The following is a 72,089-nucleotide window of genomic DNA, read 5'->3' as shown; positions in this document are numbered from 1 at the left end:
CACATAGCAACACTAAAAAACCGGGGCTTCCTAAATCTCCACTTGGGAGAGTGTTTCTTGTTTTTAGTGACCAAAAAGTCGCCAAGTGAAACATACTGAACATCCTGAGAACGTTACAGGACAGTTCAGACACTTTAAATAGTTTATGTTCCAACAAACTAGTTCACTAGTTCTTATATAATTGCTAGAACAAACTGTTAACAAAAATTTCATAACTATTGTGTCATTTATGTTACATAAAAAATTTACTTAAAGTATTAACAGTCATGTTCCTGCAATAAGAAAAAACATGAATGAGCTGCTCCCTGAACTTATCTCTCTCAATTCTGAATTTGGCATCAATATTCAGAAATGGGTCTGAGCTTTTATGGGTTAAAATACATGGACACCTCTAAAAACGCTGACTAATTAGGGGAATACAAGACTAAGTGAAAGTGAAAGCAAAAAAGCAAAAAAAGCAAAAAAAAAAAAAAAAAACAGCCTCATCTCGTCTCTCCCTGGAGAAAGGGGCATGTTTTTGATCTTACCTGTTCGTCACAGTCTGACTCCAGGTAGGATGAGTCTTTAATTAAGCAATTGTCAAAGCCACAGTCATCACTCTCGTTAAGACATTCGCACCCAGCTTTACTCACGAATGGCATGAGGTCCATCTACACCAACAAACACAAAAACAAAAAGCAAATTACATCTTTTACAAGAAATCCACTAAGCCGCTGCTAATGGAGTCAACGATGGCCAAATTCCAGCCATTTTAAGGGGACTGAACCAGTGGCCTTACGGTCCCATATATAATTCTGTGATATGTGACTTAGAGTGAGTCTGCACTTACGTATCCTTTAGGAATGTCTGAGTCCTCATTGCTTCCGGGATCGTTCTCTACATGCTGCTTGATCTTGTCCTCCAAGCCTGAAGCATCTGCTCCTTGGTACTGATCCACCCGCACTTTGTTTCGGAAAAACAGGAACGTTGGTGTGGCGGAGATGTTGTTGGCTGCAGCTGTTCCCTGAAAAACACATGCAAGAAAATTTCAAACATCAGAGGATGTTAAAAATAGCATTCCAGCCTAAACCTGGAAGGTAACATGTTCCATAAATCAAGCTAATGACTGTATTAAATCTTACAGCCAATGGGGAATCCATGCAATGCTTAACCAAGCATTGGTTATGGGCCAATGAAATTTGGAAAAAAACAACTGACAAATCAATAGCTTTTTCTGCAATATATATTGTAATATAAAAAAATCTTAACATTTTCAACAGTGTTAATGATTCAACATGTTTTGACATCAATAAGGCACTCTAAGAATTTGAGAGTAGCATAAATTACATTGGGCTGATGTAAGCTGTATCTGTAGATATGTTATGGAGAATGAGAAAATTGCTCATTTCCCGTTTGGATCACACAACAAATCAATCTATACAGATATTAAAGTGCAAAGATATGTCATATCAGCAGCTGAGGCTACATGCATGAGAAAACGCAGATAATTATTAAAAACAGGGTTAAAAACACAGTCTGCAGTCTAAATGGTCCGATGTACCAAAGTCCGGAGTATAAAACAGTCAGGATCTCATAACTGGAGTTTGGTGTAAACGCCTCAATCCATGTATTTATAATTGAAGTAGAATAAGAATTCCAGTAACTACAGTGGCAGTGTTCTACTAAAATCATGAAATGTCATGAAAGAGAAGCCTCCAATCCAGTTGGAATGGTTTGATGTCAATTGACGTTCAACGCTTATAGTAGATCTGTTCTTTACATTCTTTATGAAATAAGAAATGAGTACATCAGCTGTGAGTGGTCTACACAGCATCTAGTGATCAGTCATATGTGAACAATCTGATCTTTTTTTTTGCGCAATTGTTTTGCAATTTTAACTGTCCTGCTCATCACACTCTTGGCCACTTGTTCTGTAATACAGATTTAGGGAGAAGGAGGAGGAGGCTGCATATTACATCTGATGATGCAATATGTTCCTCACTAATCTGTGCTTAAAGAGCTTTATTAGCTGCCAACTCAGACAGCTCATTCCCCACAATTCCACGTTTTGTAGGTATCAGTGAATGTGACAAAAGATATTAAGTGTGAGGCGTTATCCTTAAAAAGTGTCTGTGTGGCCAAAAATTCAGACTGATCCGACAGTCCACTTACCTGACACACATGTACATCAACCTCGAGAAAAACAACCTGTGGGTACTTGCTGCTTAACATGTTGAAGGCTGGAGCTATTCTCAGACATGGCCGACACCTGTAGAAATACAATGGACAACAGTAAGGGTCAGAGTTCATATTACAAGAATGAAACCAATAACAGACCAATGCATATTTGGACAGCACAGCAGTTTATATTATTAAAGAGTCAAACTGCCTATATACTGTGAATGTCCACTGTACCATCCAGTGGGGAGAATAGTGTGAGCTAGCAGTTTTACTTGATTATTCTCTCCATGCTATTAAAATAGCCTGGCTTAAAGATACTTTAGCTAGATTCTCTTGCACTTGTTGGGCATTGTTGATCATACAAATCTGTCAACTCAAGATTTCAGTGGCAACTTATTAACTTATTTTGTAACTGCAACACACTTCACAAAATTGTAGTTGTGTAGGACAGAAACACAACGGGGGTCACTAAGGAGTCTTGCCCAAGTACACTTAGTGCTGTAAGTCTCCCAGACCAGGAACTGTACGCCAATCTCCCACACAATGTCACGCAATTCACTTTGCCACACAAACTACTTTATATTTTATGGGTTTTAATTGATAGAGAAAAATAGGAGCAGGACCTGCTTTAAGTGCATTTTAAGATTTAAGTGCATTTCAGGAATAATTGTTGTCAGGAACAAATATATATCCAGAATAATTTAGTATGGTGCAGTGGTTACCAATAATATACAGTATACGGGACATTAATAGTTAGCTTTACCTCTGGAGAGGCCTTGATCTGCATGTGGGCTACAAGTGTAGGTGACGCAAAACCCTTTTTCAACAAAACCCTTTTTAGAAAAAGAAACCTTCAACCAGTTTCAGACAATGAAAGTAGATGAATGGTAACAAAAAGAAAGATTGGGAAGGGATAAAATATTGATTTTAAATGTTGAAGGTTTAGGAAATTTTCATTTTTTTACATTTGCAGATTTGCTTCATTATTTTTTTGCCTTTTCTATTATAATTACAAATAGGATATTCAGTAACATTTCTTATCCAACATGAAACCTTTTCATGTGGTGCTTGAATAAAATAACTCAAGATTTAGGCCTGTAAATGTACAATGTCCAGTGTACATGATATTAATAGTATACCGCTAACGAAGTTGACTGAGTACAGTAAACCTACAGAGAAACCCACAGAGAGAATACTGGACCGTAATAGTCTATGGACATCTTGGCTCAAGATTAAACTGTAATAAACTGCATATTATTAGTATAAAGCCATTCACTGTATCCAGTAAACTGTGAACATGACTTATTTAATAATTGACATAAGCTAGAACTTGATATTAATTCGAAACAACACTTAGTATTAATATTTAGCTGTTACTTAGTCTGTAAACTAACCCCTTTTTAAAACATTAGCTTAAGCTTTAACTCCTCTGTTTGTATTCATCCAGTAACTTACTCTTAGCTGCCGTCTCTGGGTTCAGCTCCTCTCTGCTGCTGCTGTTTTGCTAAGTCATACATACAGCAGCTAGCTAGCAATGTGGCTAGGCTAACGGCTAACAAAAATAACTTTACATGTTTTCATCATTTTATTCAAACCAGAGCTTAAACCAGGCCTGACCGGACTCAAATCTCCCCGAATTTAAGTGGTTTTTCAGCTGTAACCCCGGCCGGTATCTCCGCTGCTCGGTCACGACTATGCTAAGCTAACTCCACTCCAGAGAAGGCCTGAAGCCCCGAACTCGAGTACAATCCTTACCCTGCCATGGTGAACTTCACAACGGCGAGCCTGGAGCCGGCGCTCGCGAGCTCGGGCTGGAACTCGGCATCGTTGGCGATGACCTTCACCCCGACCATGATTAAAACAGGACCCGTCTAACCATTCAGGTCAAAGCAGCACCAGAGAAAAAGAACCGCACGGATAAGAACACAAACACAGTTTTAAACACAGCAGCGGCTCCGTCCGCGAGTGCACACTCCACCGCTTTCTTGCATGGGCATGACGACACAGCCGACGTTGACCAATCAGTAAACACAGGGGTAAGTCTCAGAACAATAAGAGCTACCCCGCCTTGTTCCCTATATAGTGGACAGTGACTGTATTTTTTTTCCATTAAAAGCGTATTAATTAGTATTAATTGACTAGATGAATCAGTCCTGCTTAAAAATGTCCTAACCTCATTTTTCAACCTCATTTCTGCCTATGCAGCCCCCTTTTAAGGTTCAACTGTGCTATAAGCGTGGATGATATGATCTTACAATATGCAGATCAGACGACCAATAATACCTTCCATTTTTTTAGCCTTGTTCAAATTTGAGCTGAGGGTGAAATAATCTAAAACCGGTTATTTTTAGTGCCCCTTTGAGCAAGATAAACTAATCGAAACACAAATATAAAAGAATATATTGTAGATTAATGCAAGACATGATGGCAGTCATAGTCACTATGTGCTAAATGCGTAGGTTACATGTTGATACTTATTACAGGTCGTCCATCTGATATCTTTTATCAATTGATTTATTTATTTATAATGACGCCCACACACACCAAGAGTTTCCAAGAATGAACTTCAACTTATATAACGCCTTTCTAGAAACCCAAGGATGCTTATGCTGAATTCCACTTCCCTTGGATGTCTGATGTTAGAACTGGAAATTGCATTACAACCAAACTGATGACTAATTTTACACCAATTAAAAACATTTCCAAAAAATTAACTTGTTTGACAATAATTTATTGAGGTTTAATGAAGAATCCAGTCAAAATATTGCCAAAAATATGCCCCAGCCAGGTTACCATCGTCAGTGATATAACAACATTTATTTAAATCGAGAGTTGCATAAATTCTTGCCCAAGATCTTATATTGATGATGGAGCACTGTGCAAAGTCTTCTCCAGAACATCCCAAATATTCTCAAAAGGATTTAGGTCAATTACAGACCGTCAGCCCCGCTCCGCAGTCTGTGACCGCGAGGCAGTCCTCAGGGGCGGTGTTATTTAAATGACTGGTGTCTACTGCGCAGACTCAGGTATCAGGATCGACAAAATGGCGGAAGATTTTGGCTCCATTTTCATTGAATGAATGGGAACGGCGTCCATCTTTTTTTACAGTCTCTGGCTTCAACTATCATTAAATTCACTTAGAGAGAGAAAAATGCTGATTTCATGCTGTCTGGCCTCATTCTGACAAATATAAGGCATAAGTAAACACGAGAACCTGAATTGTAAAATGCCAGTACTGATGCTTTCAAGATTGTTTGGTCATAAAAACTGTTTGTGGAAAAAGAATCATGGAAATTTGTTGGTTAAAAAGTGCCCCAAAAAAAAAAAAACTTTTCCCCCCCCTGAATACGGCTCTTAAATGTTAAAGTTTAATACACTTTTGCAAGCAAGGGTCTCAAATTTCCAGTAGTAATTCAAGGTCTCATAACCAGTCCACTTGATTGGATCTGCTGATAGTAATTTACTAAGTAGTGAATACAGGGTTGATTTAAGATTATCCCACTCAAACAAAAACTAATGTGGCATGACAAAGAGCCAGAGTCAGAAAGTGAAACAAAAAATATTCATGCAAAATCTTAATTGGCTACTTTATTAAAAAACTTCTACTACAGTTCAAGAAGTTACTCAGAACTATGGGGTGGGTGATCTACTGGAGCCTTTCACTGAGGGTTTATGCAGCTTTAATCAGCTCTGGTTTACTGGAAATTTCGAAAAGGAACATGACAAAGAATAAGATGAACTAAGTAAAATCTGATCTGAGATTGTAGGTTATACTCTGTGACTATCATTACAAGGATTGTTTTCCTTTAAAGTGTAACAGAAGACAGGGAACTGGACACTGTATATCTCACTTCAGTATCGCTTGCAGCTGTTGCAACTCTTGCACAGGGGTGTAATGCATACCTGTCAAGTCTCCCGTTTTGGCCGGGAAACTACCGTATTTTACTCCTCTTTCCCGCCGTCCTCCCGTATTAGTATTTTTCCGTAAAGCTTGCAAGGAGGGTCAGTGTGGGGAAGCCCCGCCCTCCTCGCTGTGAGTTCAGGCAGCTAGTTGGAGCTGCTGATGTTAAAACATACATGCAGCGATTTTTCTAAAAGAAAGGTAACGGTAGTCTAATCATGGAAACTGTGATGAGATTTTTCTGATAGCTGCTTAAAAATACTCCGAAATAAAACACACAGATTAAACCTCTTAAAATAAAAAAATTACAGCTTGTGACTCAGTTTAACTAGAAATGTGGAGAGGACCGACATTAACTGAACTGATCAGGGGTGGAGTGATCAAAAGGAAGAAGTATTAATTAAAATTTATTGTGTAGGCCCCTTAGGACTAATTTTTACTGATGAAACATATCTGGTCCATGTCCTTTTAGTAAAAGCTCATAATACCATTTTTAGGTCACCAACAGTCATTTTGCAGAATTTGTGCACTCTTTGTTCAATTTTAAATCCATTAAATAAATAAAAAATATATCATATAAAAGAGTGCATTTATTACAAAAAAGACATGAAATCTTAAATAAAAAAAGATATAGAAAAGGGTTTTTAATTTGGCTGTATTAAAAGAATGGCATATGTAGGAATGTCCACAACATGTTCAGATTCTGATAATCTAATTGTAGTGTGTAAGTGGTTCACATGTGGTTATTTTAGATTTTTTGTAAACCTGTTTTAAAATGTAAGAGATACTGAACCTTCGTTGGGCTGGTGGGACGGCTTTAAGCGGACAGAGGAAAATATCCCTTATTTTGAAATCTAAAACTTGACAGGTATGGTGTAATGGTCTTAAATTTTAGAGGTTCTTCTCTGCTATAAAGTAAAAAATGGGCCCAGGATAAGAATGTCATTGGGTCAAAAATCTCCTTTAAAGATCAAAGAAGTGAAATTCGGACTGGCTCAAAGTTCTCCTCTAAAGATTAGAGAAACTGGCTTGGGACCACAAGGTTGCTGGCTTGAGGCTCTTTTATAAAAGAAGGTTAGAAAGTAAGAGAAGCAAGCTTAAAGCCAGAAGGTCACTGGTTCACGGTTCTTCTCTAAATTCTGTGGAAGTGGGCTTGGAGCCAGAAGGACACTGGTTCACGGTTCTTCTCTAAATTCTGTGGAAGTGGGCTTGGAGCCAGAAGGACACTGGTTCACGGTTCTTCTCTAAATTTTATGGAAGTGGGCTTGGAGCCAGAAGGATACTGGTTCACGGTTCTTCTCTAAATTCTGTGGAAGTGGGCTTGGAGCCAGAAGGACACTGGTTCACGGTTCTTCTCTAAATTTTATGGAAGTGGGCTTGGAGCCAGAAGGATACTGGTTCACGGTTCTTCTCTAAATTCTGTGGAAGTGGGCTTGGAGCCAGAAGGACACTGGTTCATGGTTCTTCTCTAAATTCTGTGGAAGTGGGCTTGGAGCCAGAAGGACACTGGTTCACGGTTCTTCTCTAAATTTTATGGAAGTGGGCTTGGAGCCAGAAGGATACTGGTTCACGGTTCTTCTCTAAATTCTGTGGAAGTGGGCTTGGAGCCAGAAGGACACTGGTTCACGGTTCTTTTCCAAAATGTTGGTTCAAGGTTCTTCTCTAAGGGTTAGAGAAACAAGCTTGGGGTCAGAAGGTCACTGGTTCAAGGTTCTTCTCTAAATCTTGTAGAAGTGGGCTTGGAGCCAAAATGCCACTAAAGGTCACTCATTCAAAGTTCTTTTTTAAGGTTAAAGTAGCGCTCTTGGGGCACTGGGAGCCACTGGTCTGAGGTTGTTTCCTAAAGTTCAGAGAATTTACCTTAGAGGCTGGAAAATCACTGGTTCAAGCTACATGTCTAGAGATTAAAAAAGAAGGTTTGGGCCCAAAAAGGTGGCTGGTTTGAGGTTCCCTAAAGTTTAGAGAAACAGTCTTGGGACTTGGAGGTGGCTGGTCTGAGGTTATTCTCTTTAAAGATGAGAGAACTGGACTTGGGACCAAATAGTCTAGTTAGAACAAATAACTAGTTAGAACCCTTGGACTGACACTATTGAGGTTACTTGGACCAAGACACCTGACTGCTCACCTCTCCAGTTGTGCGTCTTCACTGTTCAAAGATTAAGTGTGTGTGTTTTTTTTTATTTTTTATTTTATTTTATTTGCACAGATAGAATGTGACATCAAAAAAAAAAATCAAATAAACAAACAAAACAAACAAAAATAACTGTGCAGGGAAAGTAAAAAAAGCCTTAAAGAGGCTTGTACAAGGTACTTTCCCTCCAAGGAAATTATAAAAGAAACACAGAAAAAAGAAAAAATTTGAGAAAAAAAAAAGATAATAATAAAATAAAATAATAACAGTAATATATAGTTACTCAATATACATAATTAGAATAATATACACAAATACATATTTACTACTTGGATTGGTTATAATGAGAGTAGATAAGTTTTAAGCTGTTTTTTAAAACTAGTGATGCTATTGCAGATTTTTAAATGAGTTGGTAAGCAGTTCCATATTATGGGCCCTCTGTGCGAAAGTGCAAACTGTCCAATTGATGTTCTAAAAAAATCAGCACGGAGATTATTAGAGGATCTAGTGGAGTAGTGATGTACTTGAAAGTTATATTGAAAATTATTTTCATAACAATCAGGAAGTAGGTTATTGGTAAAAGAGAAAATAAACTGACATATTTGAAACTGGTTAATTTCATACACATTGAGTATCTGAAGATTTTGAAAAAGTGGGCGAGAGGTTGCACGGTAATTTGCTGAGGTGACCATTCTAACAAATCGCTTCTGAAGAATATGTAAACAGTTAATACTACTTTTGTAAGTGCTAGCCCAAATTATATTACAGTAAGAGAGATATGGATAAATAAGTGCATAATATAGATTAAGAAGAATGTTATATGGTAAAATATATTTGACTCTTCTAATGACACCAACATTTTTAGATATTTTATTAGAAATCATTGAAATATGTTCTTTCCAGCATAATTTGTCATCAATGAGTATACCTAAAAATTTTGTACAATGAACGTGATTTATTATATTACCAGACATGGATATTGGTGGAAGACTATTACTGCTTTTTTATTTTTAGGACTAAAAAGCATATATGAACTTTTTTTTACATTAAGGGATAATTTGTTCGCTCTAAACCAGTAATCAATGTTTGACAGAGACGAGTTCATAGTTGAAATTAGTTTGTGACCATCTTTATCAGAAAAGAAAATGTTTGTGTCATCAGCAAACAAAACAAAAAATACATCTCTTGCTACCATGTAAAGATCATTTACGTATATTAAAAACAGTAAGGGTCCTAGAATTGACCCCTGTGGAATCCCGCACTCAATGGGTTTGAGATTAGAGCAAGTGCCCTGCCATGAAACACACTGTTTTCTCTGTGATAAATAGCTTTTAAACCATTCTAGTTCCATATTATGAACACCATAATATTGTAACTTTTTTAACAGGATACTATGATTGACTGTGTCGAATGCTTTGGATAAGTCAAGAAAGACTCCTATTGTTATTTCATTGTTGTCAAAGGCACTGGAGATTTTTTCAATGAGCTGCACCAAGGCCATCGAAGTAGAGTGATTTTCTCGGAAACCATACTGGTGACTGTATAATAGTTTATGCTTATTAAGGTGATAGATTAGTTGGTTGTAGACAAGTTTTTCATAGACTTTGGAAATGCATGGAAGAATGGAAATAGGTCTGTAATTTGAAAATATTGTTGGGTCATCTGATTTGTATATTGGGATAACTTTTGCCAATTTTAATTCATCAGGAAATACCCCCAAACTTAAAGATTGGTTTATGAGGTGAAGTAATGGGTTAGATATGGATGGGAGACATTTTTTTAATAATGTTGGCGAGAACTCGTCTATCCCAGCACCGGTGTTCCTAAGTTTGTTAACAACATTGGTAAGTTCAGTTAATGTTACTGGCCGGAAAGAAAAGGATTTGAGTGCTGGTGGATGGTCTAATTGAGGCAGTGGAGTATCTGGTATTTTGTTAGCTATAGAGGGTCCTACCTGCACAAAAAAATTATTAAATTCATTGGCAATTTCTATATGATTAGTGATAGCTGCATTATGTGTTATAGACTGAAATTCGCTTATATATGTAGTTTGGTTACTCCTATTAGTAAGTTCATTGATAATTTGCCATGTACTCTTCATGTTATTATGGGCTGTTTTAATTTTATTATCATAATACTGTTGTTTAGCTTTTCTAAGGATATGCTGTAGTTTATTTCGAAATGTGGCATATTTTCTGTACATTAATGGGCTGGGGTTTGTCAAGTAGTCTCTGTAAAGCTTGTGTTTTTTACTGATAGCAGTCTTGTGAGCATTGGTAATCCAGGATTTAGAAGGCTTGTTAAGATTTTTTTTTATATATGGAAATGATTGATTAATTCCCTGTTTTATTATGTCTGAAAAAGCCGAGTAGGCATATTGTGCATTATTTTGAGTTTGAACATCATCCCATGAGCAGTTTGCAATGTATTCCCTGAAAATGTTTATGTTGCTATTATTGAAATTTCTCACAGTGATACTTTCTCTGGTTGTGTGTGTAGCTGAAGTTACTATGGAGAAGACTGGAAGATGATCAGAAATATCAGCATATAATATACCATTAATACTGGGAACTGAAATTATATTGGAAAAAATATTATCAATTAATGTTTTGGTATTTGCTGTTATTCTAGTGGGTTTGCTTATTAGGGGAAAAAAGAAGGACGCGTTTATCTGATTAATAAAATTATTGTTCTGCTGCTGAAGAAGATCAATATTAAAATCTCCCATCATGTACCCCATTTTATTTTCCTCTGTGATTTTATTTAAAACGTAGGTAAAGAGTTTTTCAAATGTATTGCTATTTAGTTGTGGTGGCCTGTAGATGCAACCAACTATAACATTTTTACTATGTAAAGAATTCTTAAGCTCGATAATAACTGCCTCTGCCTCATCAGCCAGTAGTGCTACTAGATCACTGCGTTCAATAAAATTAATGTGATTTTTTTATAAATAGAGAGACTCCTCCACCAGGCCTATCAGTCCTGTAATATGAAATGTGATGATATTGTGGAATATTAAACATCGAGACTTTATGACTATTCAACCAAGTTTCTGAGAGACCCATTATAGTGAATTGTATAGGAAATAGTGAGATAAAGTGTTGCCAAGAGTCATAGTGCTTTGCAAGGCTACGTATATTTAAGTGGAAGAGGGAAAAAGAGTTGTCTGTGCTAATTTTACTTTTTACACATAGATTTGTAAAAGATTTATCTGTAAGATATGAACATTTACAAACTGCATTACCAATGGACATATTTAGGAAATTAATATCAGGATCTATGTTAGTAAATAAATTAGGTTTATCAGGCTGGAAAGCCATGTGCTCAGATGTACATGGGCCTGAATAGTGATCATAAAAAGGAAAAGGAAAACTGAAGAGCTGAAGCCATGAAACAGTGAAGTACTACTTCAGCCTATGTATATATATGAAACAGTGAACATTGTAAGGTTACTCATTATGCTTCGCTGGGGATTTGGGAGGGTGAACAACAAGCTGATCATATCTGAAATATGCAATGTTTCCGCGCCTTCGTGCTTCATGTAGTTGTGGTAACAGTTCTTTTCTTTTTAAACGCACGGCTTCAGAGAAGTCTTCGTTTACATAGATGTTAGTGCCCTTAAGAGCTCTGGACAGTTTTAGGATTTCCTCCTTGTCTTTGTAGCGCAACAGTTTTACAACAATGGTTCTAGGGCGACTAGCGTCAAACTTGCCAACGCGGTGAGCCCTTTCGAATTCCACCAGCTTCGGATCCATTTTAAGGTGATCAGCAAGGATCTTTTTCACTTTAGTTGCAGACTCCTGCCAAGACTCTGTCTTAGAGTCATGTACCCCGTCTAATATAATATTATTTCTGCGGGATTGGTTTTCTAAGTAATCCATTTTAGCAGAAAGTTTATTGACAGCAACAGCGCAGCTAGCGTAGCACTCCGGCAGCAGCAGCAGCACGTCCCACCAGCAACAGCGTAGCTAGCGTAGCACCCGGCAGCAGCAGCACGTCCCACCAGCAACAGCGTAGCAGCAACAGCGCAGCTAGCGTAGCACCCGGCAGCAGCACCACGTCCCACCAGCAACAGCGCAGCTAGCGTAGCACTCCGGCAGCAGCAGCAGCACGTCCAGTTGTTCAGCTCTACTATTAGAAAAATAACAAACCTTGTTCAAATTTGAGCTGAGGGTGAAATAGTCTAAAACCGGTTATTTTTAGTGCCCCTTTGAGCAAGATAAACTAATCGAAACACAAATATAAAAGAATATATTGTAGATTAATGCAAGACATGATGGCAGTCATAGTCACTATGTGCTAAATGCGTAGGTTACATGTTGATACTTATTACAGGTCGTCCATCTGATATCTTTTATCAATTGATTTATTTATTTATAATGACGCCCACACACACCAAGAGTTTCCAAGGTATGAATGAACTTCAACTTATATAACGCCTTTCTAGAAACCCAAGGATGCTTATGCTGAATTCCACTTCCCTTGGATGTCTGATGTTAGAACTGGAAATTGCATTACAACCAAACTGATGACTAATTTTACACCAATTAAAAACATTTCCAAAAAATTAACTTGTTTGACAATAATTTATTGAGGTTTAATGAAGAATCCAGTCAAAATATTGCCAAAAATATGCCCCAGCCAGGTTACCATCGTCAGTGATATAACAACATTTATTTAAATCGAGAGTTGCATAAATTCTTGCCCAAGATCTTATATTGATGATGGAGCACTGTGCAAAGTCTTCTCCAGAACATCCCAAATATTCTCAAAAGGATTTAGGTCAATTACAGACCGTCAGCCCCGCTCCGCAGTCTGTGACCGCGAGGCAGTCCTCAGGGGCGGTGTTATTTAAATGACTGGTGTCTACTGCGCAGACTCAGGTATCAGGATCGACAAAATGGCGGAAGATTTTGGCTCCATTTTCATTGAATGAATGGGAACGGCGTCCATCTTTTTTTACAGTCTCTGGCTTCAACTATCATTAAATTCACTTAGAGAGAGAAAAATGCTGATTTCATGCTGTCTGGCCTCATTCTGACAAATATAAGGCATAAGTAAACACGAGAACCTGAATTGTAAAATGCCAGTACTGATGCTTTCAAGATTGTTTGGTCATAAAAACTGTTTGTGGAAAAAGAATCATGGAAATTTGTTGGTTAAAAAGTGCCCCCAAAAAAAAAAACTCCCCCCCCCCCCCCCCCCCCCCCTGAATACGGCTCTTAAATGTTAAAGTTTAATACACTTTTGCAAGCAAGGGTCTCAAATTTCCAGTAGTAATTCAAGGTCTCATAACCAGTCCACTTGATTGGATCTGCTGATAGTAATTTACTAAGTAGTGAATACAGGGTTGATTTGAGATTATCCCACTCAAACAAAAACTAATGTGGCATGACAAAGAGCCAGAGTCAGAAAGTGAAACAAAAAATATTCATGCAAAATCTTAATTGGCTACTTTATTAAAAAAACTTCTACTACAGTTCAAGAAGTTACTCAGAACTATGGGGTGGGTGATCTACTGGAGCCTTTCACTGAGGGTTTATGCAGCTTTAATCAGCTCTGGTTTACTGGAAATTTCGAAAAGGAACATGACAAAGAATAAGATGAACTAAGTAAAATCTGATCTGAGATTGTAGGTTATACTCTGTGACTATCATTACAAGGATTGTTTTCCTTTAAAGTGTAACAGAAGACAGGGAACTGGACACTGTATATCTCACTTCAGTATCGCTTGCAGCTGTTGCAACTCTTGCACAGGGGTGTAATGCATACCTGTCAAGTCTCCCGTTTTGGCTGGGAAACTACCGTATTTTACTCCTCTTTCCCGCCGTCCTCCCGTATTAGTATTTTCCCGTAAATTTCCCGTATTTTATTACAATAAAAAAATATATATTATTGAGGATACAGGGCACTGACCGCTCTGTGTCTCTTAACCAATCGTGGAGCCGGTTCAAGGAGAAAGCCCCGCCTTTCAGGAGAAACAGCCAATCAGCTTGCAAGGAGGGTCAGTGTGGGGAAGCCCCGCCCTCCTCGCTGTGAGTTCAGGCAGCTAGTTGGAGCTGCTGATGTTAAAACATACATGCAGCGATTTTTCTAAAAGAAAGGTAACGGTAGTCTAATCATGGAAACTGTGATGAGATTTTTCTGATAGCTGCTTAAAAATACTCCGAAATAAAACACACAGATTAAACCTTTTAAAATAAAAAAAAATTACAGCTTGTGACTCAGTTTAACTAGAAATGTGGAGAGGACCGACATTAACTGAACTGATCAGGGGTGGAGTGATCAAAAGGAAGAAGTATTAATTAAAATTTATTGTGTAGGCCCCTTAGGACTAATTTTTACTGATGAAACATATCTGGTCCATGTCCTTTTAGTAAAAGCTCATAATACCATTTTTAGGTCACCAACAGTCATTTTGCAGAATTTGTGCACTCTTTGTTCAATTTTAAATCCATTAAATAAATAAAAAATATATCATATAAAAGAGTGCATTTATTACAAAAAAGACATGAAATCTTAAATAAAAAAAGATATAGAAAAGGGTTTTTAATTTGGCTGTATTAAAAGAATGGCATATGTAGGAATGTCCACAACATGTTCAGATTCTGATAATCTAATTGTAGTGTGTAAGTGGTTCACATGTGGTTATTTTAGATTTTTTGTAAACCTGTTTTAAAATGTAAGGGATACTGAACCTTCGTTGGGCTGGTGGGACGGCTTTAAGCGGACAGAGGAAAATATCCCTTATTTTGAAATCTAAAACTTGACAGGTATGGTGTAATGGTCTTAAATTTTAGAGGTTCTTCTCTGCTATAAAGTAAAAAATGGGCCCAGGATAAGAATGTCATTGGGTCAAAAATCTCCTTTAAAGATCAAAGAAGTGAAATTCGGACTGGCTCAAAGTTCTCCTCTAAAGATTAGAGAAACTGGCTTGGGACCACAAGGTTGCTGGCTTGAGGCTCTTTTATAAAAGAAGGTTAGAAAGTAAGAGAAGCAAGCTTAAAGCCAGAAGGTCACTGGTTCACGGTTCTTCTCTAAATTCTGTGGAAGTGGGCTTGGAGCCAGAAGGACACTGGTTCACGGTTCTTCTCTAAATCCTGTGGAAGTGGGCTTGGAGCCAGAAGGACACTGGTTCACGGTTCTTCTCTAAATTTTATGGAAGTGGGCTTGGAGCCAGAAGGATACTGGTTCATGGTTCTTCTCTAAATTCTGTGGAAGTGGGCTTGGAGCCAGAAGGACACTGGTTCACGGTTCTTTTCCAAAATGTTGGTTCAAGGTTCTTCTCTAAGGGTTAGAGAAACAAGCTTGGGGTCAGAAGGTCACTGGTTCAAGGTTCTTCTCTAAATCTTGTAGAAGTGGGCTTGGAGCCAAAATGCCACTAAAGGTCACTCATTCAAAGTTCTTTTTTAAGGTTAAAGTAGCGCTCTTGGGGCACTGGGAGCCACTGGTCTGAGGTTGTTTCCTAAAGTTCAGAGAATTTACCTTAGTGGCTGGAAAATCACTGGTTCAAGCTACATGTCTAGAGATTAAAAAAGAAGGTTTGGGCCCAAAAAGGTGGCTGGTTTGAGGTTCCCTAAAGTTTAGAGAAACAGTCTTGGGACTTGGAGGTGGCTGGTCTGAGGTTATTCTCTTTAAAGATGAGAGAACTGGACTTGGGACCAAATAGTCTAGTTAGAACAAATAACTAGTTAGAACCCTTGGACTGACACTATTGAGGTTACTTGGACCAAGACACCTGGCTGCTCACCTCTCCAGTTGTGCGTCTTCACTGTTCAAAGATTAAGTGTGTGTGTTCCCTTAAGAATACTCAACTGAACAGTTTCCCAAACAAATAAAACAGAAATCACTTTAATTCATACTTTTATTGAGTGCATGAAAGCAGTAAATAGATGGCATTACATGTTGCAAAAAGCTCCAGTCAACCACTTTTCTCATTTTGTCCTGATTCTGAAGCTAACTTATTTTCCAGACAAATAACAGAATACAGGAAACAGTGTTACACACAGTTACTTCAGTTACTTCACATCAGATACTTAGAAGTTATTATTCCGTAATTGCATTAAATGATTGAATATGGACACGCTATTTCTGCTCTAGAATTAAGTTAGCAGGCAAGTATTCCTTCAGATGTGTTGGTCATGTCCAGTGATATAGAAGTTGGCTGGACGGGACAAAACGTGAGTGTTGGTGCTTCAGGGTCGACAGCGCTGGATGAAGCGCGGGTAGAGACACACGTCGCGGATGTGATGCCGGTTCAGCAGCCAAGTAAGAAAGCGTTCCAGGCCAAGTCCGTAACCTCCATGTGGACATGACCCAAACTTCCGCTGAAACACAAGACCGGAGTACACATGTTAAAAAGAAGTAGTTTAACAGTATATCAAACTAACTCCAGAGACAGTCGAACAAACAAGACGTTAGTATTTGATGTGTGTTATTTAGTTTAGGACAAGAGATGCTAGGCTAACATGGGACTCCAGCCTCGCTTCTGCAAATACATACCAAAAATCTCTCTCAATTTACAACCAGACACAAACTATGTAGAGCTGCTGCTGTCCCAGTAGAAAGGGGTGAACTTCACACTCATAAATGTGCTAGAAGTGGCATTGTGGACACAATCTAAACATACCTGGTCAGTGTACCAGTAGTAAGGGGTGGGGTCAATGCCTTCTCTCTTATAGCCTTCCAGGAGCTCATCAGCATCCCAGATACGCATGGACCCTCCGACAATTTCCCCAACGTTTGGCATCAGCACGTCAACCTGACCCCACAAAGAAACACAGAAACAAACAATATTCACTGCAAATGTCAGAAGCAGGAAAAACACGTGACGGTTTGCCCAAATTTAATAAATGTATTCTTATAACCGCATTACAAGTGACACAGCAAATTTCTGGAGTTCGAAAAACCTAGAGTTAAACAAAAATGTGGGAAAGTGTTAAACTGTGTGAGTTTATTCTCCAAATTAAACTGCAAGTTGAGGTGAGGGGAACTCTTTGGTGGTGTAGAGTTTATTTCAGAGTTTATTCCAAGGTGTTGAAGAGCGTGACTGAACTCTCCAATGGGCGTGTCCCCCACACCTAGTCTACCGTAGGTGTGTAGTCTTGCCCACGAGGGCTACCTTCCATGGGGTATTCTATTATATTTTATTTATATAATTGTTATGTTCCTAGCCGATGTGTTGTTGGCTATAAAATCAATGAACCATCTTCTGCACTGTAAAGTGTGACAAAGTGCAGGCAATCCACCGAGAATTGCAATGCTGGATTAAAGTAGCTATGCAATAAAAAATATTGGCATATACACCTGTCAGTAATAATGCCTTTTGTTGTAATTTTTACTCCTACATGTTTCAGGTTTTAAAATATTAGTTTAATAACACAACAAATAATGCAAAGAAATTAACACTGTGAAGGAGTTAATGGTAAATTAACTGCAGCTGAGAGCTGTATTTTACTCTAGATGTATTTTACTCTAGATGTATTTCCCACAACAGATCAGTTTACTCCTGAACAGAGTTAAATGGCCAGCTACCAGAAAAGAGTTACTTTAACTCCATCAGAGTGTATTCGATGGTCATGCATATAAACTTAAAATGAGTTGATATTAACTCTCAGGGAGTTTATTCCAAAAACTGAATTTGCTGTGTACTGGACGCTGTGGCCCGATTCCATTTCTCTTTTGTACCGCTACCATTTCATTTGTTTTCAAGTGCAAACATTCCCCTTGGAACAGAGTGCTAAAGTTCAGCAACCTAGCTGCTGTTCATCTAGTTAACTTTAAGCATTGCATGTCTTCAGAAAGGAATCAAGTGGTTTAGCAACTAAAGCAATTCATTGTCCAATTCTTCGGTGATGGGCAGCTAAAGTGTCCTTTCATTTACTTTTATTTTATTTTTCTGTTCCACCTTAAATGCTCCAGCCTCCTCTGGTATGTTGCACCATTTAAGGTGACAAACAAGTAGTTTTTTTATTTTAAATGTTTGATATGAAGAAAATGGTCATAAAACGTCTATACTACACATTAAACTATGACAATATAGAGGTTATTGATATTTTTAACAAAGAAAATTGTATTTGTGGGTTTCTTCTGGATGTTTGTGCTGCCATCGTGCCAGTAATTTCTCATAGGTGTCTGTTTTGAATGAAAGGGCAAAAGGGTTCAATGGGATTGAGTCGGTATCTCAGAACAATGTCTAAGGTACATTGTACTTCATATATTACTGACCGACTCGGTGAGGCGGCGGTCCTCCTGGCAGCGCTGCATGTAGAAGGATTTGATCTGAGCAGGAAAGCGGCACAACAGGATGGTCTCGTTAATGGAGTCGGTCATCAGCCTCTCCGGAGCTTCGGGAATATCCTAAAGGAGAGTCACACAGATACAGAATCTTCAGCTGTCGTAAATTGTAACCTTTATTGAAATTAAACATTTATTTGCCTCTCCTTTTTACCTTTCAAGCAACAGTATACAAAAAAGGCATATATATATATATATATATATAAAGAAATAATTGACACCCCCTCCCCCCCCCCCCGCCTCTTCAACTCAACATTTAATTCAGATTATTGTGAGAAAGTCTGCATGACCAGCTATGCTAAAAAAAAAAAAAAAAAAAAAAAAAAAAACGTGCAGACATGAATCTGTGAATCAGGATTTGATTTGCTGCTCTTGCATATCTGAATCTCAAATACAGAGCCTTTCTCAGAGCGGGTCCAATCATCACATTATGTGAATCAACATATATAATTATTATTTCCATTATTTTACAATGAAGAATGAACAATTCTTTGATGGCACATGCTATTTGCACCCGGGTGTACATAGCAGTGTGTGCTATTTGCACCCGGGTGTACGCAGCAGTGTGTGCTATTTGCACCCGGGTGTACATAGCAGTGTGTGCTATTTGCACCCGGGTGTACGCAGCAGTGTGTGCTATTTGCACCCGGGTGTACATAGCAGTGTGTGCTATTTGCACCCGGGTGTACATAGCATTGTGTGCTATTTGCACCCGGGTGTACGCAGCAGTGTGTGCTATTTGCACCCGGGTGCAAATAGCACGTGCCACACAGCAAGGCTATTTTCACCCCTTAATTAAAAAAAAAGAAAGAGAACTCATCTGCGCATGTCTACCAATGAATGCGAGGGAGCGAAAAGGCGCAAATTCACAGATGGGGAAACGGAGACCATAGGAAATGGTAAGCAGAATTTGGTTATTATTTATGTATAAAAGGCCCATCACTCAATTTAACTCTACATTTTAAGATAAATATTTAAGACAGAGTGTGAGAATTATTATCTATCGAACACTGTTGACTGAAAACGAATAAGCTAAGCTAGTGTTTTGCTGGATCTCAGTTTAAGTTATTTGATTGAATTAAAGTTCGAGGCAGTTAGGTAACTTGTATCTAACCTTATCTTAGTTATTAAGTAAAAAGTTTTGTATTTTGTTGCTTATTCTGATTAATTTAGCTAGCTAGCTAGCTTATTGCTGGCTAGTATAGAGCCCGGGAGGGGCCGTGGGTAAAAAAAAAAAATTAAATCGAGCGAACAATGTAGCAGTTCATGCCACCAATTTCTCTAATTCGTGCGAACGATTTATTTTATTCCAGCGAACGATTAAGCCAACTCTTATTTCTAGTTCATGCATGCACAGGCAGGATAAACACAGTCTCCGGCAATGTTTATGCCTTCTGCGGTGGCGTTTTAGGGCAACTCTTAATTAGAGAATAAAGTCTAATATAACGAGATTAAAGCCGCAGTATTTTGATTTTAATTGTAACTGCTTGGCCTGCAGCGCAGGGCACGGAGGGAAAAGAGCACATACCGTCAGTTAGAAACGTAGAAAAATGACGGTGATCTCAGGATCTCATAACAGATCATGCATGATCACCGTCAGTTATCTACGTTTCTAACCTGCTTATTATTAATGTTCTAGTGTTACAGCTTTCGGCTCTGCGCTGCGAGATTCCTCTGTGCGGGGAGAGCGCGCGGCGCGACACGGAGGCTTTCCACCGCATTTTAGTTTTTGCTACCAAACGAACATAAATACAGTAAATTCCAGTCATGAATAAAGGAAATAAACCTTTTACTGAAACAAGACGACTGTCTCTGTGTGTTATAAAAACCATATCAAATTCAAATATACTGTGAAGCATGATATGCGCGTCAAAGTTATGATCAATGTGGAATAGTTAATTTCTCACTATTTAGTAATATAGGGCTAATGTATTAATTAAATAAACATAATTCATATTAAAATATTCCCAATATTTCCCAGCAGATCTACCTTATAAAGCACCCCCTATAACTGTACACCCAACCAAGAAATACTTTTAGTACTAGATATTCAGTCAGCCTCCAAGGAAATGCACCCCTTCTTAAATCTGGTTACATCATTATTACATTCATGGTATTTACACCCTCTATATGGGAATCTGTGTAGCAAAATATGGTCACCTTTTACAGGTATATAATGATGGAAACACAAAATTGCATTTCATGTATAACATATGCTGTTTCTAGCTTTTATGTCATATAAAAAGACATAAAATCCAAATAATTATAAAGTAGTTCAAAAAATATGCACATGAAACAGTGTGATAAAACGGTTTATGTATGTTTCTGAGCTTATAAGTCTGCATTATAATTCTGATAATGATGTATCAGAAAATAGTATGTTTAAATGGTTTCATTTTCATATAATTTGCATACAAGTGTAATTTGTAATACAAATTAGTTGGGATAATTGTTATATGAGATAACAGGATACCTGTTTTTGGTGTAATATCATGATATTAATGTCCTACATCTTACAATTACATTTGGTCACACATTTTTATGACATACTGGAATAAATTATCAAATTGATCCAAATTATAATATATACTGCCCACTCAAATAAACATCTTAAAACATTGTATTATTATTTTAGGCCAGCTATTTTAATTTTATATAGTGTTACAGATTTAAAGTAGCCTAGTACATTATATGACCCATTCATAGACAAATGTCACACACTGTATTATATAAATTTTTATATCATCTTTATTTCCTCATTATTACAGTTTACAATTGAATATACTGTACTAAGTAAAATATACTTATTTACGTTATATTATTGTTGAACATAAGGAATTAATAAACACAATTCCACATTGATCATAACACGTGATTTATAACACACCGAGACAGTCGTCTTGTTTCAGTAAAAGGTTTATTTCCTTTATTCATGACTGGAATTTACTGTATTTATGTTCGTTTGGTAGCAAAAACTAAAATGCGGTGGAAAGCCTCCGTGTCGCGCCGCGCGCTCTCCCCGCACAGAGGAATCTCGCAGCGCAGAGCCGAAAGCTGTAACATTAGAACATTAATAATCAGCAGGTTAGAAACGTAGATAACTGACGGTGATCATGCATGATCTGTTATGAGATCCTGAGATCACCGTCATTTTTCTACGTTTCTAACTGACGGTATGTGCTCTTTTCCCTCCGTGCCCTGCGCTGCAGGCCAAGCAGTTACAATTAAAATCAAAATACTGCGGATTAAGACTTTATTCTCTAATTAAGAGTTGCCCTAAAACGCCACCGCAGAAGGCATGAACATCGCCGGAGACTGTGTTTATCCTGCCTGTGCATGCATGAACTAGAAATAAGAGTTGGCTTAATCGTTCGCTGGAATAAAAGAAATCGTTCGCACGAATTAGAGAAATTGGTGGCATGAACTGCTACATTGTTCGCTCGATTTAATTTTTTTTTTTTACCCACGGCCCCTCCCGGGCTCTATACTAGCCAGCAATAAGCTAGCTAGCTAGCTAAATTAATCAGAATAAGCAACAAAATACAAAACTTTTTACTTAATAAATAAGATAAGGTTAGATACAAGTTACCTAACTGCCTCAAACTTTAATTCAATCAAATAACTTAAACTGAGATCCAGCAAAACACTAGCTTAGCTTATTCGTTTTCAGTCAACAGTGTTCGATAGATAATAATTCTCACACTCTGTCTTAAATATTTATCTTAAAATGTAGAGTTAAATTGAGTGATGGGCCTTTTATACATAAATAATAACCAAATTCTGCTTACCATTTCCTATGGTCTCCGTTTCCCCATCTGTGAATTTGCGCCTTTTCGCTCCCTCGCATTCATTGGTAGACATGCGCAGATGAGTTCTCTTTCTTTTTTTTTAATTAAGGGGTGAAAATAGCCTTGCTGTGTGGCACGTGCTATTTGCACCCGGGTGCAAATAGACACTCCGTTCTTTGATTTGATGAAGAGGAGTTTGGAGGTTGCAAAATAAGATTTTTTGAATTAGAACAGTTGTCTTGCTGTGTTTTGTAAAACTGATATTTATATTTAAATGAAGAGGAGCACAAACCTCTCCGAACTCATAGTAGGTCCCATCATCCTTTTTAATGTCATGCTCCTTCAGCCACTCGATAGCTTCAGTGTAGTTCATCCTCTTAAATGGCCGTTTGGGGGGCTTGAAGTCCTGTAAACAGCAACAAACAGTACAGCATTATTAAGGTTATAATACAATTACAATTATTATTATTATTATTATTATTATTGTATTTAATTACAGTAAAGCTGAGTCAGATCTTTTTAATTAAAACTGCAGATTTTCTTTTGAAGCTTCTGCTTTATATCTAAATCACACGACTATACCTTTATAGTCATTTTATTCCAGTATGATTTAGTTTAAGTAGAGAGGGTGGAAATAAAGAACGGGGGATGTAAGGTTACAGGTCATACAGGGTTGATGTCGTATAGCAGGGCAGCAGCAGGAGACTTCAGGACACGGTCCACCACATCACACACCAGATCCTCCAGCCTGTTCAGAAGGTCCTCATAGCTCATAAAGGGACACTCAGCCTCGATGTGGGTGTACCTGAACACCACCAGTTAAGAGGAGAAATTAAATATTCACGCTAATGCTCAAATCCAGTTAATCTACAGAGTGTCCACAGAGTGAAGGTCCAGGAATGTAGAAACACAGTGTGTGTGTGTTTTTGTGTGTGACTCACTCAGAGAGGTGTCTGCGTGTGCGGGACTGCTCAGCTCGGTAGGACTGGGCGATGCAGAAGGTGTCTCCCAGCGCAGGAATGCAGGTCTCCAGGTAGAGCTGTGAGGACTGGGTCAGGTACGCCTGCTCTCCAAAGTAATCCAGCTTAAACAGGGTGGAGCCGCCCTCCACCTGTGTCTGCACCAGTGTGGGAGGAGTTATCTGCACAACACACAAAAAAGTGCATTTTAGACAATGAATAATGCAAAATGGAATCTATATTTATAGAGTGGTTCTAAGGCAAGGCCAGGCAAGTTTATTTATATAGCACCCTTCATACATAACGGTCATTCAAAGTGCTTTACAAATGAGAAAATACACAGAGAAGTCAAATAAAAAAAATGTGTAAAAGAATAATAGTAAAAATGGAAATAAAAACTAAAATAAGAATAAAGCATGATTGATTTAAACATGACTAATATGACATGACATGGATACAGAGTAGTTCATAGGAGATGCTAAATAACTTCTAGTGGATGTTGGAAAAAGCATCAACTGTAGAAGCAGAATAATACACAATAGATATCAAATTCATTAAGTTACCAGAGTAACTTCTAGTAAACACTAAATAACCCATAGTCAATGCTGCTACTATCGTTACAAAATTACATATTACAAATATCATCCTTACAATGCTGTAGTTGAAACTTAATCATTCATTGTGGATACTGATTAATTCACAGGGGATGCTGAATAATCCATAATCAATGTTAATTAATTCATAGTGGATACTGATTAATTCACAGGGATACTGAATAATCCATAATCAATGTTAACTAAATTATAGTGGATACTGATTAATTCACAGGGGATGCTGAATAATCCATAATCAATGTTAATTAATTCATAGTGGATACTGAATAATTCACAGGGATACTGAATAATCCATAATCAATGTTAACTAAATTATAGTGGATACTGATTAATTCACAGGGGATGCTGAATAATCCATAATCAATGTTAATTAATTCATAGTGGATACTGAATAATTCACAGGGATACTGAATAATCCATAATCAATGTTAATTAATTCATAGTGGATACTGATTAATTCACAGGGGATGCTGAATAATCCATAATCAATGTTAATTAATTCATAGTGGATACTGATTAATTCACAGGGGATGCTGAATAATCCATAATCAATGTTAACTAAATTATAGTGGATACTGATTAATTCACAGGGGATGCTGAATAATCCATAATCAATGTTAATTAATTCATAGTGGATACTGAATAATTCACAGGGATACTGAATAATCCATAATCAATGTTAATTAATTCATAGTGGATACTGATTAATTCACAGGGGATGCTGAATAATCCATAATCAATGTTAATTAATTCATAGTGGATACTGATTAATTCACAGGGGATGCTGAATAATCCATAATCAATGTTAACTAAATTATAGTGGATACTGATTAATTCACAGGGGATGCTGAATAATCCATAATCAATGTTAATTAATTCATAGTGGATACTGAATAATTCACAGGGATACTGAATAATCCATAATCAATGTTAACTAAATTATAGTGGATACTGATTAATTCACAGGGGATGCTGAATAATCCATAATCAATGTTAATTAATTCATAGTGGATACTGAATAATTCACAGGGATACTGAATAATCCATAATCAATGTTAATTAATTCATAGTGGATACTGATTAATTCACAGGGGATGCTGAATAATCCATAATCAATGTTAATTAATTCATAGTGGATACTGATTAATTCACAGGGGATACTGAATAATCCATAATCAATGTTAATTAATTCATAGTGGATACTGATTAATTCACAGGGACACTGAATAATCCATAATCAATGTTAATTAAATTATAGTGGATACTGATTAATTCATAGTCTGTAGTAGATATTGAATCATTTTCAGTAGATTTTGGATAATTTGTAGCAGCCCTGAATAACAGCAGTATTTCACGTGGTTCTAATAGGAGAAAGAGGGTTTAAGAGGACTAACCTCGTAGTATCCGCGGCTGAAGAAGTGGTCCCTGAAGCACTGGGTGACGGTGGAGCGCACGCGCAGGATCTTGGAGACGTTCTCCCCGCGGATCATCATGTGCCTGTTGTTCAGCTGCACGTCCACGTCCGACTCCTCGTTCAGCAGGTTGTCAGCACCCCCTGCTGGAGCCAGGCCAATCATCTCCCAGAAATCACAATGAAGCTCGTGACCACCTGGAGCCTGAGCAGGAAAGAATAGAACATTAGTACAAGTACATGAGTGCAACCAAATCCAATGCATTTACACACTTCATCTCTTGGTAATCCTAAAAAAGTTAATATACATGTTGTACTTGTCTAAATGGATATTCCTCACGTTTTTAAAGATTTCTTCAATCCAATTTTCCTGTTTTACGCCCATCAAACTATTATTCTTTTTTTTTTCACTCCACTTAACAAATAGGAGCATTTTGTAGTTGCATATATACAGACTGTATTTCTGTATCCGTTTCTCTGCATATTTGATTATTCTTCTTTCACCTTGTTTTTTTATGGTCAATGCTCTAAAAGGTCCACCACAGTGCAGCTATTATTTTTTGTGTGGAGAGTCTAGTGAATTGGGACACAGCCAGGAAAAAATAAAAACACCCTAATAAGGAGATCAGAGATTAAGAGATTCCATTTCTGACTTCACATCTACAATCTACCATAGGTAGGAGTGTCTAATAGAATGTAGAATGAGAGGACACAGTGTTTAAAAAAACCTGTTTGATCCACAACCAACACCACTACATTGTTAGTGTTCACAGGTCCTCTAGTACAAAATAAAAAACTTAAAAATAAGACTTCCACATTTTTTTTCAGCATTGGAAGATATCTTCTTCTCATTTTTAACGACTGTGTGGTCTAATTTAAATAAAAGCCTATATATTTTTGATAGAATTTTGTCTGAAGAAGAGATGTTTAGGAATACTGAAATTGGTGGGCTAAGTTCTAGTATTGAGTAATCTTTGGTTTTTGAGTTTATCATAGATCAAAGTTGGAGATATTCCAAAAACTGGTTCCTGTCAATGCTATATTTCTGGGTTAGATGCAAGAAAGTAGCCAAGTTATTGTTGTGAGGAACAAGGTGTTAATGTGTAATACCCTTTTTCTTTCCGTTTTTGTAGTTTTGGTGGCAGGGAAGTCAGGGTTGTGCCATATGGGTAAGTATTTAGTGGGTGCAAGTCTAGTGTTTGCGTTCTTAAGACTTCCACATTTTTAATTTTAAGAAAAAAAAAAAAAAAAAAAAAAAAAAAACGAATGTAATTTGATGTACCTAAACATTTGACTGAGTAAAATCTATCCTTGGGTACACAACATGAGTGGGAATCTCTAGGCATTTGGTTCAATTACGATTAAGGTCTGTGATGCCATTATAAAAACGATTATCAAGCATCTTGATGACCTTTTTCTTGTGGCATGACTACTTGGTATTTCTCAAAGTGTAGTATCTTTAATGATTATAATGAATCACACTATTTAATAGGCTCCTTGACATTTCGTCTGTTTATAAAAAAAAGTTATTTCAATTAAATCACATGATTATTACCTGAACAAAATGAATCAGACACAATATTAAACCCAGCTAGACAGGTAGTTTGCTGAATTAGCAATCATGCTAACATAAATAAGCATCGACAAACAAAAATCCGAATCAAGATGCATTTAAGAATCTAAAATTTTATATTACATTAGTACATGAGGTCAGTGCTTACCTGTTTTCCCTCAGGAACTGGTTTCACTGTCCCGTAAAGAGCCACCGTGCTCTCAGTGGACAGCACCAGCCCGTTATAGCACTGACACTGAGAGAAAGCAGACAAAAAAATTTACACTCCACATTTCATAAACAAACACAACTGAAAACACAAACACATTCCAAAAAGAAAAGAAAATAGACTTTAATCATATATTCTTTGAGCTAATCTACTGAAACAAACAGCGGCATAAAGAGAAGACTAATTTAAGAGGAATTAAAGAGTGTATATAAAAGTTAAATTCATCTTTCAGTTTTCAGTACCAGTTTATCAGTGAGGACACACTGCAGGAAGCCCGTTCCATCTCTCAGCACGATGAAAAGAAGATTCTTCCCTGATGAAAAGAAACACAGTAGGATTTTTATCACAACAAATCAAACACCAACACACCTTCAGAGCAACGGAGATGCAAATTAGTCATGACAGCAGAACTGTAGTTCTGTAGTTCAAAACAACCAACTTTGAGCCGAATACGCATATACTTTTTTTTTTTATATCTCTCTAATTTCATCATGTCCAATTGTACCACTACAAGGGATGAAGACCATCAGCTATCTACATCCTGATGATTAGTTTTTTCATTTATTCAGGGTTATCCCTTTCTGCATTTGCAATTCACGCAAATGTAGGTACCTTGCCGACGTAACCTATGGACCCAGCCGAACACCTTCACTCTCTGTTCTCTTAGAGGCTCCAGCTGATAGATCTTTACCTAAAACAGACACAGAGAAACAGCACATTATCTCTAAATCCAAATTTGGTAAGCAGGTAAGGTCTACAGTAGAGTACAGCAAAGTTTAAACAAAAAAAGAAAACACGGTATTAAAACTAGGGGTGGGCTATATGGCTCTAAAATAATATCACAATATTTCATGGTATGTTCACGATTACAATACTTCTGGAGAAATTACAAAAGACTGAATTAGAAAAACTATTTCGAATTTTAATATTGCATGCAATATGATATGGCTAACTATGGCTAATATTAAACAAATAATTTTATCAGATTTGTAACAAAAGTCAATTATAAAGCATAACTAATACATTCAAAATATCAATATTATCCAGTCTTGGTTTTCCACAGTATTGGATAGTGCTGATAGCAGTGCAGTAGTTAATCATGAAATTCTAATTTAAAATATGTTGCAACTGTTAAAAACAGTTAAAAGATTAAGATTAATTAATGGGATTAATTAATGGGAGATAAACAGGTGACAGGGTGTCAGGGTGATATTAGCTAGCGGTTCGTCCCACGTAGCTTGTTTTAACACAGTAAACGCGCACACTAGGACTGCAGCTATTCATTTTTTTAGTAATCGAGTACTCTACTGAAAAACCAATTCGATTAATTCAGTAATCGGATAAAACATATCTGTTTGCTTAAAGAGTAGGGATGTGACGAGACACTAATATCACGAGATGAGACGCGACACGATATTGGGTTCACGAGAACGAGACGAGATTTAAAAATAAAATTTTAAAGAAAATGTCAAAAATGAAAACTGGCTTGAAAACTTTTTTTTATTTGAGATGATTTTATTTGACAAAATCATATAACGCACACTTAACAGACAGGTTTCTCTCACACACTGATTTTATTAGAAATAGAAATAGAAATAAAAATAAAGATTAAAAAATAAAAATAAAACTTTTCTAGGTCTTATATAGTGCAAACAATAAGTGCAAACTACAACCAGTCATATTAAGACCAGGGTTTGTGTTTTTTCTCCTAAATCTCTTGTAATTTAACTATGCATAACCATAACCAGTCATATTAAGACTATGCTTGAAGTGCAAACAGAGACAGAATTTTTTTTAAATAAAGTACAGAGCTAAGGGATTAGTACAACTGCCTATGAAACAGTCACGTGTAGGATTTATTTACAGTATTTATATATGTTATGTGTCACATTAAAAGAGCGGATTACCGTGCGCTGAGTTTTTTAATTAAATAAACCATTACTCGAGGCACAAAAATTTACTCAATCCCTTTTTTAAATCGAGTAACTCAAATTACTCGAGTAATTGTTTCACGCCTAGTGCAGACTACAATCTGATAGATACTCACCTCTGAACAGCAAAAGGGCTAGTGCTTAGCGCAGTTAGCGGCTAATGCTAATGCTGCTCCAGCAGTGCTATCCGGGGTTAGTAGCAGGCTACAGGCCAATAAAACTTCCCTCTGACTACATTAACGTATTATTATTTACGTTTGCAGTGATTTAGGCACTTACCATAACAAAGACAAATCAACGTAATTTCTGGAACTTACAGTTTTGGGCTCAGGAAGGCTTGTGTCGTTCTCAATGATGATATTTTTGGCTTCCTCCAGATTCTTCTCTCTCCTCTCTGCATCTTCAGCCTTCCCAAAACACAGTGAAGAAAAAAATTAAGACTCTTAACATCTCAAGCACTGGGGCACAAAGTCAGACCCTGATTCGGTCAGCAAGCAAATACACTTTTTACTTTTAGTGCGGATCTCATTATAATCAGCACAATTTGATATGTACAGCTTTCAGAAAAATTTCGATTTTTTTTTTGCGAGACTAAAACTGTGGCTTAGTTCATAGCTGCTTTAATATGGGTCCTGAATGATCTGCTAACAACTGTTGGTCAAAATTTGCCATTAAATCCACTTTGGATTTCTCACATCATGATGCTCATGTCCAGTGTTATGATAGTTTCATGGGTCTGTGAGATGAACTGCACTCTGTTCAAACCTGTACTTTGTGCTCGTCACTTATGATCTTACAGAGACACACAAACATTTAAACAAGGCGAAATAAGCTATGATGACTTTTTTTTACTGAACTTTCAAACTCTTATGCTGTAAGGCTATTCAATTCTATTGGGTACCCCAATTATCTTTGCTCGCCTCTGCTGCTCACCTTGGACAATGTAATCCTTCAACCACATACCTCTTTCTGGTCTTTGGTGTCAGTCTTCGTTTGCTCCCTGTGGTAGAGTTTCTTCACATTCTTCATCTGGGTCTTGGAGATCACAGCCCAGCGCTGAGAGCATGCAGAGAACAAAAGAATACTTCATTAATACTCATTCATTTGTGGCCTCCCAGACTATTCCACGCCTTGCTCTTGGAGTGATCTTTGCTGGTCAACCACTCCTGGGGACGGTAACAATGCTGAGGGTAGGCCTGGACAATAATTCGATATTGATATGTATCGCGATAAGAAATGGTTCAATAAGGTGATATAATTTTTTGTGGTATATAGATACGTGTAATTTTTACTAAATCTGTCAGGGACAGGCATTTTTACTGCCGTCGGTTTGTGGCAGAGCTGAATCAGCCTCTGTAGCCAGGCTACGTCAGTGCGTGATGACGTAACTACACAGGCATGTAGCCAGATAAGCCTGGGTAGCATAGCCTCGGGTCAGCTCGGTTAGCTCTGGGTCAGCTCGGCTCCAGCATGGGACATTTTAGATGTAAAATGAGTGCCCCTGAAGCTGAAGATCTGGTTCGGCTTTGGAAGATCTAATAAACTTCAGACTTCAGCTTGCTGCAAATTGTGCCGGAGAGTGGAGCCGACCAGCAGCGGTAATACATCTAATCTGTTCCACCACCTCAAGCAACCTTACTACATACAATATTTTCCCTATACTGACTGAAGCACTTTTATAGTTTATGTTGTACCGTATTTTTCGGACTATAAGGCGCACTTAAAAACTTTTAATTTTCACAAAAATTGACAGTGCGTCTTATAATACGGTGCGCCTTTTGTATGGATTTTACTCGTCAGGTTGTAAGGAGCAGTAAACACACACTCCGTGCAGCGTTATAGAGAGTTTCAGTGCTATACAGAGTCCAGAGCCGTGCAGCTCCGAGGCTGGAGCAGCAATAGCATTAGCTAGATGCTAACCGCTAAGCTAGCTAGCTTATTCACTGTTCAGAGATCAGTATTATCTAAATTTTACTCGTCAGGTTGTAAGGAGCAGTAAACACACACTCCGTGCAGCGTTATACAGAGTTTCAGTGCTATACAGAGTCCAGAGCCGTGCAGCTCCGAGGCTGGAGCAGCAAATAGCATTAGCTAGCTTATTCACTGTTCAGAGATCAGTATTATCTAAATTTTACCCGTCAGGTGTAAGGAGCAGTAAACACACACTCCGTGCAGAGCCGTGCCGCTCCGAGGCTGGAGCAGCAATAGCATTAGCTAGATGCTAACCGCTTAGCTAGCTAGCTTTTTCACTGTTCAGAGATCAGTATTTTCTAAATTTAGTACTTTTAATACTGCTGGAGCAGTATTATTAGAGTTAGATGCTAATCGCTAAGCGTTCACCGTTCAGAGGTGAGTTATCGGCCTGTAAGTCTGTGCTGCTTTGCCTGGCTAGCATTAGCTAGATGCTAAGCGCTAACTCTCTCAGAGGTGAGTTTTATCAGCCTGTAATCTGCTTGTTTACCGTGTTAAAACAAGCTACGGGGGACGAATCGCTAGCTAATATCTCACTGTCTTACCAGAACACGCAGGATTACTCAGTGTAACGCTGTCGTCTAAGTTTGGGTTAACTTTACTAGTTTAGGTGACTAGCTAGCGTGCTAGCGGATAGCTATGCTAACGCTGGTGCAGCAAGCCTTAGTGGACATCTGGAAATCTAAGCTTACTGTAAATAAACTGAAGCACGTTACTCACCCAAATAAACAGTTTTCAGGAGAGGAATCTGTGTAGATTAATATCCAGCACTCGTTTGACTTTGAAAGAGCTAGATTTATATATACTGAGACGCTCCACCGGCAAGAGACCACCCCCGGTGGGGGAAGGGAAACATGGCGCCACCCCTGTTCACTTTGATATAGGCACCCTTTCTAGTGTCACTTAACGCGCCTTATAATGCGATGCGCCCTATGTATGGAAAAATAGCAGAAAATAGGCGTTCTTTGATAGTGCGTCTTATAATACGGTGCGCCTTATAGTCCGAAAAATATGGTAACTAAGTTTTTTAAAGTTTATGAATCATTTAGGTGTGTTTATTTGGCAGGGATATATTTTTTCTTTTATGTATATGAAGGCTTATTGTATTCTTTATCCTGGTTGAAGCACTTTTGATTGGTTAAATATGTTTACAAAAGAATAAGAAGCTCTGCCTCTGGTGTAATGTAAAGTTATTTATATTGGTAATATGTACATAGGTCAAAGGTTTATGTTTGACAGGGATGTCATGTTTTTTTTTGCTATATGCAAATAAAACTGAGCACTGATTTATTTTGACCATTTTTATTTCTAAAGCATTATACAGTTTTTGTGAGAGGAGGTAAATGAAATTTGCAGACAGTAGTAGGTAAAGCTTTCCATTGCAGTGTTTCTTAGCAGCTTTTCGGAGGCCTTAAAAGTATTTATATTGATATCAAAATTATATCATATTGACTGAAATTAAGGAATATATCTCAATATAAATGTTGGCCATATCGTCCAGCACTAGCTAAGGGTAACTGGTTAAGTCCAAACTCCATAGAGAGTCTAGTGTGCATAGACAACTCTTTTCTTGTTTTTAAAAAGTTGTTTTGAAGAGCAGACTTTAGATTAGGTGAAATAAGTTAGGTCCTGTTCTTTTAAATAAAACAGGGCTCTACCGACACCTGACTGTCATCCCATTGACTGGAATCACCTGACGTATTTCACCATAAACTAACTGTTAATCCTAAGGTTCACATACCTTTGCCACTTACAAATGTGACAAACATGTATTATTGGGTCATTTTGTTTAAATAAACAAATGACAAGGTATAATATAGTGTCTTGTTTGTTTATAGAACTTACCTAAAAAATTGCTTGTTTGACTTAAAAAGAAAAATGTTTTGTTTACTAAGCTTAGCTTAACTTAAATTAGTTAGCTACGCCTTCCATCATTACCCAGTGGCAAGACCTGCTGAATTAGATGGAAATATGGCAACACCCTTGTTCTTTACTAGTGTAGCATAATGCACCTTGGTATTAAAATAGACAAGAAAATAGATGTTCATTGATAGTGCGCCTTATAATCTGGTGCACCTTATAGTGCAAAAAAATATGGTCTGTAACTTTTATTTATTTTTGCTCTCTTTCCTTTGGCACCATCCATGGTCCACCCAGAAGTTTGGTTAACATAAAAACTACAATGTTAACATTAATTAACTAAAAATTAACACTGTTACACCTATATTCTAAAAGCTTGCATGTTTAATACAGTAATGTTACTGCTGGGGTGCTGCTGTGTTTTTGAAGAAAAAACGTTTGAGTAAACAGCCCATGGGAAAAAAGGAGTCATTGATGGTGGTCTCATTCTTTCTTTTAACACAAAACACTTGGTGTTACTCCCTTCCTTGTATTTTCCACACCCTAGACAACAATGTACAAATGGAATGTATAACAATAACTATGGACTATTGCCATGTCTTGCACCAACAGTCAAAGTGTAATTAGACATTTGAGGCACAGCTGAATGCTGGGTTATAATGCTATGTTAAAGTCAGTGCAGAGACTACAGCATGGGGAGGTATGTATCCAATCAAAATGGTGGGACTAGAGAAAAAATCTAATATAATAAATCAAGATAAGATATGTACACATTCCTATCCAGGCCTGGGGTTTACAAACACTGCTTTAAACAACGATTTGTTTGTCTCAAGTGCTTAATCACTTTCACTACACCACACCACACCTACCTCTCCCTCTTTCTGCGAATCCACATAGATGGTTGGAAACGGCTCCTTCCCAGCAAAGATCAGAGCCTACAAAACAAAAAGAAAGTAGAATGCCATTCATATCACTTTTAAAGCAAATAAATATACACAATGGTATAGTATGTAATGCTAGTATTCCTCTCCTTCACTTCTCTATCCCTTATTTCCCTTCGACCTCCTTTAAGCCCTATCTAAAATGGTCTATTTTAATTCCTATTACTTTGCACTTGACTTTTGTAAGTCGCTTTGGACAAAAGCGTCTGCCAAATGTAATGTAATGTAATGTAATATTAACATTAACATGAAATGCTAGTACAGTACATTGCCTGACCAAAAAAAAACACCTAAATCAAAAAAAGTAAAAATTAAAAGTAAATTATCTGGGGTTGCTGCAGTTGGTCAGGTCAAGGTTCAACGCAACAGTATGTGCTGAAAGAACAAGGAATAATATATAATAGGAATATAATATAATAGTATAATAGAATAATCATAATGTGGCAAAATAAATAAAAGCATAAAATAATATAATGCAGCAAATAATATGCTGAATATTTAGTGCTTCACAGTGAATAACGGACTACTTTAAGACAGAACAGCCCTATTATCATGATATGGATTTTTAATATAATGATATTTCTGTGTCACAATACATTGTGTACGATATAATATTGCCCACTCCTAATATACAGACCAGATTATTATTCCATCAATGGATGGAATTTTTCTTCCCTGATGGCACGGGCAAATTCCAAGATGACAATGTCAGGATTCATGGGGCTGGAATTGTGAAGGAGTGGTTCAGGGAGCATGAGATCATCACTTTCACACATGGATTGAGAGTTCACCACAGAGACCAAACCAGATATTAGAGTGTGTGACCTTTTTTTTGGTGGTGATTGTTTTGTCCAGGCAGAGTAGAACTAATTCTCATTAGTGCAGGTTTTCCTGCACAGTAGAATCAGCCATTCCTGTCATCATTTTGTAGTCAGTGGTCAAAATCAATGGGCTTTTCAAAAACTCGCCTCTGTCACATTCTATAGTTAATTAATATGTTCAGAACCGTGGACGTTTTATTCTGTGTGCATTTACCCGGATCATCCAAAATACTAAAATTCAAAATGGGACAAATTTCAGCTTTTAGCTAATGCTATACCGGTCAGATCAAGTTTTGGATTATTATTCTTCACAGAGGATCATTAAAGCATTCAGAGAGGTGAAAACACTTTCAGTCTGATGATGTTGAGCATCGTAGCCTCTGTGTTAGTGTTTGAAAAAGGCAGATAATAAGAGAAAGTGAGATTCAGCTGCTCAGTGGTTCTCAGTCCTGGTTCTGGAGCTGCGCTTACATTAATTACAGCACACCTGATCCAACTAATGAACTAACTAACTCCCTCGCCGAGGCTAACTGGGTGTGTTACAGCAGGAAAGCACTAAAGCGAGCAGTGTTACTCCAGACCCACAGAGCTAATCTAGCTAACTGAATAACCAATAATAAGGTAATAGTCAAAACACTGCCTAATAAACTTAATTAGAACCTTAATAAGATAAACAAACCACCGCGCCATAACCCACATTACTAACCCTTTGTAAATTCCAGAGAGGCTGGGGAGCAAACAGGTTGAGTGGATCTTAAACAGCACAGCCAATTATGTATTTTTTTTTAGTTTGATAGTCAAACTGGTCTGTCATGATAGCCTGGGTTTTGGACCAGTATAATTAGAGCTCATACCGATTTAATAGCTCGTAGAACAAACATCTGCTTCTCTACTTTACCACGCTAATACCACAGCAGCTTCACTTGTAAAATGTTCTACAGTGTTAAAAGTTGGTTCTGAAATAACCCTGTGCTTTAGTGTTTTCCTGCTGTTCCACATCAAGCTTGTCTCAGTGAAGGCAGTTAGCTCATTAGTTGGATCAGTTGAGTTATATATGCTGTAAACTTACAGAGTTCACTGGTGTTGTTCTAAATTGAGTCCGCTCATGCTCTCTGCCACTGTGCTATATTGTCGCTTCAGTGCCCTAGCATTAGCTAAAAGCTAGCATTATTTTATTAACGACTCCTAAACATTTAGTAATTCAGAGGAAAAATGTACACAGAATAAAACATGCAGGGATCGGACCATATTTATTTGCCACAGAATGTGACAGAGGTAATTTTTGAAAAGCCCATTAATTCCAACCACAGACAAAAGCAGCTTATGCCCGGATAAGACTACACGATTTTAGGCCGATTTTGTCGGCGCCGACACATTGCGTTTTTCAGATCCGAATGTCAGTGTCGCGAGCGACAAAAGTCCGTGTAGTGTGACACAGTTAGAATGTTAGAATTTTTGGTATTTTATTGCCTAGTTTGACATGCTCCACAGCATGCTCCCTGACTCTGACCAATAGGAAGACAGCACGCTCTGTGGCGCACAGACGTAAATACGGGAAAAGGAGGACGGGTCGGTGACTAACGTGTAGTGTTGCCAGTCCTCCAAGAACAACGCAAAATGAAAATAACTGCTTAATCTGACATAGTGAACATCGTGAGGGACAAAAATGTCTTGTAGTCTGAGTTTGGAATTAGACAAGGAATCCCAAATATGGTCATACAATGGCTACAGAATGACACACAACTGAAAAAGTAAACTGTGCAAACCAAGCTCTTTTGCAGTACACAGGAGCTCTAATGTGCCTTTGAAATGCCTCCAGTGAGCAGTTCTGAAGGTTTTTTTGGTCATCCTGACCTTAAATTTATATCCACTATTAATTTTCTACTTTTTCTTAACTACCTAAGATAATACCTAAGGTAATACCTGGTGTTGTTGCTGAACACCACACTTGGGATACATTTCTAAGAAAAAGGACAGATATGGAAACACATGTAGTGTAGGACAAGAGTTAGTGGTTTAATTAAAAATCTTCTTAGGCTAAGAAAAAAAATGAGTGTTTGATTGTCAGTGATGTTCTACCCTCAATACATCTCATCTGGGTATTTGGTGGCAGCTAGCTCTGTCATGACAATCAATGTTTCAATTGATATAGCTCAAGAAATAACTCTAATAAACAATATCATTGTATTCTTAAAGCTGTTTGATATTGATATTAATAATTCTAAACTTTCTGTGGATCTTAGACAAGAATTGCTCATTTACAAAGCACAGACTGTTCAGACTCAAATATAAATCACAGTAAAAATTACATGAACAGCATAAAATAATAATCAAAATAATTTTATCTCCTTTTTAATAAGGGAAAGTCCAAAAGACAAGGAGATCTTAGACCTTTTGACAATAACCCTTAACAGGTCTTACCTTCAAGGGAGTTTTGAAAGGGTTCTGCTCTGTCCCATCTCCATCCTGATCACTGCCCTGCTTGTCAGAGACGTACAGCTCCTCTGCCAGAACCAAGGAAATTAAAGCTTAAAAGCAGAGTTCAGGTCTTCACACAGTTAACACCTGACATGATGAGAGTCTGAACTCATTGTGTGTTCAACACACAGCTTTGTCAAAGAGCTTCATTCAATGCATCTATCTATCTATCTATCTATCTATCTATCTATCTATCTATCTATCTATCTATCTATCTATCTATCCATCTTCACACTACGTCACATACCTTTTTCTGTCGAAACTTAATTTAAATCTCTACCTTCTGCAACCCCAAACTTGTTCTTCTACCTACTTGATTAGAAGCATGTACTGTGCTTACAGTTCTCCCCAGTGCCTATATTGCGCTAACTTGTGCTTCTATTAACTGTCCACTTCATTAGAACTCCTATATCAGGGCTCCAGACTGCGACTAAAATGGTCGCAAATGCGACCAAAAATATTTTTTTGCGATTTATAAAATTAATTAAGTCGCCAGTGGCGACAGGTGGCAAATTAGGGTTTTTTGCGTTTATTTATTTTATTTTATTTTTTGCTTTTTTTGGTTGTGTTTATCGGCGTAACTATACTACGGCGCCCAATCATATGGACGTTTTTGCCTACCTCAAAAAAAAAAAAAGCCTTGCTTTACCTAAAACGTAACTACCACAGCAGCGTAGCTAAGCTGAGCTTTTATCCATTGGCGCGCAGTTTGCACTGGAAAATGCAGACGAAGATGAACATCCAAGAAAAGTACAACCACAGACATTTCAAAACTTCTTGGCTGCAGGAGTTTGCGTGGCTCAGGTATGACAACATAAAGCAGACAATGTACTGCGAATTCAGTTCGAAAGTAAGCAAAGATATCGCTGGAAACACGGATTTTTAACCAGGAACGCATCGTTTAAAAAAAAGAAAAACCACGGAGAGAGTCGAAAGCATAAAAATGCACGCGACTTTAGTGTGCTCCGACAAAACCTCCCTTAGCTCGCGCATGTGATAAAACTGAAAAATGAAATTTAATAGAGCCTACATGCACGTGAGCAACTACCCCGTCTTGTTAATAAGAAAAAAAAATGGACTGGATGTGTCGAAAACGTATGATAATGACTCAGCTTGTGCCGAGTTTGTAGGATGTAACGTTATAGCAGACAACGTCAAAGCTCGTCAAAGATCGTGACAGAAGCCCAGAAAGCTAAGTATATCTCTGTAATCACTGACTGTGGGACTGACGTTTCTGGTGGTCTACCGGTGTACCGGTGTTTTGTCAAGTTATGCTACCCATCAATACGTGCTTCCTAAAGGCACTGCGCAAGTGCAAACCAACACGTTTTGATAATTTCTCGTATTTTTTTTATAACAAATCTATTTTTGTGCATAAAACAACCTGGACTCACTGCCCTTGCACAAAAGTGTAAATACAAATTAATAATAATAATAAATACAATAATTTATTAATTATAATTTAAATACAAAAAAGCAAAAGCAGTTTGTAACGAACTCTCATTGCCTTAAATTTACCATGATACAGTGATTTATGTTATAAAAATATACTAACACTACATCTACTGGGGACTTCTACTGCAAACATGCTCTAACATTGAGCTTCTTTTGAGTTTTTATCGTTAAATATACACTAGGGTGGCACGGTTTGACAAGGTAGCACAACTCGACAGAACAAGGGGCACTCTTTAGAAGTGAGATAGGAAAACATATTCTCTCATTTCATTGTTTGCCTCAAAGACTGGAACTGGCAATCCTGAACACTCAAAAATCCCTTCCAATTAGCCCCAAAAGCAAGCCTAAGCTGAAAGCAATTGGTGTGGAGTTGGGGTGTACCATAAGCACACCTTCTGCAGTAAAGACTTTATTGGCATTATTGTTTGGCACTTGGAAAAAAATATTGGCGCCCAAATTATTTATTTTAGGAGCCACTGGCTCCTTAAACATTTTTTTTGTCTGGAGCCCTGTATATTGTGTTTCCAATAACACAATATAGGAGTCACTTCATTGGAACCCCCTATTGTGTTGTATCTATACACCCTGTAAACCGGCCACTTTAACAGAAACATCTACCTCGTAGTTCTACTCACTGGCCACTTTATTAGAACCCCCTATATTGTGTTTCCAACTATGGGCCACTTTAATGGAAACACATACCTTGTACTTCTACTCACTGGGTTTTTAAAACATTTACCCTGTACTACCTTTTTTAAAATAGCTTTATTGAAATTTTCAAAAGACATTACAATTATTCAAGTACAAAAACACAATCAAAACAAGCAATTTCATCTTTTACATATCAGACATTGTTATAAAGCATACATTACCATTTAAAATTTAAAGTGTTATAATTGACCAGTGATATTTATTATTTGTTTTTTTATCTTTTTAATTCACATTTAATTTGTTTAAAAACCACACTAGCAGGAATTTGGATCTGGTTTATGACCATTTTACATCTGGTTTTCCACAATTTACAGTTGACAATGCATAAAATGTGCAAATAAAAATCTTTTATGGTAGGGTGTAGTGTGTTATCAAACATACCATATATGATGAGTTTACCCTGTACTACCACTCCATGCCCACTTTATTAGAACCCCCTATCCTGTGATTCCATTGACCGGAAATACACATCATTTATTTCTTTAGAACTCTCCATGAGTCACTTGGGGATGTGTCTCACTCAGAATGAGCTGTCACTGGTGGGCGTTTTCCAAATACAGAAACAAGTGTTCAGCCTATCTACACAATTCCTAAACATTAAACAGTCGTACAGACGTTTCACAAACAATAAATATTTATATATTTTATAACCACTATTAAGTACAATTATTTAACATAATTATTTCATATTACAATAAATGGATTTACTTAAATATAATACGTTATTTTCCTTAATGTAGTAAATCATTCTCATATATATATATATATATATATATATATATATATATATATATATATATATATATATATATATAAATCATAATTTAAAAAATTGTTAACTTAATGTAATAAATAATTCCTTGGATGTAATTAATACGTTTACTTAAATATAGTAAATCATGGCAGCGCTCAGAGGGAGCAAAATTGGCCCTGCTCCCTAAGGGTGGGTAGATGGCGCTCTCTCCACAAATCTCTCCTTGGGTCACCCTCCTGGTGTGTTGGGGCATCACTAGTGATGGGGGAGTCCTAATGAGTGGGTTGGGTAATTGGCCGTGTAAATTGGGGAGAAAATGGGAAAAATTAGAAATTAAAAATTATTTAAAAAACATATATAGTGGATAATATGGGGTAATATATGTAGTGGAGTATTTACCTCAGATCAGCTCAGTTCAGTTCTATTCCCTCTCTCTGTTTTGCTGGCGGAATAAATCTTCAGTAGGAACTGAAAATCGGAGCAGCGATTTCAGGCCGGACATATGAGAATCAGTTTCTGATTGGTGGTAGTCGCCGCCGCGCGTCGCTGCTCATTTGCATAAAGGAAAGTTCTGGGCCGTTTCTCAATACACAAGTCTGTGCTCCCATACTTGAAAAGAACGGACTTGGGAAGTTCAGAGAACTTGGGAACTTCAGAGTGCGGACTCCCGAGGATGGGAGGAAGTGGGACGGTTGTTGTGTATTTGGAACAGCTGTGTACTTGATGACGTCACCCTCTTAGAGGAGCGGAAAGCGCTGTTCCGAAAACATAGGAGCACATTTTTACCTAGCTGCTTTCTTAACAAATAAACCACATATCTGAAGTCTTAACCCCTACATTCTTGCATAGAAATAACATAAAACATTGTTTTAGCACACAGCAGTACTGTTTTAAAAACGTACACGTGCTTACAGTTATGTACCTTCTTCTGCACCATTACGCTGATACTGCTGCAAGGTGCATTCTGGACTGTAAGAAGTTCACACAAATCACCTTCCATGCACCCTCGATAAAGTGGGAGGAGCAAGAACACATCCGGGTATTAGTTGTGTACTTGGCAAAATGCGATCTTCTGAATTACGGTGAATTTACACTGCTCCGACGCGACAACGCACAGCGACGGATCCCATTCATTTTCAATGGGAAGCGCCGCATCCGTCAGACGCAGTCGCGCGGTGCATCATGGGTCCGACGCGTCGAGAGCGGGGGATGATGCGATGAAAAGTTGAGCCGAGCTTAACTTTATGCAAATGAGTCCGTCCAACGCAATGCGTCTATCCAATCAGAGAGCAGGTGTTGGCCTGTAACGCGTCCTCAGCGCAGCGCATGAAAACATTTTAGTTCCGCTTTCAAGCGTCCAGAGAAGCCTGGAAGAGAAGTTTCAGGCTTCCCTGTTCTTTATAAAATCCCCGCTGATTCACAGGGACTCTGTCAGCGAGGAGAAAGGCTGCTGTGATTGTTGGAGTCTCTGGTGGGTTTTTAAAATATTAATATGTAATTTAATTGGAAAAGTTAGCTTTTGTCAGCTCATAAACTGTTCACTAGACAGTGTAATGAAGCTCATTCAAACATTTATATCTATAAATACAAATTTATAGTTATTAATTATTGGAAATAATAATAGCTTATGTAAAAGCATTTCCCATTTATTAAAACGATTTAATTGGACGACGCAGGGAACGCCTTTGTCACGTCCACATGCGACCAGTTGGAGGTGGGCAGTGCGGCCGTGTGCGTTGACGCGACGGAGCAGTGTAAATGCACCGTTAGAACAGCACTTGGGCTGCGACTGATGACGTTTCCCGAGTCCACAAGAACACAAGTAACCTACAGACAAGAACGCAGATTGAGAAACGGCCCTGGTCAACTCTATCGCGTCGCTCGAACCGCCCGCTTCACATCGCGTCGCTGCCTGTAGCCCCTTTGAGGAACACATATCCTCCTCTATAGTTAACGTTACCTTATTTTACACACACACACTCACATACTTCAATTTATACACCCTAAATTGAGCTTCCACTCAATGGCCACTTTATTGGAAACACTTTACCGTGTTCTTTTCCTTTAAGCTATTAGACAGGTGTGCCTTGTGCTATCAATGTAGGTTGGCTACCTGACTGTCCACAAGCTGTAAAGTTACTGGCGTAGTTACAATTACAGTTACTACGACGGTCCATCTGGTAGCACCGCATTCATCACTGCGACTGCGCATCAGCCCGAGACTAAAGGAGCTCCAGATACAGGTCAGGGTTTTTATATCAAGCTTCAGCTGTACCCTATGTGAAGACATTGGGGAAGACAGATAGAGATAGACAGGGATGAGGGTCGAGCCCCGCTGAGGCCTGAAGTGAATTAGTGCAGCTGAACCCTGTGCGCCGCGTGACAGGAAGAGAGGAGAGGGGGAGACTCACGCAGGGAGATGTTCTGCGTGTCCTTCGCCACAGTGTCCGTCATGTTCCGCTTCTCCTGCCGCTGTGTTCAGGTGAGGTGCTCCGCGCGCTCTCCGCTCTGACCGTGGGTTTTATCTGGACCGGCCTCTCGTCGCCTCGTGCCGCACTGCTGCTCCCCACCGCGAACTGCCACACCGCACTGCGCAGGCGCCCTACAGCCAGCGACGCAGCGCCTCCTGATTGGCTCACTTGTGTGGAGCGGCGGCTTTCCCCAATCAGTGATTGGTTCGCTTGAAGTTCAGAGGCGGGAGTTTCAACAAAGCGTCCTCTGATTGGCTTATTAATATGATTATTATTTAAAGAAAATACCATACGTGCAGCACAAAGCGGGACGTGGGCCATTGAAGCTGCTGGGTCAGTGAAGAGTCTGATGCAATCCTGAGCACTGCTTTACTCAGGCAGTCTGAAGCACTTTCACTTTTGGTTGTCAATGTGACCTTTTGTTACCGGCGGTTTTGACATTATGGCTGTGTGATGAGTTATTTTGAGGACACAGCAAAATTACACTGGTATACTGTAGCAGTATCCTGACTACTTTACATTTCATCAAAGTGTCATATTTAGTGTTGTCTCAATAAAATAAATAAATAAAATATTAACAAAATTGTGATAGAGATAGATAGATAGATAGATAGATAGATAGATAGATAGATAGATAGATAGATAGATAGATAGATAGATAGATAGATAGATACTTTATTGATCCCCGAGGGGAAATTCTTGACATCCAGCAGCAGGTGTGTATAGTACACAAAGTTACAAAAAGATAAAAAAAATATATAAATGATACATATAAATACAACAAAATAAAAAATAAAATGAAATTATAAAAGTACAGTCTTTAGTGTGTGTGTGTGATGTAAAATGGAGGTAGTGCAGTTGAACACAATAGACAGCGAACACCAGTTGATGTGCATAAAGTAAGGATAAGGATAACTGATGTCCGCCACACAGAAAGTGCAAACACAGTTATATAATAATTTAAATTTAGCAGTGCAAATGATACGTAAACAGTAGATGAATGAACTAGTGAATGAACTACTAGTGCAAAAAAGGGTAGAACTATAAAAATAGTGTTATGGGCATCAGCATGATAGTGTGACCATAGATGGGGGTATGTCCATGGTGTGGCCAGAATTGCTGGAAAGAAAAGGTGTCACAGAGTCTTCAGTTTGCTGTGCTGAGATGAGTTGAAAAGTCTTATGGCCTGAGGGACAAAAGACTTTCGAAGTCTGTCTGTGGAGCAGGACTGGGACAGCAGCCTGCTGCTGAATGAGCTCCTCTACCTGGTGATGGTGCTATGCAGAGGGTGGTGAACATTGTCCATGATGTTCAGCAGCTTGCTGAGGGCTCTCCTCTCTGCCAGTGGTGTTAAGGACTCCAGCTCTAGTCCCAACACAGAACCAGCTTTCCTCACCAGCCTGTTCAGTCGTCCAGCGTCCCTCTTGCTGTAGATGTAATGTGCTCCCTTTTAGGAGACACTGTATGTCCTATACCTTGGTCTACATGCAAATTTCACAGTTATTACCATCAGCCTCTTCTTCTTCTTTAGAAGGTGACGAACATAGATGTATGGTGTCCCGCAATACAACAATAATTTTTGTGTTCTGTTGATAACACTGTGTCAGTGGAGCCACTGTTGCACTTGATTTAAATGTAGCAAAATATGTCTTAGTATTTCCACCATACACATACAGTAGAGTGCATTGTTAAACAGCTGAGAATGTGCTTTATTTTAGGAGATGCTGAAATAAAATCCCTGACAACCAAAAGTGAAAGTTCAGACTGCCTGAGTAAACCAGTGCACAGTATTGCATCAGATTTTCCACTGACTTCACTGGTCCACATTTAACTATACACTCCATACAGCTGCAGCTGGGGCAGATATTTGTTGGCCACTTTACTGGAAAACAATACCTTGGGGCTGCCCCTTGCACCTTGTATGTTTGGAATCTTGCTGGTAAACATAAAACAAGATGAGATTAAGTGACAGTAATGACTGTAATGTAATATACAATGCCCTTCGAAAAAACTGGATCACTGAGGCTAATCCCTTTATTTCTGTTGTAGACTGAACACATTTAAGTTTGACATTAAAAGATGAATATGAAACAAAAGTTCAACATTTCAGCTTTTATTTCCAGGCATTTACCTCTGAATCTGATTCTGACACAGTTCAGAAGATAGAACATTTTGCCTGAACCCACCCATTTCTCTTATGAGCAAAAATACTGGAACAGAGAAATTTGGAAGTACATTTTATGAACCCATTACAGTTCTTGCTGGTGGCTGGTGGTTGGTGAGTTGGGCCAGGCTGGTAGGTGGGAGGAGTTGTGCTCAGTGGATGCACCTGGGTCAGTGATGTGCAGACCCTGCCCTTTTGCCATCCATGGCTGATATTGCCCTTCCGAGGGAGGGGAAAAAATAATATAGGCAAATATGATTTCATATTTCAACAAGATTTTCTTTATAATTCGTCATTTTGATTGAACTTTCGTAAAACAAAGTTTTCAGAGTCAATCTTTCAGATTCAGACACCTGGAGAGAGGGAGGGGCGCGGCGTAGCGGGGGACATGCAGCATGCTTCACTAGGAAAAAAAAAACGCAGCACACCACCGGGCAGTGCTTCAGCCAACTAGCAGAGAACTAAGAGGAGTTTGAAGATGCCGTGGGAGTAGAGTGATTGCCTGAAGGTGAGCTTGAAATGTAGCCTTCACAGTATTACAAGACATGATCGCAATCAACTTCTCTGATTTGGGGGTGGGGGGTATGGTTGCGCCCTTTCTTCAGGTTAGAGCAACTGCCCTTCGAGATTCTTGTGCACATCTCAGACCTGGGTGTCATTTGTTGAGGAGGGTGCGGCGCGAGACTAGGAGCACCCACCACCACAGCTCCACCACCACAGCTTGCTGGGCATGGCTTCCACCACTATAATATATATATATATATATATATATATATATATATATATATATATATATATATATATATATATATATATATATATATATACTGTATATACATACATGTACATACATGTACACAATTTAATGCAATTACTGCAATAAAGGAAAAAAAAAATCCAAAAGTGCCATTCCAGAAAAACGAGTATTTTAATCTTTGATTTAAAAATATCTAAAGTCAGGGCTTTTCTAACGTTTTCATTCAGTTACTTCTGTTTAGGAGCGGCATGTACACAGGACTAACTACACTAGCACATAAATGTGTTTAAACTGTTAATATAGTATTCAGTAAAATACTTGTACAGATTCAGCTTCTCCGCTGTTCAGAAGTTTAAATCGCGCTACGTTTAACCGGTAGCAACGCAGTTTTCCGCCTTCTTTTGACAGATCCGTTAAGGTGATTTGGTTGCAATAATAAATGATGGACAGCTTGGTCTGTCTGAGGATTGGCTTGATAAAAAGTTATTGACATCGAAAGTGTAGTCTCTGATTGGCTGCATTCGAAAATGATTGACACATGTTCCACCCTTTAGCCACGCCCACTGGGGCTCCGGCCTGCAGCATTACCTTTCTCAAAAAAGCCCAACGGTTACTTTGCAGCGTGTACGTTGGGCAAGCTTGAGATTTGTAGTGTTAGTTAGTATTTTTAAACTCATTCCTTATCTTGATCTCTGATTTACTTAAATGCAGGTTCTGGACAAACAAATCCTTTTTTTTTTTTACAGATTATAGCAGTAATTCATGTGGATTATATGTTTAGGTTGGGGCTGAAGCTTAATAATTTCAGTAACTGTAGCTTGTGAAATTGAGACCAGTGAAATGAACTAAATCGTCTTTTAAACGTTGTTTTTCAGGTGGAGATGGACACACTGTTTACTGTACTGTAGGTCAGCTGGAAACTTGTGTGTTTTTGAACCTTTGAACTGCTATTGACTTGTTACAGTGTTTTAAGTAAATAAAAAGTCATGATGTACCGTATTTATTTTAATAAGTAATACATTAGTTGTTTATTTTCATGTGTTTATTTTAATTTTAATTTTAATTGAATGTGCGTACAGATTTTAAAACAATTACATGCAACAAGAACATTAAAATGCCATATGGGGTGAACATTAAGAGTAATAAACATAGTACGTTTTATTGTATAACAGAGATAGATAGATAGATAGATAGATAAATAGATAGAGAGCACAGTAAGGAATATAAGACTCTAAACTATAAAATTCTTAAATTGAGATTTAAAAATATATGCATAAATATATACATATAAAAACTATACAAATGTAGACGTACAGTTGTGGTCAAAAGTTTACATACACTTGTAAAAAAACATAATGTTATGGCTGTCTTGAGTTTTCAATAAGTTCTACAACTCTTATTTTTCTGTGATAGAGTGATCGGAACACATACATGTTTGTCACAAAAAACAGTCATAAAATTTGGTTCTTTCATAAATTTATTATGGGTCTGCTGAAAATGTCACCAAATCTGCTGGGTCAAAAATATACATACAGCAACATTAGTATTTGGTTACATGTCCCTTGGCCATTTTCACGGCAACTAGGCGCTTTTGGTAGCCATCCACAAGCTCCTGGCAAGCTTCAGGTCGAATGTCTGACCACTCTTCTTGACAGAATTGGTGCAGTTCAGCTAAATGTGATGGTTTTCTTGCATGAACCCGTTTCTTTAGCACTGTCCACATGTTCTCAATGGGGTTTAAGTCAGGACTTTGGGAAGGCCATTCTAAAACCTTAATTCTAGCCTGGTTTAGCCATTCCTTTACCACTTTTGATGTGTGTTTTGGGTCATTGTCTTGTTGGAACACCCAACTGCGCCCAAGACCCAACCTTCGGGCTGATGGTTTTAAGTTTTCCTGCAGAATTTGGAGGTAATCCTCCTTCTTCATTATCCCATTTACTTTCTGCAAAGAACCAGTTCCACTGGCAGCAAAACATCCCCAGAGCATAATACTACCACCACCATGCTTGACAGTAGGCATGGTGTTCCTGGGATTAAAGGCCTCACCTTTTCTCCTCCAAACATATTGCTGGGTGTTGTGGCCAAACAGCTCAATTTTTGTTTCGTCTGACCAGAGAACTTTCCTCCAGAAGGTTTTATCTTTGTCCATGTGATCAGCAGCAAACTTCAGCCGAGTCTTAAGGTGCCTTTTCTGGAGCAAGGGCTTCTTTCTTGCACGGCAGCCTCTCAGTCCATGGCGATGTAAAACACGCTTGACTGTGGAGACTGACACCTGTGTTCCATCAGCTTCCAAATCCTTGCAGACCTGCTTCTTGGTGATTCTTGGTTGACTCTTGACCATCCTGACCAATCTCCTCTCGGCAGCATGTGATAGCTTGCGTTTTCTTCCTGATCGTGGCAGTGACACAACTGTTCCATGCACTTTATACTTGCGTATAATTGTCTGCACAGTTGCTCTTGGGACCTGTAGCTGCTTTGAAATGGCTCCAAGTGACTTCCCTGACTTGTTCAAGTCAATAATTTGCTTTTTCAGATCCACACTGAGTTCCTTTGACTTTCCCATTGTAGCTTTTGTAGCTGAGTCTAATCACTGGGTCAAATGAGCCCTATTTAAATGGGCTCATGAGAAGTCAACAGCTGTAGTCAATCAGAATCACTTACAAGAAGTGAAGAGGCCATGACATGAAGCTAATTTGATTGACACAACTCGCTACATCACCAAAATTTACAAATTTTGTTGCTGTATGTATATTTTTGACCCAGCAGATTTGGTGACATTTTCAGCAGACCCATAATAAATTTATGAAAGAACCAAATTTTATGACTGTTTTTTGTGACAAACATGTATGTGTTCCGATCACTCTATCACAGAAAAATAAGAGTTGTAGAACTTATTGAAAACTCAAGACAGCCATAACATTGTTTTTTTACAAGTGTATGTAAACTTTTGACCACAACTGTAATCAGTCGTAGATATGAGGTAGTGCAGTAAAAGAATAAATTAAGTATAGAAGATAGCAGGTCTATCTATCTATCTATCTATCTATCTATCTATCTATCTATCTATCTATCTATCTATCTATCTATCTATCTATCTATATTATGTTTTATTATATAACAGTTAAATAATACAGGTGTAATTGCAATTTCTTTTTAATTAACAAAAAAAATCGAAACCTTGCAACCACTATCAATATTTCTGACTTCTATCACTCTTTCTGACGTCTATCACTCTTTCCGACTTCTATCACTCTTTCTGGCTTCAATCACTCGTTCTGACTTCTATCATTCTTTCTGACTTCCATCACTCTTTGTGACCTCTTTCACTCTTTCTGACTTCAATCACTCTTTCTGACTTCTATTACTCTTTCTGACTTCCATCACTCTTTCTGACCTCTATCACTCTTTCTGACTTATATCACTCTTTCTGACTTCAATTCCTCTTTCTGATTTCTATCACTCTTTCTGACCTCTATCACTCTTACTGACTTCTATCACTCTTTCTGACTTCAATCAGTCTTTCTGATTTCTATCACTCTTTCTGACCTCTATCACTCTTTCTGATTTCTATCACTCTTTCTGATTTCTATCACTCTTTCTGACTTCTATCACCCTTTCTGACCTCTATCACTCTTTCTGACTTCTATCACTCTTTCTGACTTCCATCACTCTTTCTGACCTCTATCACTCTTTCTGACTTCCATCACTCTTTCTGATTTCTATCACTCTTTCTGAACTCTATCACTCTTTCTGACTTCTATCACTCTTTCTGACTTTTATAACTCTTTCTGACCTCTATCACTCTTTCTGATTTCTATCACTCTTTCTGACCTCTATCACTCTTTCTGACCTCTATCACTCTTTCTGACTTCCATCACTCTTTCTGACCCCTATCAATGTTCCTGACCTCTATCACTCTTTCTGATTTCTATCACTCTTTCTGACCTCTATCACTCTTTCTGACTTCCATCACTCTTTCTGACCCCTATCAATGTTCCTGACCTCTATCACTCTTTCTGATTTCTATCACTCTTTCTGAACTCTATCACTCTTTCTGACTTCTATCACTCTTTCTGACCTCTATCAATCTTTCTGACCTCTATCACTCTTTCTGACTTCTATCACTCTTTCTGACGTCTATCACTCTTTCTGACTTCAATCACTCTTTCTGACTTCTATCACTCTTACTGACTTCTATCAATCTTTCTGACTTCAATCACTCTTTCTGATTTCAATCACTCCTTCTGACTTCTATCACTCTTTCTGACTTCAATCAGTCTTTCTGATTTCTATCACTCTTTCTGACCTCTATCACTCTTTCTGATTTCTATCACTCTTTCTGACTTCTATCACTCTTTCTGACTTCTATCACCCTTTCTGACCTCTATCACTCTTTCTGACTTCTATCACTCTTTCTGACTTTTATAACTCTTTCTGACCTCTATCACTCTTTCTGACTTCCATCACTCTTTCTGACCTCTATCAATGTTCCTGACCTCTATCACTCCTTCTGAACTCTATCACTCTTTCTGACTTCTATCACTCTTTCTGACTTTTATAACTCTTTCTGACCTCTATCACTCTTTCTGACTTCTATCACTCTTTCTGACCTATATCACTCTTTCTGACTTCCATCACTCTTTCTGATTTCTATCACTCTTTCTGAACTCTATCACTCTTTCTGACTTCTATCACTCTTTCTGACTTTTATAACTCTTTCTGACCTCTATCACTCTTTCTGATTTCTATCACTCTTTCTGACCTCTATCACTCTTTCTGACTTCCATCACTCTTTCTGACCCCTATCAATGTTCCTGACCTCTATCACTCTTTCTGATTTCTATCACTCTTTCTGACCTCTATCACTCTTTCTGATTTCTATCACTCTTTCTGAACTCTATCACTCTTTCTGACTTCTATCACTCTTTCTGACTTTTATTACTCTTTCTGACCTCTATCACTCTTTCTGACTTCTATCACACTTCCTGACTTCTATCAGTATTCCTGACTTTTATCACTCTTTCTGACTTCTATCACTCTTTCTGGCTTCAATCACTCTTTCTGACTTCTATCACTCTTTCTGACTTCAATCACTCTTTCTGATTTCTATCACTCTTTCTGACTTCAATTCCTCTTTCTGATTTCTATCACTCTTTCTGACTTCTATCACTCTTTCTGAGTTCTATCACTCTTTCTGACTTTTATCACTCTTTCTGACTTCTATCACCCTTTCTGACCTCTATCACTCTTTCTGACTTCTATCACTCTTTCTGATCTCTATCACTCTTCCTGACTTCTATCACTCTTTCTGACTCCATTCACTCTTTCTGATTTCTATCACTCTTTCTGACTTCTATCACCCTTTCTGACCTCTATCACTCTTTCTGACTTCAATCAGTCTTTCTGATTTCTATCACTCTTTCTGACCTCTATCACTCTTTCTGATTTTTATCACTCTTTCTGACCTCTATCACTCTTCCTGACTTCTATCACACTTCCTGACTTCTATCAGTATTCCTGACTTTTATCACTCTTTCTGACTTCTATCACTCTTTCTGGCTTCAATCACTCTTTCTGACTTCTATCACTCTTTCTGACTTCAATCACTCTTTCTGATTTCTATCACTCTTTCTGACTTCAATTCCTCTTTCTGATTTCTATCACTCTTTCTGACCTCTATCACTCTTACTGACTTCTATCAATCTTTCTGACTTCAATCACTCTTTCTGATTTCAATCACTCCTTCTGACTTCTATCACTCTTTCTGACTTCCATCACTCTTTCTGACCTCTATCAATGTTCCTGACCTCTATCACTCCTTCTGAACTCTATCACTCTTTCTGACTTTTATAACTCTTTCTGACCTCTATCACTCTTTCTGACTTCTATCACTCTTTCTGACCTCTATCACTCTTTCTGACTTCTATCACTCTTTCTGACTTTTATAACGAGACTAGGAGCACCCACCACCACAGCTCCACCACCACAGCTTGCTGGGCATGGCTTCCACCACTATAATATATATATATATATATATATATATATATATATATATATATTAGGGGTGTCACGATTCTCTAAATCCTCGATTCGATTTCATTTTCGATTTGAGGGTCACGATTCGATTCGATTCTCGATTTTCTTGTTTTTTTTTCTTGTTATTATTTTATGCCTCATAAAATTTAAATAATATATTTATTATTATTATTATTATTATTATAAATATTATAAATATTATTATTATTATTTATTAAGATATATATGGTAATGCCATCTAGTGACTTTTTTTGGTAGCAACAGTGTGCACTATTAAAACAAGCAGTTTATCAGAGCTGTGTGTGGATGGCTGGTGAAACTGCTCATTACATGAAGCTGCAGTTCTTCATCCAACCACTAGCAGCAGCACAAGCCCCGCTCTCTTCACTCAGTCACTACTTCAGTACAGCCCAGCCACGGGCTACAGAGCTCAGCCAGTCCGTTTTTACTGTTTCTGTAAACAAATAAAGGTTTTAACCCCACTAACCGGATAATACAGCTCACTACAGTTCATCTTTCAGCCCAAGCAGCTAACAGCAGCAGGTTAGAACAGCCGACACGGAGGCACTGCTCGGATTACATTATAAACAGGTCAGTTAGCGCGCTGCTAACCTCAGGATGTTTATAACTACGGAGTTTAGTGGACACACCACGGCCGCCAGGTAAGTCTTTTAAAGGCTACTGAAGACTATTAAAGGCTATTAGAGTGTAACCCCTGGCTCCCAGGGGTTACAAGAGGTTATTGAAAGCATTATTGGGGGGCAGAAATCAGTACAGGCTGGTTAGATAAGTGATGTGGGTATTGTCTTATAAATATTTACACATAACTTATATCTCTCCTGAAAAGCTTTTATTTTAGTCAGAAACACGCTTGTGTTTACTTTATCTGAGAGAAAGATGTTTTTTTTAATTCAATGGAAAGCAACAGGTGTAGTCAATTATAAGTTTAAGATTTTTAATCCACCTCACTGTGATCTATAGTCAGTGTTCTCAAGTCACACTGACACGCATTTCAGCGAGTTCACACGCTCTCACCTGCGCGCACCCACCCCTCCGTTAGATACAGATACAAAACCTGCGCGCCCAACCCCCGCCTCCCCTCCCCCGTTGGACAGATAAAAACAGTGATCACACTCCCGCCGACTGCGCTCATGCAGTGGCTATCTCTATTTAAATGAATAGGATGCGCTGTGTTGGTGCCGCGCCATTTGCGTAGCGCGCTGCGCTATTTGCGTAGCGCGCGCGGGAGGGATCGTCGATCCTCTTTTTGACTTCGATACTCGAGATCGTGACCTCATTTCGATTCGATTTCGATAAAATATCGAGATCGTGACACCCCTAATATATATATATATATATATATATATATATATATATATATATATATATATATATATATATATATATACTGTATATACATACATGTACATACATGTACACAATTTAATGCAATTACTGCAATAAAGGAAAAAAAAAAAATCCAAAAGTGCCATTCCAGAAAAACAAGTATTTTAATCTTTGATTTAAAAATATCTAAAGTCAGGGCTTTTCTAACGTTTTCATTCAGTTACTTCTGTTTAGGAGCGGCATGTACACAGGACTAACTACACTAGCACATAAATGTGTTTAAACTGTTAATATAGTATTCAGTAAAATACTTGTACAGATTCAGCTTCTCTGCTGTTCAGAAGTTTAAATCGCGCTACGTTTAACCGGTAGCAACGCAGTTTTCCGCCTTCTTTTGACAGATCCGTTAAGGTGATTTGGTTGCAATAATAAATGATGGACAGCTTGGTCTGTCTGAGGATTGGCTTGATAAAAAGTTATTGACATCGAAAGTGTAGTCTCTGATTGGCTGCATTCGAAAATGATTGACACATGTTCCACCCTTTAGCCACGCCCACTGGGGCTCCGGCCTGCAGCATTACCTTTCTCAAAAAAGCCCAACGGTTACTTTGCAGCGTGTACGTTGGGCAAGCTTGAGATTTGTAGTGTTAGTTAGTATTTTTAAACTCATTCCTTATCTTGATCTCTGATTTACTTAAATGCAGGTTCTGGACAAACAAATCCTTTTTTTTTTTTTTTTTACAGATTATAGCAGTAATTCATGTGGATTATATGTTTAGGTTGGGGCTGAAGCTTAATAATTTCAGTAACTGTAGCTTGTGAAATTGAGACCAGTGAAATGAACTAAATCGTCTTTTAAACGTTGTTTTTCAGGTGGAGATGGACACACTGTTTACTGTACTGTAGGTCAGCTGGAAACTTGTGTGTTTTTGAACCTTTGAACTGCTATTGACTTGTTACAGTGTTTTAAGTAAATAAAAAGTCATGATGTACCGTATTTATTTTAATAAGTAATACATTAGTTGTTTATTTTCATGTGTTTATTTTAATTTTAATTTTAATTGAATGTGCGTACAGATTTTAAAACAATTACATGCAACAAGAACATTAAAATGCCATATGGGGTGAACATTAAGAGTAATAAACATAGTACGTTTTATTGTATAACAGAGATAGATAGATAGATAGATAGATAAATAGATAGAGAGCACAGTAAGGAATATAAGACTCTAAACTATAAAATTCTTAAATTGAGATTTAAAAATATATGCATAAATATATACATATAAAAACTATACAAATGTAGACGTACAGTTGTGGTCAAAAGTTTACATACACTTGTAAAAAAACATAATGTTATGGCTGTCTTGAGTTTTCAATAAGTTCTACAACTCTTATTTTTCTGTGATAGAGTGATCGGAACACATACATGTTTGTCACAAAAAACAGTCATAAAATTTGGTTCTTTCATAAATTTATTATGGGTCTGCTGAAAATGTCACCAAATCTGCTGGGTCAAAAATATACATACAGCAACATTAGTATTTGGTTACATGTCCCTTGGCCATTTTCACGGCAACTAGGCGCTTTTGGTAGCCATCCACAAGCTCCTGGCAAGCTTCAGGTCGAATGTCTGACCACTCTTCTTGACAGAATTGGTGCAGTTCAGCTAAATGTGATGGTTTTCTTGCATGAACCCGTTTCTTTAGCACTGTCCACATGTTCTCAATGGGGTTTAAGTCAGGACTTTGGGAAGGCCATTCTAAAACCTTAATTCTAGCCTGGTTTAGCCATTCCTTTACCACTTTTGATGTGTGTTTTGGGTCATTGTCTTGTTGGAACACCCAACTGCGCCCAAGACCCAACCTTCGGGCTGATGGTTTTAAGTTTTCCTGCAGAATTTGGAGGTAATCCTCCTTCTTCATTATCCCATTTACTTTCTGCAAAGAACCAGTTCCACTGGCAGCAAAACATCCCCAGAGCATAATACTACCACCACCATGCTTGACAGTAGGCATGGTGTTCCTGGGATTAAAGGCCTCACCTTTTCTCCTCCAAACATATTGCTGGGTGTTGTGGCCAAACAGCTCAATTTTTGTTTCGTCTGACCAGAGAACTTTCCTCCAGAAGGTTTTATCTTTGTCCATGTGATCAGCAGCAAACTTCAGCCGAGTCTTAAGGTGCCTTTTCTGGAGCAAGGGCTTCTTTCTTGCACGGCAGCCTCTCAGTCCATGGCGATGTAAAACACGCTTGACTGTGGAGACTGACACCTGTGTTCCATCAGCTTCCAAATCCTTGCAGACCTGCTTCTTGGTGATTCTTGGTTGACTCTTGACCATCCTGACCAATCTCCTCTCGGCAGCATGTGATAGCTTGCGTTTTCTTCCTGATCGTGGCAGTGACACAACTGTTCCATGCACTTTATACTTGCGTATAATTGTCTGCACAGTTGCTCTTGGGACCTGTAGCTGCTTTGAAATGGCTCCAAGTGACTTCCCTGACTTGTTCAAGTCAATAATTTGCTTTTTCAGATCCACACTGAGTTCCTTTGACTTTCCCATTGTAGCTTTTGTAGCTGAGTCTAATCACTGGGTCAAATGAGCCCTATTTAAATGGGCTCATGAGAAGTCAACAGCTGTAGTCAATCAGAATCACTTACAAGAAGTGAAGAGGCCATGACATGAAGCTAATTTGATTGACACAACTCGCTACATCACCAAAATTTACAAATTTTGTTGCTGTATGTATATTTTTGACCCAGCAGATTTGGTGACATTTTCAGCAGACCCATAATAAATTTATGAAAGAACCAAATTTTATGACTGTTTTTTGTGACAAACATGTATGTGTTCCGATCACTCTATCACAGAAAAATAAGAGTTGTAGAACTTATTGAAAACTCAAGACAGCCATAACATTGTTTTTTTACAAGTGTATGTAAACTTTTGACCACAACTGTAATCAGTCGTAGATATGAGGTAGTGCAGTAAAAGAATAAATTAAGTATAGAAGATAGCAGGTCTATCTATCTATCTATCTATCTATCTATCTATCTATCTATCTATCTATCTATCTATCTATCTATCTATCTATCTATCTATCTATCTATATTATGTTTTATTATATAACAGTTAAATAATACAGGTGTAATTGCAATTTCTTTTTAATTAACAAAAAAAATCGAAACCTTGCAACCACTATCAATATTTCTGACTTCTATCACTCTTTCTGACGTCTATCACTCTTTCCGACTTCTATCACTCTTTCTGGCTTCAATCACTCGTTCTGACTTCTATCATTCTTTCTGACTTCCATCACTCTTTGTGACCTCTTTCACTCTTTCTGACTTCAATCACTCTTTCTGACTTCTATTACTCTTTCTGACTTCCATCACTCTTTCTGACCTCTATCACTCTTTCTGACTTATATCACTCTTTCTGACTTCAATTCCTCTTTCTGATTTCTATCACTCTTTCTGACCTCTATCACTCTTACTGACTTCTATCACTCTTTCTGACTTCAATCAGTCTTTCTGATTTCTATCACTCTTTCTGACCTCTATCACTCTTTCTGATTTCTATCACTCTTTCTGATTTCTATCACTCTTTCTGACTTCTATCACCCTTTCTGACCTCTATCACTCTTTCTGACTTCTATCACTCTTTCTGACTTCCATCACTCTTTCTGACCTCTATCACTCTTTCTGACTTCCATCACTCTTTCTGATTTCTATCACTCTTTCTGAACTCTATCACTCTTTCTGACTTCTATCACTCTTTCTGACTTTTATAACTCTTTCTGACCTCTATCACTCTTTCTGATTTCTATCACTCTTTCTGACCTCTATCACTCTTTCTGACCTCTATCACTCTTTCTGACTTCCATCACTCTTTCTGACCCCTATCAATGTTCCTGACCTCTATCACTCTTTCTGATTTCTATCACTCTTTCTGACCTCTATCACTCTTTCTGACTTCCATCACTCTTTCTGACCCCTATCAATGTTCCTGACCTCTATCACTCTTTCTGATTTCTATCACTCTTTCTGAACTCTATCACTCTTTCTGACTTCTATCACTCTTTCTGACCTCTATCAATCTTTCTGACCTCTATCACTCTTTCTGACTTCTATCACTCTTTCTGACGTCTATCACTCTTTCTGACTTCAATCACTCTTTCTGACTTCTATCACTCTTACTGACTTCTATCAATCTTTCTGACTTCAATCACTCTTTCTGATTTCAATCACTCCTTCTGACTTCTATCACTCTTTCTGACTTCAATCAGTCTTTCTGATTTCTATCACTCTTTCTGACCTCTATCACTCTTTCTGATTTCTATCACTCTTTCTGACTTCTATCACTCTTTCTGACTTCTATCACCCTTTCTGACCTCTATCACTCTTTCTGACTTCTATCACTCTTTCTGACTTTTATAACTCTTTCTGACCTCTATCACTCTTTCTGACTTCCATCACTCTTTCTGACCTCTATCAATGTTCCTGACCTCTATCACTCCTTCTGAACTCTATCACTCTTTCTGACTTCTATCACTCTTTCTGACTTTTATAACTCTTTCTGACCTCTATCACTCTTTCTGACTTCTATCACTCTTTCTGACCTATATCACTCTTTCTGACTTCCATCACTCTTTCTGATTTCTATCACTCTTTCTGAACTCTATCACTCTTTCTGACTTCTATCACTCTTTCTGACTTTTATAACTCTTTCTGACCTCTATCACTCTTTCTGATTTCTATCACTCTTTCTGACCTCTATCACTCTTTCTGACTTCCATCACTCTTTCTGACCCCTATCAATGTTCCTGACCTCTATCACTCTTTCTGATTTCTATCACTCTTTCTGACCTCTATCACTCTTTCTGATTTCTATCACTCTTTCTGAACTCTATCACTCTTTCTGACTTCTATCACTCTTTCTGACTTTTATTACTCTTTCTGACCTCTATCACTCTTTCTGACTTCTATCACACTTCCTGACTTCTATCAGTATTCCTGACTTTTATCACTCTTTCTGACTTCTATCACTCTTTCTGGCTTCAATCACTCTTTCTGACTTCTATCACTCTTTCTGACTTCAATCACTCTTTCTGATTTCTATCACTCTTTCTGACTTCAATTCCTCTTTCTGATTTCTATCACTCTTTCTGACTTCTATCACTCTTTCTGAGTTCTATCACTCTTTCTGACTTTTATCACTCTTTCTGACTTCTATCACCCTTTCTGACCTCTATCACTCTTTCTGACTTCTATCACTCTTTCTGATCTCTATCACTCTTCCTGACTTCTATCACTCTTTCTGACTCCATTCACTCTTTCTGATTTCTATCACTCTTTCTGACTTCTATCACCCTTTCTGACCTCTATCACTCTTTCTGACTTCAATCAGTCTTTCTGATTTCTATCACTCTTTCTGACCTCTATCACTCTTTCTGATTTTTATCACTCTTTCTGACCTCTATCACTCTTCCTGACTTCTATCACACTTCCTGACTTCTATCAGTATTCCTGACTTTTATCACTCTTTCTGACTTCTATCACTCTTTCTGGCTTCAATCACTCTTTCTGACTTCTATCACTCTTTCTGACTTCAATCACTCTTTCTGATTTCTATCACTCTTTCTGACTTCAATTCCTCTTTCTGATTTCTATCACTCTTTCTGACCTCTATCACTCTTACTGACTTCTATCAATCTTTCTGACTTCAATCACTCTTTCTGATTTCAATCACTCCTTCTGACTTCTATCACTCTTTCTGACTTCCATCACTCTTTCTGACCTCTATCAATGTTCCTGACCTCTATCACTCCTTCTGAACTCTATCACTCTTTCTGACTTTTATAACTCTTTCTGACCTCTATCACTCTTTCTGACTTCTATCACTCTTTCTGACCTCTATCACTCTTTCTGACTTCTATCACTCTTTCTGACTTTTATAACGAGACTAGGAGCACCCACCACCACAGCTCCACCACCACAGCTTGCTGGGCATGGCTTCCACCACTATAATATATATATATATATATATATATATATATATATATATATATTAGGGGTGTCACGATTCTCTAAATCCTCGATTCGATTTCATTTTCGATTTGAGGGTCACGATTCGATTCGATTCTCGATTTTCTTGTTTTTTTTTCTTGTTATTATTTTATGCCTCATAAAATTTAAATAATATATTTATTATTATTATTATTATTATTATAAATATTATAAATATTATTATTATTATTTATTAAGATATATATGGTAATGCCATCTAGTGACTTTTTTTGGTAGCAACAGTGTGCACTATTAAAACAAGCAGTTTATCAGAGCTGTGTGTGGATGGCTGGTGAAACTGCTCATTACATGAAGCTGCAGTTCTTCATCCAACCACTAGCAGCAGCACAAGCCCCGCTCTCTTCACTCAGTCACTACTTCAGTACAGCCCAGCCACGGGCTACAGAGCTCAGCCAGTCCGTTTTTACTGTTTCTGTAAACAAATAAAGGTTTTAACCCCACTAACCGGATAATACAGCTCACTACAGTTCATCTTTCAGCCCAAGCAGCTAACAGCAGCAGGTTAGAACAGCCGACACGGAGGCACTGCTCGGATTACATTATAAACAGGTCAGTTAGCGCGCTGCTAACCTCAGGATGTTTATAACTACGGAGTTTAGTGGACACACCACGGCCGCCAGGTAAGTCTTTTAAAGGCTACTGAAGACTATTAAAGGCTATTAGAGTGTAACCCCTGGCTCCCAGGGGTTACAAGAGGTTATTGAAAGCATTATTGGGGGGCAGAAATCAGTACAGGCTGGTTAGATAAGTGATGTGGGTATTGTCTTATAAATATTTACACATAACTTATATCTCTCCTGAAAAGCTTTTATTTTAGTCAGAAACACGCTTGTGTTTACTTTATCTGAGAGAAAGATGTTTTTTTTAATTCAATGGAAAGCAACAGGTGTAGTCAATTATAAGTTTAAGATTTTTAATCCACCTCACTGTGATCTATAGTCAGTGTTCTCAAGTCACACTGACACGCATTTCAGCGAGTTCACACGCTCTCACCTGCGCGCACCCACCCCTCCGTTAGATACAGATACAAAACCTGCGCGCCCAACCCCCGCCTCCCCTCCCCCGTTGGACAGATAAAAACAGTGATCACACTCCCGCCGACTGCGCTCATGCAGTGGCTATCTCTATTTAAATGAATAGGATGCGCTGTGTTGGTGCCGCGCCATTTGCGTAGCGCGCTGCGCTATTTGCGTAGCGCGCGCGGGAGGGATCGTCGATCCTCTTTTTGACTTCGATACTCGAGATCGTGACCTCATTTCGATTCGATTTCGATAAAATATCGAGATCGTGACACCCCTAATATATATATATATATATATATATATATATATATATATATATATATATATATATATATATATATATATATATACTGTATATACATACATGTACATACATGTACACAATTTAATGCAATTACTGCAATAAAGGAAAAAAAAAAAATCCAAAAGTGCCATTCCAGAAAAACAAGTATTTTAATCTTTGATTTAAAAATATCTAAAGTCAGGGCTTTTCTAACGTTTTCATTCAGTTACTTCTGTTTAGGAGCGGCATGTACACAGGACTAACTACACTAGCACATAAATGTGTTTAAACTGTTAATATAGTATTCAGTAAAATACTTGTACAGATTCAGCTTCTCTGCTGTTCAGAAGTTTAAATCGCGCTACGTTTAACCGGTAGCAACGCAGTTTTCCGCCTTCTTTTGACAGATCCGTTAAGGTGATTTGGTTGCAATAATAAATGATGGACAGCTTGGTCTGTCTGAGGATTGGCTTGATAAAAAGTTATTGACATCGAAAGTGTAGTCTCTGATTGGCTGCATTCGAAAATGATTGACACATGTTCCACCCTTTAGCCACGCCCACTGGGGCTCCGGCCTGCAGCATTACCTTTCTCAAAAAAGCCCAACGGTTACTTTGCAGCGTGTACGTTGGGCAAGCTTGAGATTTGTAGTGTTAGTTAGTATTTTTAAACTCATTCCTTATCTTGATCTCTGATTTACTTAAATGCAGGTTCTGGACAAACAAATCCTTTTTTTTTTTTTTTTTACAGATTATAGCAGTAATTCATGTGGATTATATGTTTAGGTTGGGGCTGAAGCTTAATAATTTCAGTAACTGTAGCTTGTGAAATTGAGACCAGTGAAATGAACTAAATCGTCTTTTAAACGTTGTTTTTCAGGTGGAGATGGACACACTGTTTACTGTACTGTAGGTCAGCTGGAAACTTGTGTGTTTTTGAACCTTTGAACTGCTATTGACTTGTTACAGTGTTTTAAGTAAATAAAAAGTCATGATGTACCGTATTTATTTTAATAAGTAATACATTAGTTGTTTATTTTCATGTGTTTATTTTAATTTTAATTTTAATTGAATGTGCGTACAGATTTTAAAACAATTACATGCAACAAGAACATTAAAATGCCATATGGGGTGAACATTAAGAGTAATAAACATAGTACGTTTTATTGTATAACAGAGATAGATAGATAGATAGATAGATAGATAGATAGATAGATAGATAGATAAATAGATAGAGAGCACAGTAAGGAATATAAGACTCTAAACTATAAAATTCTTAAATTGAGATTTAAAAATATATGCATAAATATATACATATAAAAACTATACAAATGTAGACGTAATCAGTCGTAGATATGAGGTAGTGCAATCTATCTATATTATGTTTTATTATATAACAGTTAAATAATACAGGTGTAATTGCAATTTCTTTTTAATTAACAAAAAAAATCGAAACCTTGCAACCACTATCAATATTTCTGACTTCTATCACTCTTTCTGACGTCTATCACTCTTTCTGACTTCAATTCCTCTTTCTGACCTCTATCACTCTTTCTGACTTCCATCACTCTTTCTGACCCCTATCAATGTTCCTGACCTCTATCACTCTTTCTGATTTCTATCACTCTTTCTGACTTCTATCACTCTTTCTGACCTCTATCAATCTTTCTGACCTCTATCACTCTTTCTGACTTCTATCACTCTTTCTGACGTCTATCACTCTTTCTGACTTCAATCACTCTTTCTGACTTCTATTACTCTTTCTGACCTCTATCACTCTTTCTGACTTCTATCACTCTTTCTGACTTCAATCACTCTTTCTGATTTCTATCACTCTTTCTGACTTCAATTCCTCTTTCTGATTTCTATCACTCTTTCTGACCTCTATCACTCTTACTGACTTCTATCAATCTTTCTGACTTCAATCACTCTTTCTGATTTCAATCACTCCTTCTGACTTCTATCACTCTTTCTGACTTCAATCAGTCTTTCTGATTTCTATCACTCTTTCTGACCTCTATAACTCTTTCTGATTTCTATCACTCTTTCTGACTTCTATCACCCTTTCTGACCTCTATCACTCTTTCTGACTTCTATCACTCTTTCTGACTTCTATCACTCTTTCTGACTTTTATAACTCTTTCTGACCTCTATCACTCTTTCTGACTTCCATCACTCTTTCTGACCTCTATCAATGTTCCTGACCTCTATCACTCCTTCTGAACTCTATCACTCTTTCTGACTTCTATCACTCTTTCTGACCTCTATCACTCTTTCTGACTTCCATCACTCTTTCTGATTTCTATCACTCTTTCTGAACTCTATCACTCTTTCTGACTTCTATCACTCTTTCTGACTTTTATAACTCTTTCTGACCTCTATCACTCTTTCTGATTTCTATCACTCTTTCTGACCTCTATCACTCTTTCTGACTTCCATCACTCTTTCTGACCCCTATCAATGTTCCTGACCTCTATCACTCTTTCTGATTTCTATCACTCTTTCTGACCTCTATCACTCTTTCTGATTTCTATCACTCTTTCTGAACTCTATCACTCTTTCTGACTTCTATCACTCTTTCTGACTTCTATCACACTTCCTGACTTCTATCAGTATTCCTGACTTTTATCACTCTTTCTGACTTTTATCACTCTTTCTGGCTTCAATCACTCTTTCTGACTTCTATCACTCTTTCTGACTTCAATCACTCTTTCTGATTTCTATCACTCTTTCTGACTTCAATTCCTCTTTCTGATTTCTATCACTCTTTCTGACTTCTATCACTCTTTCTGACCTCTATCACTCTTTCTGACTTCTATCACACTTCCTGACTTCTATCAGTATTCCTGACTTTTATCACTCTTTCTGACTTCTATCACTCTTTCTGACTTTTATCACTCTTTCTGACTTCTATCACCCTTTCTGACCTCTATCACTCTTTCTGACTTCTATCACTCTTTCTGATTTCTATCACTCTTTCTGACTTCTATCACTCTTTCTGACTTCTATCACTCTTTCTGATCTCTATCACTCTTTCTGACTCCATTCACTCTTTCTGATTTCTATCACTCTTTCTGACTTCTATCACCCTTTCTGACCTCTATCACTCTTTCTGACTTCAATCAGTCTTTCTGATTTCTATCACTCTTTCTGACCTCTATCACTCTTTCTGATTTTTATCACTCTTTCTGACCTCTATCACTCTTCCTGACTTCTATCACACTTCCTGACTTCTATCAGTATTCCTGACTTTTATCACTCTTTCTGACTTCTATCACTCTTTCTGGCTTCAATCACTCTTTCTGACTTCAATCACTCTTTCTGATTTCAATCACTCCTTCTGACTTCTATCACTCTTTCTGACTTCCATCACTCTTTCTGACCTCTATCAATGTTCCTGACCTCTATCACTCCTTCTGAACTCTATCACTCTTTCTGACTTTTATAACTCTTTCTGACCTCTATCACTCTTTCTGACCTCTATCACTCTTTCTGACCTCTATCACTCTTTCTGACTTCTATCACTCTTTCTGACTTTTATAACTCTTTCTGACCTCTATCACTCTTTCTGACTTCTATCACTCTTTCTGACCTCTATCACTCTTTCTGACTTCCATCACTCTTTCTGACCCCTATCAATGTTCCTGACCTCTATCACTCTTTCTGATTTCTATCACTCTTTCTGACTTCAACCCCTCTTTCTGATTTCTATCACTCTTTCTGACCTCTATCACTCTTTCTGACCTCTATCACTCTTCCTGACTTCTATCAATCTTTCTGACTTCAATCACTCTTTCTGATTTCAATCACTCCTTCTGACCTCTATCACTCTTCCTGACTTCTATCACTCTTTCTGACTTCTATCACTCTTTCTGACTTCTATCACTCTTTCTGGCTTCAATCACTGTTTCTGACTTCAATCACTCTTTCTGATTTCTATCACGCTTTCTGACCTCTATCACTCTTTCTGACCTCTATCACTCTTTCTGACTTCTATTACTCTTTCTGACTTTTATAACACTTTCTGACCTCTATCACTCTTTCTGACTTCTATCACTCTTTCTGACCTCTATCACTCTTTCTGACTTCTATCACTCTTTCTGACCTCTATCACTCTTTCTGACTTCCATCACTCTTTCTGATTTCTATCACTCTTTCTGAACTCTATCACTCTTTCTGACTTCTATCACTCTTTCTGACTTTTATAACTCTTTCTGACCTCTATCACTCTTTCTGATTTCTATCACTCTTTCTGACCTCTATCACTCTTTCTGACTTCCATCACTCTTTCTGACCCCTATCAATGTTCCTGACCTCTATCACTCTTTCTGATTTCTATCACTCTTTCTGACCTCTATCACTCTTTCTGATTTCTATCACTCTTTCTGAACTCTATCACTCTTTCTGACTTCTATCACTCTTTCTGACTTCTATCACACTTCCTGACTTCTATCAGTATTCCTGACTTTTATCACTCTTTCTGACTTCTATCACTCTTTCTGGCTTCAATCACTCTTTCTGACTTCTATCACTCTTTCTGACTTCAATCACTCTTTCTGATTTCTATCACTCTTTCTGACTTCAATTCCTCTTTCTGATTTCTATCACTCTTTCTGACTTCTATCACTCTTTCTGAACTCTATCACTCTTTCTGACTTCTATCACTCTTTCTGACTTTTATTACTCTTTCTGACCTCTATCACCCTTTCTGACTTCTATCACACTTCCTGACTTCTATCAGTATTCCTGACTTTTATCACTCTTTCTGACTTCTATCACTCTTTCTGACTTTTATCACTCTTTCTGACTTCTATCACCCTTTCTGACCTCTATCACTCTTTCTGACTTCTATCACTCTTTCTGATTTCTATCACTCTTTCTGACTTCTATCACTCTTTCTGACTTCTATCACTCTTTCTGATCTCTATCACTCTTTCTGACTCCATTCACTCTTTCTGATTTCTATCACTCTTTCTGACTTCTATCACCCTTTCTGACCTCTATCACTCTTTCTGACTTCAATCAGTCTTTCTGATTTCTATCACTCTTTCTGACCTCTATCACTCTTTCTGATTTTTATCACTCTTTCTGACCTCTATCACTCTTCCTGACTTCTATCACACTTCCTGACTTCTATCAGTATTCCTGACTTTTATCACTCTTTCTGACTTCTATCACTCTTTCTGGCTTCAATCACTCTTTCTGACTTCAATCACTCTTTCTGATTTCAATCACTCCTTCTGACTTCTATCACTCTTTCTGACTTCCATCACTCTTTCTGACCTCTATCAATGTTCCTGACCTCTATCACTCCTTCTGAACTCTATCACTCTTTCTGACTTTTATAACTCTTTCTGACCTCTATCACTCTTTCTGACCTCTATCACTCTTTCTGACCTCTATCACTCTTTCTGACTTCTATCACTCTTTCTGACTTTTATAACTCTTTCTGACCTCTATCACTCTTTCTGACTTCTATCACTCTTTCTGACCTCTATCACTCTTTCTGACTTCCATCACTCTTTCTGACCCCTATCAATGTTCCTGACCTCTATCACTCTTTCTGATTTCTATCACTCTTTCTGACTTCAACCCCTCTTTCTGATTTCTATCACTCTTTCTGACCTCTATCACTCTTTCTGACCTCTATCACTCTTCCTGACTTCTATCAATCTTTCTGACTTCAATCACTCTTTCTGATTTCAATCACTCCTTCTGACCTCTATCACTCTTCCTGACTTCTATCACTCTTTCTGACTTCTATCACTCTTTCTGACTTCTATCACTCTTTCTGGCTTCAATCACTGTTTCTGACTTCAATCACTCTTTCTGATTTCTATCACGCTTTCTGACCTCTATCACTCTTTCTGACCTCTATCACTCTTTCTGACTTCTATTACTCTTTCTGACTTTTATAACACTTTCTGACCTCTATCACTCTTTCTGACTTCTATCACTCTTTCTGACCTCTATCACTCTTTCTGACTTCCATCACTCTTTCTGACCCCTATCAATGTTCCTGACCTCTATCACTCTTTCTGATTTCTATCACTCTTTCTGACTTCAACCCCTCTTTCTGATTTCTATCACTCTTTCTGACCTCTATCACTCTTTCTGACCTCTATCACTCTTCCTGACTTCTATCACTCTTTCTGACTTCAATCAGTCTTTCTGATTTCTATCACTCTTCCTGACCTCTATCACTCTTTCTGATTTCTATCACTCTTTCTGACTTCTATCACTCTTTCTGACTTCTATCACTCTTTCTGACTTCTATCACTCTTTCTGACCTCTATCACTCTTTCTGATTTCTATCACTCTTTCTGAACTCTATCACTCTTTCTGACTTCTATCACTCTTTCTGACTTTTATAACTCTTTCTGACCTCTATCACTCTTTCTGACTTCTATCACTCTTTCTGAACTCTATCACTCTTTCTGACTTCTATCACTCTTTCTGACTTTTATAACTCTTTCTGACCTCTATCACTCTTTCTGACTTCTATCACTCTTTCTGACCTCTATCACTCTTTCTGACTTCTATCACTCTTTCTGACCTCTATCACTCTTTCTGATTTCAATCAGTCTTTCTGATTTCTATCACTCTTTCTGACCTCTATCACTCTTTCTGATTTTTATCACTCTTTCTGACCTCTATCACTCTTCCTGACTTCTATCAGTATTCCTGACTTCTATCAGTATTCCTGACTTTTATCACTCTTTCTGACTTCTATCACTCTTTCTGGCTTCAATCACTCTTTCTGGCTTCAATCACTCTTTCTGACTTCTATCACTCTTTCTGACTTCAATCACTCTTTCTGATTTCTATCACTCTTTCTGACTTCAATTCCTCTTTCTGATTTCTATCACTCTTTCTGACCTCTATCACTCTTACTGACTTCTATCAATCTTTCTGACTTCAATCACTCTTTCTGATTTCAATCACTCCTTCTGACTTCTATCACTCTTTCTGACTTCAATCAGTCTTTCTGATTTCTATCACTCTTTCTGATTTCTATCACTCTTTCTGACTTCTATCACTCTTTCTGACTTCTATCACTCTTTCTGACCTCTATCACTCTTTCTGACCTATATCACTCTTTCTGACCTTTATCACTCTTTCTGACTTCTATTACTCTTTCTGACTTTTATAACTCTTTCTGACCTCTATCACTCTTTCTGACTTCTATCACTCTTTCTGACCTCTATCACTCTTCCTGACTTCTATCACTCTTTCTGACTTCTATCACCCTTTCTGACCTCTATCACTCTTTCTGACTTCTATCACTCTTTCTGACTTTTATAACTCTTTCTGACCTCTATCACTCTTTCTGACTTCTATCACTCTTTCTGACCTCTATCACTCTTTCTGACCCCTATCAATGTTCCTGACCTCTATCACTCTTTCTGATTTCTATAACTCTTTCTGACTTCAACCCCTCTTTCTGATTTCTATCACTCTTTCTGACTTTTATAACTCTTTCTGACCTCTATCACTCTTTCTGACTTCTTTCACTCTTTCTGACTTCCATCACTCTTTCTGATTTCTATCACTCTTTCTGAACTCTATCACTCTTTCTGACTTCTATCACTCTTTCTGACTTCTATCACTCTTCCTGACTTCTATCACTCTTTCTGATTTCTATCACTCTTTCTGACTTCTATCACTCTTTCTGGCTTCAATCACTGTTTCTGACTTCAATCACTCTTTCTGATTTCTATCACGCTTTCTGACCTCTATCACTCTTTCTGACCTCTATCACTCTTTCTGACTTCTATTACTCTTTCTGACTTTTATAACTCTTTCTGACCTCTATCACTCTTTCTGACTTCCATCACTCTTTCTGACCCCTATCAATGTTCCCGACCTCTATCACTCTTTCTGATTTCTATCACTCTTTCTGACTTCAACCCCTCTTTCTGATTTCTATCACTCTTTCTGACCTCTATCACTCTTTCTGACCTCTATCACTCTTCCTGACTTCTATCACTCTTTCTGACTTCAATCAGTCTTTCTGATTTCTATCACTCTTTCTGACCTCTATCACTCTTTCTGACCTCTATCACTCTTTCTGATTTCTATCACTCTTTCTGAACTCTATCACTCTTTCTGACTTCTATTACTCTTTCTGACTTTTATAACTCTTTCTGACCTCTATCACTCTTTCTGACTTCTATCACTCTTTCTGAACTCTATCACTCTCTCTGACTTCTATCACTCTTTCTGACTTTTATAACTCTTTCTGACCTCTATCACTCTTTCTGACTTCTATCACTCTTTCTGACCTCTATCACTCTTTCTGACCTCTATCACTCTTTCTGACCTCTATCACTCTTGCTGACTTCAATCACTCTTGCTGACTTAAATCAGTCTTTCTGATTTCTATCACTCTTTCTGACCTCTATCACTCTTTCTGATTTCTATCACTCTTTTTGACTTCTACCACTCTTTCTGACTTCTACCACTCTTTCTGACTTCTATCACTCTTTCTGACTTCTATCACTCTTTCTGACTTTTATAACTCTTTCTGACCTCTATCACTCTTTCTGACTTCTATCACTCTTTCTGAACTCTATCACTCTTTCTGATTTCTATCACTCTTTCTGACTTCTATCACTCTTTCTGATCTCTATCACTCTTCCTGACTTCTATCACTCTTTCTGACTCCATTCACTCTTTCTGACTTCTATCACTCTTTCTGATTTCTATCACTCTTTCTGACTTCAATCAGTCTTTCTGACTTCTATCACTCTTTCTGGCTTCAATCACTCTTTCTGGCTTCAATCACTCTTTCTGACTTCTATCACTCTTTCTGACTTCAATCACTCTTTCTGACTTCTATCACTCTTTCTGACTTCAATCACTCTTTCTGATTTCTATCACTCTTTCTGGCTTCAATCACTCTTTCTGACTTCTATCACTCTTTCTGACCTCTATCACTCTTACTGACTTCTATCAATCTTTCTGACTTCAATCACTCTTTCTGATTTCAATCACTCCTTCTGACTTCTATCACTCTTTCTGACTTCAATCAGTCTTTCTGATTTCTATCACTCTTTCTGATTTCTATCACTCTTTCTGACTTCTATCACTCTTTCTGACTTCTATCACTCTTTCTGACCTCTATCACTCTTTCTGACCTATATCACTCTTTCTGACCTTTATCACTCTTTCTGACTTCTATTACTCTTTCTGACTTTTATAACTCTTTCTGACCTCTATCACTCTTTCTGACTTCTATCACTCTTTCTGACCTCTATCACTCTTCCTGACTTCTATCACTCTTTCTGACTTCTATCACCCTTTCTGACCTCTATCACTCTTTCTGACTTCTATCACTCTTTCTGACTTTTATAACTCTTTCTGACCTCTATCACTCTTTCTGACTTCTATCACTCTTTCTGACCTCTATCACTCTTTCTGACCCCTATCAATGTTCCTGACCTCTATCACTCTTTCTGATTTCTATAACTCTTTCTGACTTCAACCCCTCTTTCTGATTTCTATCACTCTTTCTGACTTTTATAACTCTTTCTGACCTCTATCACTCTTTCTGACTTCTTTCACTCTTTCTGACTTCCATCACTCTTTCTGATTTCTATCACTCTTTCTGACCTCTATCACTCTTTCTGACTTCTATCACTCTTTCTGACTTCTATCACTCTTCCTGACTTCTATCACTCTTTCTGATTTCTATCACTCTTTCTGACTTCTATCACTCTTTCTGGCTTCAATCACTGTTTCTGACTTCAATCACTCTTTCTGATTTCTATCACGCTTTCTGACCTCTATCACTCTTTCTGACCTCTATCACTCTTTCTGACTTCTATTACTCTTTCTGACTTTTATAACTCTTTCTGACCTCTATCACTCTTTCTGACTTCCATCACTCTTTCTGACCCCTATCAATGTTCCCGACCTCTATCACTCTTTCTGATTTCTATCACTCTTTCTGACTTCAACCCCTCTTTCTGATTTCTATCACTCTTTCTGACCTCTATCACTCTTTCTGACCTCTATCACTCTTCCTGACTTCTATCACTCTTTCTGACTTCAATCAGTCTTTCTGATTTCTATCACTCTTTCTGACCTCTATCACTCTTTCTGATTTCTATCACTCTTTCTGACTTCTATCACTCTTTCTGACCTCTATCACTCTTTCTGACCTCTATCACTCTTTCTGAACTCTATCACTCTTTCTGACTTCTATTACTCTTTCTGACTTTTATAACTCTTTCTGACCTCTATCACTCTTTCTGACTTCTATCACTCTTTCTGAACTCTATCACTCTTTCTGACTTCTATCACTCTTTCTGACTTTTATCACTCTTTCTGACTTTTATAACTCTGACCTCTATCACTCTTTCTGACTTCTATCACTCTTTCTGACCTCGATCACTCTTTCTGACTTCCATCACTCTTTCTGACCCCTATCAATGTTCCTGACCTCTATCACTCTTTCTGATTTCTATCACTCTTTCTGACTTCCATCACTCTTTCTGACCCCTATCAATGTTCCTGACCTCTATCACTCTTTCTGACTTCAACCCCTCTTTCTGATTTCTATCACTCTTTCTGACCTCTATCACTCTTCCTGACCTCTATCACTCTTTCTGACTTCTATCACTCTTTCTGACCTCTATCACTCTTTCTGACCTCTATCACTCTTTCTGACCTCTATCACTCTTGCTGACTTCAATCACTCTTGCTGACTTCAATCAGTCTTTCTGATTTCTATCACTCTTTCTGACCTCTATCACTCTTTCTGATTTCTATCACTCTTTCTGACTTCTACCACTCTTTCTGACTTCTACCACTCTTTCTGACTTCTATCACTCTTTCTGACTTTTATAACTCTTTCTGACCTCTATCACTCTTTCTGACTTCTATCACTCTTTCTGACTTCAATCAGTCTTTCTGATTTCTATCACTCTTTCTGATTTCTATCACTCTTTCTGACTTCTATCACTCTTTCTGACCCCTATCAATGTTCCTGACCTCTATCACTCTTTCTGATTTCTATCACTCTTTCTGACTTCAACCCCTCTTTCTGATTTCTATCACTCTTTCTGACCTCAATCACTCTTTCTGACCTCTATCACTCTTCCTGACTTCTATCACTCTTTCTGACTTCTATCACCCTTTCTGACCTCTATCACTCTTTCTGACTTCTATCACTCTTTCTGACTTTTATAACTCTTTCTGACCTCTATCACTCTTTCTGACTTCTATCACTCTTTCTGACTTTTATAACTCTGACCTCTATCACTCTTTCTGACTTCTATCACTCTTTCTGACCTCGATCACTCTTTCTGACTTCCATCACTCTTTCTGACCCCTATCAATGTTCCTGACCTCTATCACTCTTTCTGATTTCTATCACTCTTTCTGACTTCAACCCCTCTTTCTGATTTCTATCACTCTTTCTGACCTCTATCACTCTTTCTGACTTCCATCACTCTTTCTGACCCCTATCAATGTTCCTGACCTCTATCACTCTTTCTGACTTCAACCCCTCTTTCTGATTTCTATCACTCTTTCTGACCTCTATCACTCTTCCTGACCTCTATCACTCTTTCTGACTTCTATCACTCTTTCTGACCTCTATCACTCTTTCTGACCTATATCACTCTTTCTGACCTTTATCACTCTTTCTGACTTCTATTACTCTTTCTGACTTTTATTACTCTTTCTGACTTTTATAACTCTTTCTGACCTCTATCACTCTTCCTGACCTCTATCACTCTTTCTGACTTCAATCAGTCTTTCTGATTTCTATCACTCTTTCTGACTTCTATCACTCTTTCTGACTTCTATCACTCTTTCTGACTTTTATAACTCTTTCTGACCTCTATCACTCTTTCTGACTTCTATCACTCTTTCTGAACTCTATCACTCTTTCTTACTTCTATCACTCTTTCTGACTTTTATAACTCTTTCTGACCTCTATCACTCTTTC

The 72,089-nt window shown here is 37.8% G+C and overlaps 2 protein-coding genes across 2 annotated transcripts in view; both read right to left on the bottom strand.

The window, feature by feature from the left end:
• Positions 1-4,161, bottom strand: part of txnl1 (thioredoxin-like 1) — a 7,325-nt gene extending 3,164 nt beyond the window's left edge. The window contains exons 1-4 of the mRNA XM_007230987.4: positions 3,916-4,161; positions 2,152-2,248; positions 830-1,003; positions 528-650 (exon numbers count right to left, since the gene is read on the bottom strand). Coding sequence (XP_007231049.1) covers positions 528-650; positions 830-1,003; positions 2,152-2,248; positions 3,916-4,013 — 492 coding nt within the window. The 5' untranslated portion in view covers positions 4,014-4,161. The remainder of the gene's footprint in view (positions 1-527; positions 651-829; positions 1,004-2,151; positions 2,249-3,915) is intronic.
• An 11,877-nt stretch (positions 4,162-16,038) lies between these two features.
• On the bottom strand, positions 16,039-42,566 carry nars1 (asparaginyl-tRNA synthetase 1). Its single transcript, XM_022676288.2, has 15 exons — positions 42,375-42,566; positions 36,987-37,069; positions 33,673-33,738; positions 29,936-30,028; positions 29,290-29,379; positions 27,654-27,732; positions 27,284-27,354; positions 26,982-27,068; positions 25,244-25,465; positions 23,218-23,417; positions 22,946-23,081; positions 22,569-22,682; positions 18,420-18,551; positions 16,822-16,953; positions 16,039-16,519 (listed from the first exon to the last, which is right to left on the bottom strand). The coding sequence occupies exons 1-15, from the start codon at positions 42,415-42,417 to the stop codon at positions 16,388-16,390; spliced, it is 1,680 nt and encodes a 559-aa protein (XP_022532009.2). The 5' UTR covers positions 42,418-42,566; the 3' UTR covers positions 16,039-16,387.
• Positions 42,567-72,089: the final 29,523 nt, after the last annotated feature.

The sequence above is a fragment of the Astyanax mexicanus genome, chromosome 17 (genome assembly GCF_023375975.1).
Source record: "Astyanax mexicanus isolate ESR-SI-001 chromosome 17, AstMex3_surface, whole genome shotgun sequence".
Classification (NCBI taxonomy): domain Eukaryota; kingdom Metazoa; phylum Chordata; class Actinopteri; order Characiformes; family Acestrorhamphidae; genus Astyanax; species Astyanax mexicanus.
Note: the sequence above shows the minus strand (reverse complement) of the source record. Positions and strands in the feature narration are given on the sequence as shown.

Coding starts and splice junctions, on each gene's coding strand:
- nars1 (XM_022676288.2), bottom strand. CDS start 42,417: ATGACGGACACTGTGGCGAAGGACACGCAGAACATCTCCCTGC. Junction 27,355..27,653: donor CCATAGGTTACGTCGGCAAG/GTACCTACATTT, acceptor TCTTTTCATCAG/GGAAGAATCTTCTTTTCATC. Junction 18,552..22,568: donor CCTACTATGAGTTCGGAGAG/GTTTGTGCTCCT, acceptor ACTCTCCTTTAG/GATATTCCCGAAGCTCCGGA.